At 43.2% G+C, this 63,376-nt stretch overlaps 1 protein-coding gene and 1 pseudogene across 2 annotated transcripts; one reads left to right on the top strand and one right to left on the bottom strand.

Moving 5' to 3' along the window:
* Positions 1-19,779: 19,779 nt before the first annotated feature.
* ENTPD4 (ectonucleoside triphosphate diphosphohydrolase 4) lies at positions 19,780-43,904 on the bottom strand. 2 transcript variants are annotated; one of them, XM_040965892.1, is made up of 13 exons: positions 43,772-43,904; positions 40,842-40,942; positions 38,816-39,013; positions 36,671-36,876; positions 32,556-32,706; positions 31,025-31,128; positions 28,675-28,734; positions 28,265-28,419; positions 26,236-26,402; positions 23,358-23,682; positions 21,873-21,958; positions 21,008-21,169; positions 19,780-20,077 (listed from the first exon to the last, which is right to left on the bottom strand). In XM_040965892.1, the coding sequence occupies exons 2-13, from the start codon at positions 40,892-40,894 to the stop codon at positions 19,849-19,851; spliced, it is 1,896 nt and encodes a 631-aa protein (XP_040821826.1). In that variant the 5' UTR covers positions 40,895-40,942; positions 43,772-43,904; the 3' UTR covers positions 19,780-19,848. The 2 variants fall into 2 exon arrangements, with proteins under 2 accessions (XP_040821826.1, XP_040821827.1); XM_040965893.1 differs by having other exon boundaries at positions 28,289-28,419.
* LOC121146941 lies at positions 24,769-24,932 on the top strand (annotated as a pseudogene).
* Positions 43,905-63,376: the final 19,472 nt, after the last annotated feature.

Raw genomic sequence — 63,376 nt, 5'->3', positions numbered from 1 at the left:
CAATCTGGAATATTTTTAAAGGAGGGATTTATATCTCCTAATCTCCTTGAGACAGATCCCAATAGGAAGCTTTTTTTTTTTTTTAAGAGGCAGAAAGAGACCTAGACTGCTCTCATTTTCTGGCTCACTTAGCATGTACCTGCACTGACTAGGCTGGGCCATAGCCTGGAGTTAAGAATGTAATCAAAGTCTTCCACATGGATGGAATGAACTCCATCACATCACCTGCTTCGCAGGTTCACATTGGCACAAAGCTGGTGTCAGCCTGAGCTGGGGATCATGACCAGGGATTCTGATGTAGGACCCAGGCATCTTAATCAGTGTCCCACCTGCTAGGGTAAATCTCTTCCCTGACGTTTAGCAAAAGCTTTTGAGGAATGACCTGAAACAATTTATGAGGCTGAACTGAGGACCTCTGCAATGGTGGAGTAGTTTGTCCCAGGCAGCAAATCAGCTAGTCATCATCCAATGGCAATATTGACCACTCAGAGTATCCCAGAACTTAAAATTGAGGTGGATGATTCCTTGAGATTCACAGAAGAGGAAAAACATGTCTTCTAGGGTAGTAAATCTATCTGATCATAGTGTCCCTCCCTCAAACCAACAAGTACCATACATGAGAAGGTGCTCTGGTTTCATGATTTCTACACTAGAAAAAGCTAGGGCTGGCCACAGCAAGCTAATCTTCTGCCTGTGTCACTGCCATCTTGTATGGGTGCTGGCTCAAATCCCAATTGCTGCACTTCCCATCTCGCTCTCTGCTGATGGCCTGGAGAGGTGGGAGACTGGAAGAAGCTCTGGATCAGCTCAGCACCAGCTGTTGTAGCTATCTGGGGAGTAAATCAGCAAATGGAAGATCTTTCCCATTCTGTCTTTCATTCTCTCTATAAATTTACTTTGCAATAAAAACAAATAATTTTCTTTTAAAAAAGTGAGTGCAAGGAGGACATCAGCATTTCCCATCAGTCTGTATCCATTCACCAGAAATTCATTTTTGCAAATTCCCACAGAAGAATCACAAATGCTTGCAGGGCTAAAATACCAAAACCAGCTGATGACAAACAGTAAAGCAGTCCAACAGCAAAGGGGTTGGGCGGCAGGTGGGGAGGGAAAAGGAAGGAGAAGGACTTGCTGGCTGGGAACTTGGTGACATTAAGCTAGAGGAGTCACTGAATCAAAGGAATCCTGGTCCTGGGATCCCCCCAGGAATGAGCTTTCCCACATAGCTCAGGCACTCTCTGGTGTCTTCTACAGGCTCATTTGGGTCGGATGCTGCTCTAATCTTAGGACCTTCACAAGACCTCTAGTGAACCTGCACATAGGATTCCATGCATTGAAAGGCTTCAGCATGTTTGACTAAGGAAAAAGTACAGACAATATGCACAGAATGTTTTGACAGACAGTGTTGCAGAAAGTCTGATAATATAAAAGCAAGATAAGGAAGACTAAAATACCTAATTACCTAGTGCATAGATGCCAACATCATCCCTACGAAAGAAAAGCAATCATGGAACAATCACTATCAAATGGACAGGACAAGCTGCAAGTAACTGACTGTAGAGAGATAAAAGTCTGACTGCTCAAACCAACAATTCAAAATAATATACGGAAACACAACAAACAAGGAAGACATGTGCCAGAAGCATTTAACACAGAAATAAAATAAGCAAACTTTTATGGCTGAAAAAATACAACCAACAAATGAGAAATATACTAGCAAGCCAAAACAGCAAACTGCTCAAGCAGAAAAATTCAACTTGAAGGAAGGTGATTTGAAAAATATTCACAGGAGAAAATAGAAAAAAAGAGGACAAAGGATTGAAGAAAGCTTATAGGATTTAGAAACATCATCAAAAGAATAAATATATCAGCCATTGATGTTCAAATGGGAATACAGAAATACAAGGGGTAGATATGTGTTTAAATAAACAATAACAGAAAACTTTCTAAACCTGGACAAAAAGACAAATATTTAGGTACAAGAATGACAAAGATAATTCAGCCAGATTCAACCCAAGTAAGATTACCCCAAGGTCTATAGTAAGTTCTGCAAGGTCAAAGGCAAGCCAGGAATGCTTACAAAAATGAAGCAAATAATTTGTAAGGAAATTTCAGTATACTTTTAAAAAAATTATTCATTTGTATTGGAAAAGCAGATATACAGAGAGGAGGAGGAGAGACAGAGAGCAAGATCCTTTGTCCAGTGATTCAGTCCTCAAGTGGCTACAACGGCTGGAGCTGAGCCAATCTGAAGCCAGGAGCCTCTTCCAGGTCTCCCATGCAGGTGTAGTGTCCCAAAGCTTTAGGTCATCCTCGACTGCTTTCCCAGGCCACAAGCAGGAAGCTGGATGGGAAATGGAGCCACCAGGATTAGAGCCAGCGCCCATATGGGATCCTGGAGTGTTGAAGGCAAGGACTTTAACTACTACACTATCACACTGGGCCCAAAATTCCAGTATACCTTACAGCAGACATATTCAAGTGTTGAAGGAAAAAAAATTCTGCAAACCAAGAATAGTATATCCACCAATGCTTTACTCTAAATATGAAAGACATCCCAGAGCACAGCGGCGGAAGTAATTCACAACCACCTTGGCCTATAGCAAATGCTAAAAACAACTCTTCAAACTAAGACAACAGCATAAAACTCAGATGTAATAGTATGTGAATTTAGAGTATTTAAACATTGTACTCCTAACATAAACCACTTTGATATATAGAACGAAGGTGAAGATAGGGACACTAAACTTAATAACTGTAACTTGGTAAGGGATAGGAAATACAAAACGATGAAAGCCGTGCTACCAATCTAAAATGTGGTAGGAAGGGTGAAATCAAAATACAGTTGTCTTACACAATCAAAGTTAATTCTCAATTCATAATTACAAGATATTTTTAAAATATTTATTTATTTTTATTGGAAAATCAGATATACAGAGAGGAGAGAGAGGGAGAGAAAGATCTTCCATCTGCTGGTTCACTCCCCAAAAGGCCACAATGGTAGAAGCTGAGCCGATCCGAAGCCAGGAGCTTCTTCTGGATCTCCCACATGAGTTCAGGGATTCAAGGCTTTGGGCTATCCTTTACTTCTTTCCCAGGCCACAAGCAGGGAGCTGGACAGGAAGTGTAGCATCCAGGACATGAAAGGCATACATACATATGGGATTACAGCACATGCAAGGCCAGGATTTTAGTCACTAGGCTATCATGCCATGCCCCAAGATCTATTTCATATTTCATGGTAACCACAAGTCAAAAAGCTAGGAATAAAAACATACTGCTAGAAAAAAAAGTCACTCACCTAGGAAAAGAAAGGCATAAGAAAGGACCAGTAACCAGAAAATAACTACTGACAAAACAGCAGTATGAACTCCCCACCTATCAACAGTTATCTTGAATGTAGCTATATTATACATTGTCCAAATAAAAGACATAGAGTGCTAAGAATGGATTTTAAAAAGAGAGAAAGGGGCTCAGCGCTATAGCCTAGTGGATAAATCCTTGCTTTGCACACCTGGGATCCCATATGGGTGCCAGTTTGTATCCCACCTGCTCCACTTCCAATCCAGCTCCCTCTTTGTGTCCTGGGAAAACAGTAGAAGATGGCCAAGCCTTGGGACCCTGCACCCATGTGGGAGACTCAGAGGAAGCTACTGACTCCTGGCTTCTGGCTACAGATTAGCTCAGCTCTGGCTGTTGTGTCCATTTGGGGTGTGAACCAGCAGACACATCTTTCTCTCTGTATCTCTATATAATATATTACACACATATATAAACATATGTGTGTATAATATGAATTATATATTATATACACACATATATGCAAATATGTATGTATCTGCCTTGGCAATACAAATAAATAATGCAGGTGACATGATTCTATACATAGGAGAACCAAGAGACTCAATAGAGAGATTGCTAGAACTTACATGAGAGTTTGGTAAAGTGGCAGGGTACAAAATAAATTAACAAAAATCAAAAGCTATAGTGTGCACAAACAACTCCAAGAGTGAAAAAAAAACTAACCAGCATGATACTCTTCGAAAAAATAGAGAAGAAAATGAAAAGCCTTCTCTGTTATTTTGAAGGGTACCATGCCAGTTAGTCTATGAGGAAAACTACAAAACCTTAAAAAAAGAAGCAGAAGACTTCAAAAAGTGGAGAAATATACTATGTTCCTGGAAGGGCAATGTCAACATCATCAAAATGCCCATATTACCAAAATCAATATATATATTCAAAATGATTCCAATCAAAATACCAACATTCTTCACAGAGCTGGAAAAAATGATATAAAGGTTCATATGGAAACACAAAAAACCACGAATAGCCAGAATTATCCTGAAGAATAAGAACCTAGTGGGAGGGATCACGATCCCAGACCTTCGAACAGATGATAGGGCAGTGGTGATCAAAACTGCCTGCTATTGGCACAGAGAGGAAGACCAATGGAGTGGAACAGAGGCATCAGCAGGAAACCCACACATGCACAGCCAGCTAATCTTCGACAAGAAAACAGAAAACAATCCAGGGGAAAAAGAAGGTTTCTTCAGTAAATGCTGTTGGGGCAACTGGCTAATAGCCTGCAGAAATAAGAAGAGAAGCAGGAGCTACACCTTTCACCATACACAAAGATCAAATCTAAATGGATTAAAGATCTAAACCTACTCCTAGAAACCATCAAACTCTTGGAAGAAAAACTTAGAATTGAATCTATGAAATATGTGAATGTTAAAATTTAAAAATAAAATGCATCCATTAAGAAATTAAAAAAAACTGGATTACTGCTACACATACTGACTAACCAGGGTAGGGGCGGGCCTGGTGGGGGTTATTGTGGGTTGCTCCAACTAGGCTACAGCTCCCACTGGTTTATGCGAGGGCCAAGTATGAGCTGGGCAGAACCAGGCTGGACTGCAACACCCATTGGTTCCAGTGGAAATTGGGAGTGAAAACAGAACCAACCCAGAAATTGCAAACACCAGCTGATGGGGCGATGGACTGTGCGGGCCCTGTACTTGCTAGTACATACAAGAATCTGGTTTGAGAACACCTCAGACAGTTTCTTTTGAGATCTCCCCAATCAAAATGCTGGACTCAGAACCCAAACCAAGAAAAGAGAGAAGACAGAACAGGTCAACCAACCATCTTAGCGGCGAAATACGGGGTAAACAGAGACTCTATGATGGACTATGTCAACCAGTGGATTCTTCAAAGACCTCATAGTGCTTGGAGTGGCAAGACTGGCAGCGATTCATAACTGTTGAAATATCAAACTACCTGAACAAGAACCTCAGAGCATACCCTACATCCGGGACCTGGGAAGGGTGGGAAATTGGGTGGGCCTTCTCCCTTAATACCCTCCTTTAAATATGAAGGAAACAGTATGGAAAAAAATGAAAAAAAAAAAAAATAAAAAATACTTCCTCCTTAAAAAAAAAGAAATAAAAAATACAGTATCCTAACATATTTTTACTTTTAACACTAAACTATACATGAATTTTTTAAAAAGACATAATCAAATTAACTATTAAAGACTAAAAGTATCACTCACTCCTTTTTAAAAAAATTTTTCCATTGGAAAAACAGATATACAGACAGGAAAGACAGAGCTGGTTCACTCCCCAAGTGGCCACACAGCAGGAGGTGAGCCGATCTGAAGCCAGGAGTCAGGAGCCAGGCACTTCCTCTGGGTCCCCTACGCAGGTGCAGGGTCCCAAGGTCTTGGGCTGTCCTCTAGTGCTTTCCCTGGCCATAAGCAGGGAGCTGATCGGAAAGCGGAATAGCCAGGACACAAACTGGTGCCCAAATGGGATTCTGGCATATGCAAGGTAATAATTTAGCCACTGGGCTATCATGCCAGGTCCACTCCTTGACTTTTTAAAGACTTATGGCAGAGTAACAGAGATAGCAATACAGAGAAAAAGAGAGGGAGAGACAGACAGACTGACTTTCCATGGACTGCTCCCAAAATGCCCACAATGGCTGGGGCTGGGTCAAGCCAAAATCTGCTACCTGCATCCAAGGATTCCATCTTGGGCTTCCACGTGGATTACAGAGGTTCAAGCACTTGGGTCATCTTCTGTTACTTCTCAGGCACATTAGCAGGGAGCTGAATGAGAAACAGATGAGCAGTCTACAATAACTGCCCTGCCATGGGATGCCAGTGTCACAGGGTGCATCTTAACACCCCGCACCACTGCACAGATCCCAGGCTGCTTTGCTCTTAATGCTCCACACTTTTTCAGCAGAATGAGGCAGTAGTAACTTGTTCCCAAGATCTCTCACAAATTAGCTGCTACTTGCTCATTAATTCCCCATCTAATGATTCAGAAGATATTGGGCCAGTTGTCCAGCCTTGAGGTTAAGGCATTGCTTCAGACACCTGCAGACCTTATGGGCATGCTTGTTCTTCTTTGACTTCAGCTCCCTGCTGATAGAGGCCCTGGGAGGCAGCAGGTGATGGCTGAAGTAAATGGGTCCCTGACACACATGCAAGTGACCTGGACTGGGTTCCTAGTTCACATCCAGGCCCAGCTGCCATTGGTATTCGGGGAAAAGGACCAACAGATTCATACTCTTAAGCAAATAAAGATGTTAGCTTGAAGAAAAAAAATTTCAGTGTGGCCATGGTACTCTACAATGGACTGTAGAAAATTAAAATCTAGGAAGCACACACAGGCGCTCCCTCAAGCTGACTAAAGCTGGAATCTTCACATCTACTCCCTCCATCACTTTCATAATTCGCACAACATGGATGGGCTTCCACCAACAAAATGCTACTTTTAATCTGGGAGTATGCTGCAAAAGATATTTTTTGTATTTTTTAATAAAGGCAAGATGGGGGGGGGTGGAGTTATGGGGAAGAGAAAGGGAAAAGAGAAACCACCAGGTGGTGACATTTCTCTGTGTGTGGCTGAGAGAGGCCCAACCCAGCCTGCCATGCTCGGCCACACTTGGACACAGAGATGAAGATGACATACACCCCCTGTCCTTAGGTAGCCCTGGTGTGTAACAGTGCAGGCAGGCACCCACGCACATGCTCTTAATTTAAAAAAAAAAAAAAAGAGAGTACTACAGAAAGCTCTTCTGGAGGCAGAGAGAACGGTCAGGATTTATCCAACAAGAGCTTCTGTTAGGGTTGACTTGTGTCTCTGACAAAGTAAGTCATAACCCTGATACTTCTGAAAGTGACCTGGTTTAGAAGTAGGTTCTTTGCATGTTACCATTAACAGAAGGTTATCAGGGTAGGTTCCAACCCAGCAGTGCAGTGTGCTCATGACAAGAGTGAAACCCCAGGTGAGGGTGGATGCACAGCTTACTAATACAGCCTTAAGAGTGACACCAAGGAACCAGGACCACCTGCAGAAACCAGGAGAGGCCAGGAGATGCTGCAGCCTCTCAAAAGGAGGGTGGCCCTTAGGCACAGCCTCGGGACAGCCAGCTGGCCTCCAGGTCTCACAGAACAAATGTCTGCAGATGGTGGCCCATTAGGGTTTTATCAGAAAAATAATGCATTTCCCATGGGCAGGTAATACTTGCACTAAACACTAAAAGCAGAAGGCTTCACACACATGAGCTCACTGGAAATTCGCAAGCCTGGTTGTGACACTGCAGGAAGAGGCAACAACATGAATGAAGATCTTGCTGCATGCAGGAATCCTGGGTGACTGGATGGGAGGAATACTGAACCAAGGGGTTGGGCATGTGGCTGAGGTGACCAGACCTCAAGCACTGGTATGCCAGGTTTGTCCTGTAGGAGGGACATCAGGCCGAAGCCTTTGAGAGGGCTCCCTCTGCCGGTGTTATTAGTTTAGCAGTGCAGTCAGGCAAGATAAAAACTGTTATCAGCCTAGGTATCAGCAGAGGGAAGGTGGGGTAGGGGGAATTGGGGGAGGTTCCTAGCATTCAATTGGAGAGATACTAGGTGAAGAGGGAGGCGGGGATCAGAAAGAGACTCCAGAATGGTTCCTGGGTTTCAGGTACCAAGTGATGTTAAAAAACAAAAAAAAAAGCCAAGGGAAGAAGTTTCTCACAGGCGGCTTGCTTGCCATCAGAATCCAATCAGACATACAAGTAACACCAGAAAGGAAATGGAAGGCAGAGGGTGTTATCTTGGTGGGAGGATGTCCTTCCCTAACACTGGACCCAGCACTGTGGAGGGTGCAAAGCAGGGGCTTGGCAAACCACTGCCTGAGTGCTTTAGTATTGTGTTGTCTATGATTGACTTACCACTACACAAAGATGGTGAAGTGAGTCTCAGACTCAAGCCATATGGCCACAAAGCTATATTTATTATTGTCCCTAGAGAAAAAAAATTGCTGACTTCTGGTTTATAAGAGCACATTTCAAACATGTGTATGTGCATTATAAAACACCTGGAGAATTTCTATAATGGACTCCAATTCAGGAAACCTCAGACTGAGCCCTCTCTCAGGCTTTGGTGATAGTGACGCTGCTGGTCCAAGCATCACACTTAGAGATGCAGGAACTGAGAGTACTGCTGCCCACTAGAAACACAGAAGGCAATTTTCAATTACTTTGTGTCCATATTACAAACACAGACATAGGGACCAGCACTATGGCAGAGGGTGAAACTATCATTTGCAATGCCAACCTCCCATCTGAACACTGATTTGAGTCCAAGCTGCTCTACTTCTGATCCAGCTCACTACTAATGTGCCTGGGAAAGCACCAGATGATGGCCCAAGTGCTTGGAGCCTTGCCACCCACGTGAGACCTGGATGAAGCTCCAGGCTCTTAACGTCAGCTGGCCCAGCCAAGACCACTGTAGCAACCTGGAGAGTAAACCAGTGGATGGACATCTCTCACCGTTGCTCTGCCTTCAAATTAAAAAAGAAAAAAAAAGAAAAAAAAAGAAAAACTTAAAGGTAAGAATAAAGGGGTAACTTAAACAGTGACAATAGTCCTCTTAATCTTTGGAAATGTTTAAAGATACCAGGTGGATGCTGAAAATCACCAACACTGGACATATTATATACTAGGCTTTCCTTATACATCCATGTGATAAAATCCATAGATTTAGCACAGGGAGACATTAACAACAAAACAGCATTACCACACGATAGTCAAAGTTACATGAATGTGTTTTAGAGTATCTTATACTCACCCTTCCTCCTCTTGAGATGAGATTCAATGCCTACGTGATGAAATGAAGTGAGGTAAATGACACGGCACTGTGATTTATTTTTTATTTTATTTTTCATGATTTTTACATAGTTGAGAAGGATGGATACCCAGATGGACTACTATTAAGGTGGGAAGGGTTGAAGAATAGGGGAAAGTAGATGAGACAATAGTTTTCAATTTTTTTCCCTTCTTTAGGAATCTGGAGGAAGAGTATGAAGAATGGGGAAGGACTACTCCTAGCAGCCTAACCTCATCAGTACCTGAGGACGTGGGATGGTCACTCAATGTCATCCTTGGGTCCCCAGTGGGCAGTATGTTCCAAGGCACTGCCCAAGTGGTTTTTGTAGTTATGAGATGCTGATTTCATTGTTCCATGATGGAGGAAATCCGTCCAAGGTTCACTGACTGACAAAGTCCACCTCAGAATCTCCACTTGTTCAGTTACTTGCTGTCAAAGCTTGGCTGGGAGAGTTGTCTAATTTGTTCTGCCCTCCATGGTACTAGATATCCTCTGCAGGCCTCAATTATCTGTCATGTCCCCTATGTACATCTCATGCCATCCACTGCTCAGGCTTCAGCAACCAAGGAGACCCACTTCTGACACATAAACTCCATGGTCAGACCCACAGATCCTATGATTTTTCCCCATGACTGGGGTTTTGAGATCATTGATCCAGTTGGGAGAGGGGACTGTACAAAGAAACCTCGCCAGACCTAACTTGTGTGTGCCAGTCAGTGTGGGATCCGGCTCAGTCCATCACCCACTTCAGCCTACACACACACTGGTGGTTGCCGTCAACTGGTCAGTTCTGTCTCCAGCCCCGTCTCATACACAAACCAATGGATGCTGCAGCCCAGCCCAACTCTGCCCACCACACATTTAGCCTTAACACCCATCAGCAGGTACAGCAGCCTAATGAGTGGTCCTCCAAAACCCTCACCCAGCCAGCTCCCAGCCTCAATTAGTGCACATGCCAATATATGCATCAGGCTGTTCCAGTCTATCCTGCATCCCATTTGGTTCTTGTATACATCAATGGGTACTGCAGCCTAGCTCAGTCCAACTGATCCCACTATCCAGCCCACACTTATGCCTAGCTGTCCAGCCAGACCCACTCCAAGCCCTGGTGAAATGCTCACTGGTGGGAGCTTGTAGCCCATCATAGGGGTGCCCAGTGTCCCTAGCAGACCCATTCCCAGTCCTAGATCTTACACTTTCCAGGTAATACTGCAGTTTAGCCTGACAGGACTTGCTCCCTCACCTCAGCACTTACCAGCTGATGCTTTGGAAAAGCCCATCCAGACTGCACTTGCTCTGGCTTCTGCATGTATCAGTGGTTATGGTCATTTAGTCAGCCTGGCTCTCCCCTAATACAGCTCACATGAGGCCAATGGGTGTCGTGGCCATGACCAGCCTGGTCTGCCCCAAGTCTCAGCTCTTACGCTCGTCAGCGGGCACTGTGGCCCAGCAGGGTAGCTCCTGCAGCCTCCCTACCAGATTCACCCCATCTCCAGGGTCTTATGTGTGCTGCTTAGGTGCTGTGGCTCAGTATGGCATGGCATGCCTCACCTTGGCATTCACCTGAGGGACAGAACTGTGATTAACATATGGTTATGGTATAAAACTGTCCAAATGACTAATAAGCAGGAAGTACATGCAGTGAGGGAAATGCTAGACAAAAGGATGAGTCACCCTGGGTGGGATGGACTGGAATTTCATCACACTACGCAGAACCAGCACACAACTTTAAGTTCATACATCATTTCTGCAATTTTGTGCTTAATATTTTAAGAGTGCTGTTGACTGTGGGTAGCAGAAACCATAAAAAAAAAAACATTAACTGCAGACAAATGGGCTACGATTAACATTTAACCCATGAGATCTAAAATCTCCTATCTCATGAAATCAGCATGAACAAACTGAGATACTTCAAGTTGTTTTCAGAGTAATGTCTGACCATCTGATGTTTCTTTTACCCCTGAAGCACATCTGAGACTCCACACACAGGAGTCTGCACACACATGCTGCTGCACTAGGTCACATGGTGCTGCAGGATGGACTGTGGTCAGGCTGCCCAATTCCAAACCCTGGCCCCATCACCGGGCAGCAGGGTGGCCTGGGGCAAGCTATGAAATCTCCTCACACCCATCTCTCCCTGTAAAATGGGGATCACAAAATTCCTGCCTTCTGGTGTGTGGTAGTGAGAACTAGGTGAGCTAACAAGGTGCTTACCACACTAGACTATCCCTGAGCTGTTAATGATGAGCTAGCCAGGGAGGTTTTTTTTTTTTCCATCCTTGAATAAAGCACATTAATCTGGGCCTAGTGTCACACCCCAGCCTCAGGAGCAGACTGTAGCAATAAGCAGGCTTGTCAGTTTTCAACCTTTAGGCATCATCCACTCCACAAACATTCTTGAGCATCTACAGTGTATCAGAACCTATTGTGACCTTGGGTATATACCACGGAAACAGATATATGAAGAGCCTTGCTCAGTGGATCTTACTCTAACAGAGACAGGATGTAGAACATGCTGGAAGGCTGTAGGCACCATTGATAAGGGGAGAACCCAAGGGCTGGAAGGTACTGGGAATGGTAGCCATGTTGGGTGTGAGCAGGCAGCTAGGTGGGCCTCCACCAGGAAGCAAGGCCCGAGGATCCTACAGGCCAGTGGCACTGTCGCAGAGCACAAAAGGGAGAAACATTAGGACAGGTTGTTAGACAGGTGAGGAGTTCTGGGAGGTAAGACTCTCTGGGACTTTGGAGATCACTATAGAGTCAGGTCTTCCTTTGAGCAAAATACAGAGTCAATTGGAAGTTTTTAACCAAAAACTTTAAGGATGTACATGCTTGTAGTGAGGAAAACAAAGTGGAGCTAGGATAACCAACCATGCCACTGACCCTGATCTGAGGTGTTCACTTTGTTGTCAGGCTTTCGGTACTAAGGTTAAGACCTTGGGGCTGAGGACACTAAAACAAGGTGAGTTTGAGCACTAAAATATACATACACCCACAGATACAGTGTTGTGTGCCTTAACTTTATATAAACAGATTTAGCTACAAACATGCATTCTTGCTTTAATATTCAACACTGTCCTTAAGAGCTTTCTGTTTTGCTGCAGGTACCTCTATCTGCTTGTAAGGGCTCCATCTGCCACCTTTTAGACCTTTACTAAGATCAGGCTTGCCTCCAGCAACACAGTAACTTGAAAATACTGACAAGAACAACTGAGTGCCTGGCTGTGGGATCAGGCAGAAACTTCTTCAGGACACACACATGTGCATGGCTCTCTGGATCACAGGGGACAAGCCCAACTAACTTTGAAATGCTGGCTGCCAAATTGTTTTCTAGAACAATCCTGGCGTTATTGTGAACACTCTTAAGTCTGGCGGTTCAGAGGCCTAGGCCATGGCTTTTTTTTTTTTTTTGCAACTCATCTATTAATCTCTATGTTCAATGGCTGGAGTTGTGGTGCAGAGGATTAAGACTCCACCTGCTAGGCTGGAATCCCACACTGGAGTACTGGTCTAAATCCCTGATGCTCTGCTTCTGCTCAAATTCCCTGTTAATGTATCTTCCACCGACAATGGATGATGGTCCTCATAGTCACTGAAAACACCTTCTCAGCCTGCCACATCTGGTAGCTTTGAATATATCTATTGAGGAAAAGTCCTATTTTTGATATACTCAAACTCTCATCCTTTCCTCTGAGATCTGGTTCTGGAAAATTTAAGAAGTGATTTTTCAAAAGATTTATTTACTTACTTACTTGCTTAATTTATGCAGAGAAGGAGAGACCTACAGATATTATCCACCCACTGTGTTACTTTCCACTGGCTGCACTAGACAGGATGGGGCCAGACCTAAGTTGGGAACTTCATCTGGATCTCCCACTTGGATGGCAGGGGTCCTGGTACTTGGGCTATCATCCATGGCTTCCCGGGTACTTTGGCAGGAAGGCGGATTGCAACGGAGGAACCAGAACTTGAACCAACTCACAGATACAGAATGTGGGGATACCAACCAGCAGTTTAACCCACTGTGTAAGACCATCCACTCCACTAATTTTTTACAACAATTTAGGATGAAAAAAAAAATTCAAGTTTTGCTAAAAAGGATACATACACATGAATTATTTTAACACGGGTCTTGTAACAAATCAGTATCATTTTGCCTTTTTTTTGCACTCCCTAACTCTGGATTTGCTTATTCCTATTAACTACGACAGTCAGAGTGCACCCTCTGCTTCACCATGGATCACAGTTAAAGGGGTCACCCGGGTGCTCTCTCTCTCCTGTTACCATCCTGTCTTCTTCCTTCTGCAATTCTCTAGCCCTTCACATAATGGAAATTTCTCCATGTGGGACAAGCCACCCTCATTGCATGAATCTGTTCACTTTGTCACCTTATACGAATAAATCTTAACATTTTGTGCACCTTACACATGTCTCAACTCAAAATGTTTATCTTTGTGTGAGACAAGGACCTGGAAAGAATAGAATAAACCTGCGTGTCCACAACCATGTGGAACCACAAACAATGAAGATGATTGACCTTTGTGGGATTTCCCGCTTTAAACTTTTGATTATCTTAAAGCTTGTGAAAAAAAAAGAGGGGTGGCAGGGAGGCATTATATGAAATGTGGTGTTCATGCTGCCTGTTGCAGACTTGACAGAACAGCAGTAGCCAGCTCTGGTACTTCTAAGAAGTGACACAACGCATGTCAGTTTCACGCTGAGATTTTTGATGATTTTGCCACAGATTATCTTTTCTGTCGAACAGGGACCACTGGGACCCTAGACCCCAACAAAACTAAACAAGATGCCTCAATAACTGGCTGAAAGGGTGGGGAGGAAGCTCTCCTCTCTTCCATTTAGCTGAGTTTATGTATTTAAACAAGAAGCCTGTCTTTTGTGCTTATCACCACTGCATTCCCTGAGGAACTTTCAGTATTTTTCTCAGGGCAAACATCTTTCTTAAGTCCTGGCTTTCTAGTTTTACATGCAACAGACTCAAACTGTTGACAGAAACATTCAAGTGGCCATGAAGTCTGGAGCCCAGATGTAATTCACCTGCCAAACAGGATCAAGGGCAAAGGGCAAAGATCAAAGGCCAAAGTGCCCCTTGTATGCTCCGTAACAAGTCTCAGTGGACATTAAGGGATGTATTAATAGGAAGAAGCAATAATGCAGTGGAGGAGGAAAGAACCATGTTAAAAACTAATGAAAACAGATCAACAGATAAACTCTCCTTTTGTTAAGAGGCCCTTAGGTTCCCAGACAAGGTGGGGCCAGTGGGACTTTTAGAGCTATTGCATTTCATGCCATCCTGATGCTCCAGGCAAACTGCCAAATTCTGTTTTGGGATCACTGAGGTGCTTTTCTGCCTTTTGATGACCTTCTGAAGAAAGACCCACTGATTCAAAGGGGACACGCACTCTCCACTCCCTCACCAGGGCAAGCTCCACTGTTCTCTCAGTGCAAACATCAGCACTGCAGGATCTCGGGGGGGGGGGGGACGACACACCACGGTGCATATCAAATTTGTGCACCAAATGGGAAAGGAGCAAAAACAAAGGAAACAACAGAAGCACAGCCCTTCAGATCTGCAAACATGTTTAGCTGTTAGAAATAAGATGTTTCTTTTTAATCAAGTAGGATAAAAATTTAGACATCTCCACTGGTCTTTAGGTTTTAACATATCTGCCTTCAGCCACAAAGTTCTAAATTCAGTCTACTACATCGGGGTCATTTGTGCCTCTTCTGTTTTAGTAACACTCTATTCGTTGACAGTGATTTGCGTACCCCACTTTTCTGCCTACTTCACTGTGTTTCCTTTCACTTTGCCATTCTTCTCTTTTTTAACATCTGCCTCAGGCCTGTGTTTGCGTTACCAGCTGATCCCCTTCCATTTCCATTTGTCTCTATTTCCAGATGTGGCTCAGCCCACTTTTTGCCTCTACTGACAGGAACACCTCTCAAATGACTGAAAAGGCAGGCTACCTTCTAATTTGATCTTCTCTGAGTTGCAAGTTACATTAATAAGGAGATTTATGCCTTCTCTGGAAATAAACCAAAGGCTTGTAAGTTTATATCTAACTGTAAAATGGTATAATACTAAAGTCAAAAAGCAAGTACACAAATGTTGGTCACTTTTAATTTTTCTTTTCTTGTCTTACCTACGGTTAAGAGGTACTTCAAAATGACCTGGTGAATGACTTCATGTCTCACAGTGACATCTATTTCTCCTGGTGAATCATTTGGTACCTGAGCTACCGGGAGCAGAAATTACTCCCTCCTCGACCCCTCCAGTTGTGCTTCATCATTTGCATATCCAATACACCAAAGCTAAGTCAGATCACTTAAGTTCTGGTAACAATGGAGCAGCACAGGCAGTTCCATCACCAGAAAGCAAGCTCACAGAGTACACACTGCTACATGACGTTCATTTTATTCTCAATGGCCACTGACATGAAAGCATGGCAATCTGAGGATGCCAAATTTAAAAATGACATGACATCACAATCACCTTCCAAGAGAATTATTCTTATTTTGAATGGAAAACATCACTTCAACGAAAAGCATTTACAGATACCCCCTTACTGCAATTCTAACTAGAAAATATAATTTTAATAACACAGCAGACACTTCGCCTTGATGGACCACACCTTTCACTGCTGAAAGGAAAACCCAATTACCTTAAAAACCAAAATATTCAAATAAATACTAAATAACTTAAGGAATAGTAGTTTGCTGCATTACACATTACATCCCAGAATCCTAAAGCTGGCTTTTTTTTTTTTCTTTAAGCTTGGAAAACATTTGCCTTTTTTTGTCCCTTACTAAGTGATTCGTAGTTCTGCCAGGGAACATTATTCTGTGGAAGCCTGAGCTTAAAATATAAGCATCTGTTCATGGAGAATCTGTTAATGTCAAGTGCATACAGGGTGGAAGACCTACCTGTTCAGCCTTTAGCAGGGCCGAGCCTGAAGCCACAGGCAGCGCCCTCATCACTCTAGGCCAACCCAGGACGTATCCCCTGAAGTCAGCAGTTTTGGGGGGAAATGCACAGAAATCACTAGAAGTCCCTGTATTTATCTGTAACTACACTGTCCTTAAATGTTACAAAATCTTTGAGAGCAAACCTAGAGATTCAAAAAGCAGCAACAAAAGATATGGCAAGAGGAATTTAGTAAGCATTTGCTGTGGGAGAAATTTTAAGCAAGATTTAAGAGTGTTTTCCTTTGACAAAGTTGTTAGCAAGCTCCCAATACGATCCCTGTTTCCTTCCTATTACAAGTAACTGTTCACTGCCTTCTGAGCCTTCCCTTAGCTAAAATAAGCACGTCTCCTGAATCTTGCCTTGTTTGTAGCCCACCCCGCCTGTACATCATTTAGAGCACACCTGCCTGCCTCCCTCATTTTTATACAGAGCTGTACAGCTCTGACACAAGACTGGCTGTAACTGAGGACATCTAAAAACCACCCAAGCTCCTTAGACCAGCACTTACAATTTGTTTAAACGTGACAGAGACAGATTTCACAGTTTATCAGAAAATTGATCTCTGTAAAGATTGTCAAAAATATAATGAAAAATGAAAAAAAAAAGAATCAGCAAAAAAAAAAGAAAGAAAATTGATCTCAAACACTAATCTAGGAAGCACATATAAGAGGTAAAATTCTGGTTCATCAACAAATACAGGCTGGTGACTTCTCTTATCAATCATTGTATGCACACAGCCACTGTGTTCCTGAATGAGGAGGATGCTATTGTCTCTATACTTTCTTAAACCAGATGGACTTCACAGAGGGGCAGCAACTATCTGTAAAGGGCCTTTCAGTAGATATTTTAGAATGTAAAGGACATACACATAATCTAAGGCATATTCTTCAGCTTTTTAAGCAACCTTCTACAAATGGAAAAGCCATTCTTAATTTGGGGTTCTTCCAGGCTTACCTCTCCCATCTACAAGCCCTGCTGTGAGAAGCCCTTGGTCAGGGGCTCAGGGACACTAGCCAGGTTTCAGGCAGTTTGGGGCTCAGAATCCTAATGCAGGGATTTTTTGTTTTTGTTTTCAGAGTGAGGTAGGTCCTTGTGCAGGGAGCATTAAGAAAGCCAAAAGCAGAGCTCTTTTGAATCTGTTCCTGCTCTGTCCATGGAGCCCCACAGAGCTGTACCAAAACTGGCCTCCAGCCCTTAAGAAGTGGTTAAAGGATGGCATTTACCCTACCCTATCACTGAATATGCCAAGCAAGACACCATGTCCTACACCGGGCACTTGGATTTAAGTCCTATTTACAGCCCCTGATTCCATCTCCCTGATCATGCAAATCCCAGGAAGTGGCAATGATAGCCAAGTAATTAGGTTTCTGCCACCTATGCAGGAAACCTGAATTGAGTTCCCAGCTCCCAGCTCTGGTGTCTGCTCCAGCTCAGCTGTTAGACACCTGGGCAGTGAACAAGAAGATGGGAGCTTCCCTCCTCCTGCTTCTCAAATAAACAAAAATAGAAAACAGATGTTTTGGGTCCAGTGCAATGGCTCAACTGTCAAATATCCCCCTTCCAGTACCAGGATCCCAAACGGGTGCCAGTTCATGCCCTGGCTGCTCCACTTCCCATCCAGCTCCCTGCCTGTAGCCTGGGAAAGCATTGGAGGATGGCCCAAAGCCTTGGGACCATGTGGGAGATGCAGAAGCAGCTCCTGGCTCCTGGCTTTGTATTGGCTCAGCTCTGGTCACTGTGGGCATTTAGGGAGTGAACGAGCAGATGGAAGATCAACCAAAAAAGGTGGATGATTTAAGGGAAGAAGTCTTAATTGAGGTTGATTTAAAAATGTGCCTTTGTCAGCTTACCCTTGCCTTGATTTTAAGGGCAAAGCCACATGCTCTAAGGTATTTACAGGTTTCCACTTGATAGCCTTTGGCCTTCTTACTCCAAATAGTTGGTAACAGAAAAGCTAATGAGTAAAAACACCTTTTCTCTTCTTCTGTGGCATCCAGAGGGCTAACACACTCTAAGGATTTAGAAAGCCACACCCCAGCTCACCCTACTCTGGATATCAGTGTTATGGCTCCCCTAGACTGGAGACCAGCAGTCAAGAGCTGTTGCACGCAACCTCACAGGGACCTTTCTTCCCAACCTCTTCAGAACAGGACTGCACCACACAGCTCCTCAACTCTGAATACTTAGGTAAACATTCTATGCATATGTTTTTCATTGCAAAGATAATCATTTGGAAGAGAAAAAGATAATTTGTATTTCTTTCACTGCACATATAATCTTTTCCATCATCCACATACTTACAGCATACACACTACTAAGTAACTGAATAACACAAAGTCAAACTGTTTTCCCTGAGTTAAATAAGATTTTAAATTCTAAATTCTCTCTCTACTCAATGATTTTCTTATGGGTTTATCTGTTACAGGATTAGGAAGCAGGATACATATGCGCACTTGCACCCATAAAAAGAATCTAACCTGAAAAATTATGTATCCAAAGTCCCAATGTTTTTAACCCAAATGGAGAGGTGAAACACAAGCAGAATGACATATGACAATCCAGTTGTCCTTTTTTGATTTTGTTTGACATATCAAATTGATTTCTTCGAAATGTGCTTATTTTGGGGATTAAATTTAGCCTCTTGCCTTAGTCTGGCTTCACAATGACAATGCTGTTATAGCCTCAGCTGTAGCAGTTAATGAGAACTGGTCAAGCCATGTATGCAGTTTCCCAAATAAAAATAAAAGAACAACTTCATTAAGAGGGCAAAATACCAAGTTGCAGCTAGAAAAAACTAGAGCACAATTAAGTAAGCAAAAGCACATACAAGGAACACTGAAGCACCTGATAATAGGCAGCAACTCTAGATTAAACAAAATTTACACCGGAGACATCATCCTACGCCAAGTGTTCTAAGAGTACTAAGAGATAAAGTAATTACTTGCAGTTAAGAAATGATATGAATGTGGATTTTCCTAAATAAAATGAAATATAAAGTCAATCCGGTGTGTTTTTAAAATGGTCTCTGGTGCTTTTCACACACACAACACAACACTACATAATACAACACAAGCTCTAGCCATTATTTCACATTGTTCTCTACTATTAATTTTAAAAGCTACTTTCTTGTGCCTATATTTCCTCTGTTCTCAATATAAATGATTTTCAAATTTTAACCTCTAAAACATACACTGCAGCAGATCTGAACAATTACTTTCTTTAAGGTTGCAGCTTTCAAGATAAGGAAGACAATAAATTACAATTTCAGTCATAAGTTATTTCTTTTTTTGGTGGGGTGGGTGGGGGGGGAGGAGTTCAGTCATAGAAAATGATCACTCTTCAAGTCGGCTTCCACTAGTACCATCTTTCCCAATTTTCTTCACTGTCAAAGTGCATTGGTTTAAAATTTAACAAGCTTTAAGTAAAATCCCCAAATCTTTGTTTTGGCAGGTAACAATACTAAGCAGCAATATTCGAGTGAATTTCCCTTTCCGTTTCTCCTCAGTTTAAAGCTGTATTCAAAATGGCTGAGTGTGATACTTCCACAACCACAGCGGCACTTTACTAACAATGAATTTTGTTTCTAAGGAACAGAAAAGGAAAGGAAAAACAAAATCGTATATGAATACAGAGGAGAAACCCTGAGGCAAAAATGGCTTTTCCTTTATAAAGTCTTCCTGGAACCAACTCCAATTCATAGGGTGCCAGCGAGCTTCTGGGGTGGAAGGCCTTCCTCCATCCAGAGCGCAGCTGCAGATCCACTGCGCGGTGGGCGCCGATGGATACGCCGCAGCCGCAGCAGGTAGAGCAGGATGGAGAGCAGGACCACCAGGAAGCAGCCAGAGAACAGGTAGTGGTTGTAGACAAAGGAGACGCCTCGCCAGTGGGCATGACTGGCCCGGAAGGCCTCCTGCTGGATGTCTCTGCCCAAGGGGAGACAAAACAACAGAAAACACACAAGATGAGGGCAGAAAAGGGGTGGCTGGAAACAGTGCACAGGTGATGAGGGGAGGAGGGGCTGGGATCCTGGCAGCTGAGACTTTGCTAACTTCCCTCTGAAATGACCCAGTGATGGGTACTTCTAAGTATTCAGGAGATGAGCATGCGAAAATGTATTCATGACTCAGTAGCAGTTACAATCATAACAATTTGGATAACCAATGTCAGAAATTTAGAAGAAACCTGAGGGTTTCAGTAATACACAGAAATCAACGTGCAATCAAAACCTATTTGTAACAAGCAATGCTAGACTAATTAACAGAGTGACAAGCATTACTAGGAAATGCTCAATATGGGGAGAAAAAGAACTAGTCTTTGCAGAGCCTATAGCTTTGCTACTAGAGAAAACTACACATCTTTTGTACAGCTTCATGGTGTCACAGATTCCTCCAAGTGTCCCTGACATTCAGCCCTATATTGTAATTAAAGCTATTACCAGCACTGCTACCAAACCCTGCTAGTTGTTACATAAAGCACATATATTACTATAACATAAATTTTTCATATTTTGATAAGTGTATTGTCCCTATGAAGATCACCTGTGTAATACAATGCACTTATATATTTTAAAGCGATATTTTGAGAAGCAGTTCAAGCCAATAAAGATTAAAAACCTCTGAATGCACCCTTTGACAAAAGTTAGGGAACAGACAATTGACAATAATAGGATATGAAGGCAGGAGCTGAAGTAGCCTTTGTGTGGCCACGGTAGGCCCAAGTTAACTTCACAGTCTCCATGATCTTGTCCAAGGCCAACATTAACAGCAATACATCAAACATGCACAATTCAGTCATGAGGTTTTGAACTGCAGATCATAGCTCTTAAGATTTTCATCACTAAATTAATGGCTTACCTTAACGGCAAAAACCGGGTCCTATACAGGATGGCCCCCAGGGTCCATTGTACCTCCTTGTCATAAACCTGCAAGGCAGTCTTCAGGCTTTTATAGTTGACAGGAAATGAGAAGCCACTATGGAACACCTCAAACATCCAGGCTGATTTGAAACACTGGTACCTACAAACCCCAAGCAGATAGTCTTGTCATCCCGTGGTCCCCCACACAGACCAAGGGGAGTGGCTGCCCCAGGCTGCCTACTCGCCAAACAGCCTTATGCCTTTATAACTGACGCAGTCCACATTCCTTGTCCCACAGCACCAAACAGCTCACCTGCCACAGTGTGTTGAGAACTTGTCAGTATGATATACTGTTACCATGACCAATTTCTCTACCTCAGGCATTTCATCAACTATTGAGTGAATCCTTCAAACTTAGAACCCTGGTGGACCCCAGTGTACTGTTAAAGGAGAAGACAGGCATGCTTTCAGCTCTCCCACTCTGATTCTAAATATATATTATAAGCGGATATGTAAATATCTATTACATTGCACTGTGCAATAGAACAGAAATACAGAAGAGTGCACTTAACTGGCTTCGAATGAAGAGATTTTTAAAAAGCAATAAATAATTGTAAAGCTTACAATATATAAGTTACAGAGGTGTGACAAGTGTTTCAAAGAGTCAGGGAGAAGGGTGGAGTCTGGATAAGCAAACACAAGAAGACTGGAAGTCGACAGTATCTGGCCTGACTTCTGATATCTAGGCAGGCTGAGCAACTGGGAGCATAAAAGGGGTTCAGGCTCAGGGTGTGGCAAGACGGGGGTTCAGACTAAAGTAGTGGTTTCTTAAAACCACTGCAGCATAACTATCCTCTACTTACTTAAGCCTATGGAGGTCAGCATGAGATGCATACAGTCCTCGGTCAAAGCGTTCCCGCAAGATGGACCACTTTGTTGCACAATAATCCTGAAACAAGTTTCACCCAACATAAGTCATTAATGAAGGCTTATTAAAACATTTTTTTTTGTTTTAAAAATTGCTTACCAGACTCATATTCCTATTAAGTACTCTCTTCCAGTTAAACACAAGGCTTAATTTATACGTGTGTATAATGAATATCACACACACACACTTACTGCCTACTTACTGACTTTAGATATACAAGCTTTATTCTTTGTCTTAAAATTCTGCTGAAGATGCTGTTAACCAAGATCAAATCCTTCAAACCAGTTCTCCTTCATGACTGCCTGTCTCAAACCTCTAGGAAAGGGGAGCACTATTACAGCTAGTTCAAATGGTACTTACGTAAGGGGCAGGTTTAGTGTGAGGTACTGGGATGACAACGTTTACAAAAGGTTTTGCCTTAAAGAGAAGGAAAGGCGGCTCCTTTTCCTCCAACTATTTGTAATACTATTAGCAATCACTTGCTAAGCACTGTATAAATGCTTCTTCTGAATATGATGTTTAGTTCTTCCAACATGGCTCCCATCCCAACCTTTATTTAAAGCGTAAAGACACTGAAGTCCACAGAAGTGTTGACAGATGCCTGGGTGTGCAGGAAAGGAACAAGAATAGCATTCAGCCCAAGGTAAGAGAGAAGGGGACAGACAGAAAGCGGACACACTGTGAATAAAGACACTAAAGCAGCACAGCATGCAGGAAACAAGTTGATGTTTGCTTTGATTACAGCACAAAGTGCTAAGCAGGGAGAGGGGCTACTGAGGTGGGGAGAACCTGATGCATGCAATCGATCCTGTAAGTAAACCAGTTGTGGCAATTTCCAGTAGGAGTGAGGAGATTCCATGTGCATTTCACACACTACAGAAGCAGTGTGGACGATGACAGAGAGACCAGAAACAGGACAATCAACTGTCAGCCTTCTGCATTATGCAGGTGAGAGAGACCTACAGCAGGACACCAACGGGAGAGGAGAAAGAGGTGACCCTGGATGCCATTGGTCAAGGGTAGACGTCTAGGACCACCACAGTCTAAGAGACACAATTCCTGGAAAGAAGCCAAGGACAGGCTGTCATACAGGCAGCGACAGAGAACAGCAGTGTCCTGACAACTCAGGGAGTGGGAAGGCTGGCAGGACTAGCACTGTAAGTTAACAGACTGCTCTTTGGAGGTCACCAGCAACCAGAGCAGTTAGTGATGGGCAGAGGAGCTTACCATGGATTTATTTTTCTGAACTATACTGTGACTTCTTCACTTGCCTAAAGGGAATAGGACTTGAATATGTTGCACTGCAACATTCCTTGCTCCATCGCACCCTCCATTTTCAGAGGGAGGACACAACCTGTCATGGTCCACACCAGTCACTCAAGAGCATGCAGGGGCGGCAGATGGTTTCTTTGAAGGTTACCTTGGCAGCTTTAGTAAATTTAGCAGCATTGTAGTCTCCCCCCATGCGTAACACATCCTCGGTGCAATAGTAGAATTCAGAAAAGCCATAGAATTCACTGTTCTGGAAGTGAATCGGGGGCTGGTAGACCCCATTGAGGGAAGTTTGTGTCTCGTTTGTTTTATTCATGAAAGGCTGGATAGTTTCTCGACACAGGTCAAAGTCTCCAGTCCCCCGGAGGTACATGGTCTGCCCATTTTGCTGGATTTCATCTTTAATTTCTAGGGGTAAGCAGGGGTCCAGGTATGGAGTGTCAGGAGTCAGACCAGTCTGTTTACCCAGGAGCCTATGGCACAAAGAAAAACTTTTATCACGAGTCCTACAGAACACAGTGTTTTGGTGAAGTGGCTGCAAGCCAGTGGTTGCTAAGCTATGCTCAGTGGAACAGGAGTCCTTCAAGGCTATATCCTGGTGCACTCAATTCACCCTCCAGAAGGCTCACATACATTTGTGTGCAGCAGATACATCAAGAGTCCATCTGTTCCACTACCTGAGGCTTCCAATTTGCTACAACACAGTCCAGCAGCTGTTTTGTTCTCAACCCCCTTTCTGCCACTAGTGCTTGTGACTGTAATCCTATATAGGTGGATAAAATTTAACTATGAAAAAAATAACTGAACTAGGAAAACCAGATAAACATCTTGAAAAACATGACAACAAGACCCTATAAACGCAGTGCTGAACTAAGTGTGGACAAAAAATTATGAAAAATCTAGAATAATTTAGTATACAATTGTTTTGCAAGTGCATTTATGAAATTGTTATTCTTTAAAGAAAGCTAAACTGACATCCTAATCAGAGTGCAGTGCAAGCTGGAGTAATGATGAATGTGGCCTAACAAGAGACCTTAGTTCATAGCAAAATTTGGGAAGATAAATACAGAAATCAGAACATAATGTTTAAGGCTTTTTTTCACTTATTATGTTTAGATCATCTTTTGGTCCCAGATATTGCAGACACTGAAGTTTCCATTTTTCTACAGGTTCTAAGAAGTCCTGAGGAAAAGCAGCGTTAACTTTGTTAACTTAAATGTCCTAGGCATTACTAGTTCCTAGTGAGATTTCAGGCAACTGGCATATGTCATCTTGATGTGTGTTCACAAATTCAAGCAAATGAGATATCAAAACAGGGTAAAAAATCAAGATGTCAATGGCAACAGACTACAAAGTGATATTACCTGGCCCGATCTGTGGTTGAATTGTTTGGAGTTGTATTAGTGGAATTCAATATTTGTCACTGACACTAAGTCAAGTTTTTACTTGCTAATCAACTGTTAAGTGTACATTCCCTACAGCAGGACCACTCAAGGTGAACTTGCATGATAAATTGGAGTTTTATCATTGAAAATGTTAACTTAATATTCAAAGAAATTAGCTTTGTGCAGTGGCAGTATCGTAGCCAATGAGGTTTATCCGAGGCACAATTATTGCTAATATTCAAAGAAATCTCAATGAATGGTAAAGACATAAACATTCATGCTAAGGCTTAACTCACAATACAGGAAAACTTTATTTATTATAAAAACCTAACACTAGGCAAATATATACCCATTGTTATGTAAATTAGTGTATATTTGCCTTTCCAATAAAAATAATCTTTCAAAAAATTATACCAAAAAGAATTCAATTTTTTAAAAAATTCATGGGACTAGCAATGTGATATTTAATACTATTTGATTACCTTTTGGAGCAGACATAGGAAAAGATTTTTATTGATTTTCCTATTGACACATACAAGTTTCTGGTAAAAATGCATCAAATAGCTGTGAGTTACTCTTTCTAAATCTAAGGCTTCACATGTTTACAAAGACTAAAATGATCAAAGAAATGTACTATTGCTTAGGATAGAAAACAAAACAGCAAGTAATTTCTTACATAACCTCCTAGCTTTAAATTCATCCAAATACCTTGTCCGTTCTTATGGGATAATTTCATTGTAATAAACTTACAAAATAAAAAGACAGAATGAAGCATTTTATGTATTTTCCATGTTAGAATTGTGCATTATCTCATTTTTTTAGTTTCACTGGTAAAAGTAATTAAAAGTCATGAACTCAGACTTTCAGACCACCCCTTCCTCACAGTGACTACCTGTAAAGGGTTCTCATCTACTGAACAGCTGCACAGCTTGGTATCTGTGGACTGCAGTCTTCAGGACTCAGCACCCTTCTTCCACCTTCTCTTCCAGGACAGCAGCAGACATCGATCACCCTGTCCTAGCTGCCGAGTTTCCCAAGCCCTCCACTGTCAGAACAGTCATACTCAGGGCTTAAAATCATTTCACAGCCTGACACTGAAATTTCTAACCCAACATGTGAAAACATGTCTGAGAAACGATGTGTATATAAAGCCTCTGCTAAGGCCTGGTAGGATAGAGGCGGCAGGTCCCTGAAGCCTCCCTCATTTCTTCTTCCTGATCAGGTGGGGACAACACATATAAAAAACTAACAGTGCAGCATTCCCCCTGCTCTACCTAATCCTATCTGGTTAATTTTTATTTACTTATTTGAGAGGCTGAGACAACACAAGAACTCCCATCCACAGGCTCACTCCCTAAACATCCCCAACAGCTGAGGCTAGGCCATCCAAAGTCAAGCGTGAGGAACTCAACACAAATCTTCCACATGAGTGGCAGTGGCACTCTAAATACCTGAGTGATTGCTGCTGCTGGGTATACAAAAGAGGGCAATGGAACCGGGTGAAGCTGGGACTTGGACCCATGAAAATCTGGTACAGAATGTGGGCATCCCAAGCTCTATCTTATCTGTTGTGCCAAATGCCTGCCTCACCTGGATCTGTTTTTAATGCAAGTCAATGCTGAGCAGTAGAAGGTGTTTTACCTGTTCTTTTGAATTGTGTTGGCAAATATTCTGTCTTCGTATCTCTGCCGAGCAGCATTGCCACCAAATCCAAGAAATGTGGCCACATAGACCCGGTACACGTGCTCAGTTTGGTGAGCATCACATCCCAAGTTAAATTCGGCTAACAAGTTTTTAGCTACTTCCTCCTGAAAACGTAAGGATAATAATACACTTCAATATCTTCAGCAACTTGAACCTCCTTTTAAAAAGAAGAGTCTAAAAAGAATCTATTAAACAGGAGTAAAAATTTCTGCTTATACATTTCCCAAGAATTCTTCCAAGTATCCTTTATAATTCAACGTGACAAATCTTTAGCTTTTGGATGTTTTATATGTGTTGCTTGTTTGTGATATTACTTTTGAAAAAAGAAGTTAACAGCACAGTTCATACTCTCTGTCACAGAAAATCTATTTATGGAATCTCATGCTACAGAACAAAACCTAAATATAAAAAACTTTCTACCCGCAACAATTTCCTTTGTCATTCCATGACAGAAAATACTGATGTAACCTAAACATACAAAATCAAGGCATGGTTAAGTTAATTACAATAATTGACAGTTTTTGGATACCCTGTAAATATAAAGGACACAAAATCATAGAAACAGTAAGGTTAGTCACATTTTAAATAATTAAAAAATTTACTCAAAATGCTAAAATGCTCTTTCTGAATGGAAAATCCATGGAAAAATTTTAATTTTTAACTGTTTTCCCCAAATTTCCTTTATAGGTAGCTTTTACTTTATTTAATATAAATTTAATTTAATATTGGAAAAACAATTTTTCACAAAACATAAAATCCCAGTATCATATCTGGAATGGCAAAAAAGAACCACAAATTTTAAGACAGGTTGAACATCTCAGATCTAAAAATCTGAAATCTTAAGTGTTTGCAAATCTGATTTTTTGAGTATCCAGCATCACGCTAAAGAAGCTTCAGATTCTCCAGTATTTCAGATATCCTGATTAGGGATGTTGATCTAGTACATTTCATGCAAGCTTTCTAAAATCTGAAAAACTCAAAAATCTAAAACATTGCACATAAGCATTCTCAAGAAGGGACTGTCAACCTGTACCTTAATTTACAAAGTTTTTTTTCTTTTTTCAAGGAACTTAAGATATTAACAGCATTGCCTAAGGACATACTAGTTGCTTGGCAGTACACTGAATACAGTCAAACTTAATTTAAACTTAAATTTAAATTTAAACATAGCCTTAAACTTAATGAGGGGTCCTATCATAAGTGCTCTCATTCATTATCATATGAAGAAACTAGCTCAAAAAGATTATGTGACTTGTATAAGGTCACATGAGAAGTGAGGAAGAGGATGCACCCTAGGCTTAGCCAGCTCCACAGTGTCACTTTATCTACAATATGCCACAGCGTTACCTTCTGGGGACAACTGTAGCAAACCAGTTGTTAATTCACAGCTTGACAGGAACACAGAAATAAAGACAAGCAGCTGTTCATCTGGAGAGTGTCCTGGTGTTCCCTGTGCAAGGCTGTCCAGCCCGCAGACAGGCAGACCAGCAGGGCCTGCAGGCACCGAGGTGGACAGAGGAAAGATGGAAAACTCCGGAGTTCAGAAACAGGATGTGGTGGATAAGAACACCAATCTCTTCCAGAACAGGTCAAAAGCTGCCTGAGCCATTAAAAGTAAAGAAAGCATCTTTCCCATTTATAATTTAAAAGCCTAATGCTATTACATTAAAATCTTTTGAGGTAAAAAAGTGACAGAAGAGAAAAAGCACACATGAAAACTCAAGCATATGAGTGACACATATACCAAAGAAAACTCTAAGTTCAGAAAACAAATCAGCTGATTTCAATGTACACACAACCGGCTTGGCTGAGGTCAACCTCGTTCCTGTCTGCTTTGTCCTGCATTGAGAAGGTGGCACCTCAGCAAGCAAAGATGTGTTCAGACTCAGAAAACAAATCAGAAATGGATGGAGAAACGTTAAATGAAAACCAAAGCAAACGGAAGGAAATTTGTACAGATAATAACCTGCTGTGAGGAGGCAAAGCTTACAGTTTTGGGAACTTCATATGCTATCTGAGTTGACACGCCTCCCATGTCAAGAATACCCGCTGTTCTTTTCCGGATAATGGCTTCGCTGCTTTCACTACCAGGAATGTTAACTTCCACGACTGCCTCGTCATCTGGAAAGAATAAGACATGTTCACTAAAATGGGACAAATCAAAGAGGCGTCATTTTGCTTTTGTGGTACATTTCAAACACATTTAGGCTAGTTCTTACCAACTAAAATCAAGTTTAATTGTGTTAAACAGTGGCTCTCTCACTCCTACACACTTAACAGTGTTAGAAAGCCTAGCTCCGTTCTCAGCCTTTGGATTTAACAAACAAAAACCCGTAATTCCCAGGTAGAGACACTGGCTGGAAACATGACACTTACCATCTTCAATATGCTCAAACCGTCCAAGGACAAAATTGATGCCAATCCAAGCATATACACCTACAGGATTTTACAAGGTAAGAAAAGTAAACTTTTAAAACAGTACCTAACTTTTACTAAAGCAATCTGTACCAACATCTCATTTACTTTATTTCTTGATAATTTGTGATCATATCAAAAATATTTTTACTGATATTTTTACCTTTTTTAATGGTTTTCCCAAGAACTCTCAACTTCAACACCTATAGTTTTACATCATTTATACAGGCTGAAAATAATTTCCCAGGTACTAGTCTTTTTTTTTGAAATTTATGGATTGTTTCCAAACACCATATTCTCATTCTTTATAAAATTCTATTTTTGATCAAATTAAGCTTATCAACTTCAAGTTTTAAAAATTTAAGTCATTACGGTGGGCATTCAACCTAGTGATTAAAAAGTCCTCAACTTACATCAGAGTACCTGGGTAGTGCTTCCTGCCTCCAACCCCTAACTCCACCTCCTGTTACTGGAACCCTGAGAGGCAGCAATCATGGCTCACAGGGTTGGCTCTTCCTTTCCACAAAGGAGACCTAGACTGAGCTTCCAGCTCCCAGCTGGGGCCTCGCTGTAGCCCTAGCCATCATGAGTACTTGGGAATTGAATCAGGAGATGGGAAGAGTTCTCGTTCTTTAAAAAAAAGTTTGTTTGCTTTTTTTTCATTCTACTTATTTTACAATTCTATATTTTCCTTTATCCCTCAAATCTCTCACATTCACTGAGCAACCAGGTATAATTTCACTTCTAGAACATTTCCTACACCTAATCCTTACCAACTATTAACTAAAATTTTCATTTAAGCCACTACAGAAAAAGGGTCCCTCTGGTTCTTCTCACCAAAGGGAATCTGGTGAGCTTCCAGGAGGTATCATTAGGCATCCACCTCCCAGTCCTCATTTGAGTACTTCTGATTGCTTTGCTTTTTTGTTTGTTTGTTTTTAATTGGAAAGGCAGATTTACAGAAAAAAAGGGATGGAAAGATCTTCAGTCCAATGCTTCACTCCCCAAATGGCCACAACAGCCAGAGCAGAGCCAATCCAAAGCCAGGAGCTTCTTCTGGGTCTCCCACACTGGTGCAGGATTCCAAGGCTTCAAGCCATCCTCGAATACTTTCCCAGGCCACAAGCGGGGAGCTGGAGGGGAAGTGGGCAATCAGGATGTGAACTAGCACTCATATGGGATCCTGGCACATGCCAAGACAAGGATTCAGCCACTGAGTCACTGTGCTAGGCCTTGCTTTCTGTTTCTTTAAAAACAACAACAAAAAAAAGTGTTTTGTTTTGTTTTTTTAAATCTGGGGACCAGCACTGGGCACAGTAGGTAAAGCTAACACCTACAATGCTGGCTTCCCATATGAGCACCAATTCAAGTCCCAGCCGCTCCACTTCTGAATCAATTCCCTACTAATGGCTTAGAAAAAAAGCAGAAGATGGCCCAAGCACTCCCTCCACCCACTTGGGAAATCCAGAAGAACGCAGAAGAAGCTCCTTGCTCCTGGCTTTGAATGGGGTCAACTCTGGCTGTTGTAGCCATTTGGGCAGTGAACCCGTAGATGGAAAATTCTCTTTCCCCCTGCCGCTGTTTTTCCCTTTCTTTTGTCACTCTCCCATTCAAATAAATAAATTTTTTAAAAATATATGCAAAATGATACATTCTTTAGTTAATACTGACATAGCTAAATTTCTACAGCCCTCAGTTCTTTAGTGATAAGATTAATTGAATGGTATCATTGCTAACTGTCTTGAACCTACTGTTTCTTATGATAAGACATAAAGTTTGTATTTTTTCTTTTAATTCTGTAAAGTTCCCTTTTACTTCTGAAAAACAATAGATGATTTTGAAATACTTTTTAGTTTTCATTTCATTATTATTCCCAAATAATTTCATTGAGTTGTCATTTCATTCTTAGAGCAACTTCCTTGAGTAAAAAAAAAGTTTGCAGTGAATCTAGGTAAAGAATTTTTCCTTCTGAGCAAATCAGATACAACAAGCCCAGTAACTGTGATAATGCCAGAAAATCTTATAACTTGGACAAGTAACAAAAATCTTTTCTATCAAAATAAGTTCAAGACATGTTGCATAACTGTAGTGAAGACAAGCCAAATTATTTTTTGGTGGCTTAATGTTTGGGGATAAAGATCAGTTACAGAAGAGATTAAACTAATTTAGTCATTTAAAAAGTACAGTATTTCAAGGCTAGAATCTGTTCAATTTGATGATATTAGCAACAATTTATGAAAGTACACACTGGAGAAAATGAGGATTTACATGCAAGGCTTCTCAACTTGAAGCTGAAGCAAGACATACTCACCTTCTTGCTTCCCTGAAATGACTTCAGCGTGAGAGTCAGAGAACAGAAAGTCGAAGTGCACAGGGATGTCGGTCAGGAGGTCCTCCAAGATGGCTTTCTGCTGGCTGCAAGGCAACCCCAACATGTACACGTTACAGTATTACATCCTTGATGGGTCTAGGAAAGAAAAAAACAAAAGGCAAAAAGCCCGTGGCCCTGGTATGTCCTATGTGAAACAGTTAATTTTAAAACCAAAGCAATTCAGTGAAAATGACCGCTTATTTCAAGAAAAAAATTTTAAATTAACAAGCTGTATGAACTAAATGATTCCCACATGTAAAACCACAACTGCAAACATTCCTTAACTTAACAAAATAAGTGTTTTTTTTTTTTGACAACTTTGCCACTTATAGTCATCAAAAATCTAATATCAGGTAGTGGTCCCAACACAATGGCCTAGTGGCTAAATCCTCACATTGCATGCACCAGGATCCCATATGGGCGCCAGTTCATATCCTGGCAGCTCTAGTTCTCATCCATTTCTCTGCTTGTGGCCTGGGATAGCATTCAAGGATAGTGCAAAGCCTTGGGACCCTGCACCCACATGGGAGACCAAGAAGAAGCTCCTGGTTGCTCACTGGCTCAGCTTTTGCCATTGCGACCACTGGACGAGTGAACCAGTGGACAAAGATCTTCCTATGTCTGCCTTTCTAATAAAAAAATAAACGTTCAAAAGCTATTTATTTGGAAAGTCCGAGCTAGAAAGGTAAGAAGAGACAAAGAGAGACAGAATTTGATCTATCATTTTACTCCCCTCCCCAAATGACTGCAAAAATCAGCAGTGGGCCAGAAGCTTCACCTGGGTCTCCCATATGGTTTGCAAGGGTCCAAATACTTAGACCATCTTCCACTGCTTTTCGTAGGCCATCAGCAGTGAGACAGATTAGAAATGGAGTAGCTGGGACATGAATCGGTGCCTATAGCAGATGCAAGCATCACAAATGGCAGCTGAACCCACAGCGCCAGTCCTACAGGCTAATTTTTTGTAAAGATTTAGTTTTATTGCAAAGTCAGATATACAGAGAGGAAGATCTTACATCCGCTAATTTAGTCCACTCCCCAAGCGACCTCAACAACTGGAGCTGAGCCAATCCAAAGCCAAGAACCAGGAGCTTCTTCTCGGTCTGCCAAGGCTTTGGGCTGTCCTTGACTGCTTTCCCAGGCCACAGGCAGGGAGTTGGATGGAAAGTAGGGCTCCTGGGATTAGAACCAGCGCCCATATGAGATCCAGGTGCGTTCACAAGGCAAGGACTTTAGCTGCTAGGCCACTGCAACAGGCCCCAGGCTAATTTTTAGGCTGATAATTTTGTATGACCTGAGAATAATATTACAAATATCCGAACAGTGCTGGCAGCAAAAAGATTTCATATCTCTGAGTTAAGAGAATAGCTGTAGTACCACTCCAGGCCAGAACAAAGAATGCTGATGTTGTGGTTGGGGCACATCCCACCCACCCCAGGTCACCTCCCCTGGCCCATGTGTGGAGGGTCACCTTTCGGGAAGGACTCTCATCCCTGCTGTGCAGAGAATGTAGAGCGGTGTCTCTTTGTGCTTGGCCCGCGGCACATGCTCTGCAGCGAAGTTCAAGAGTGGAGAAATGTAGTCACTGACTTTCTCCGGAGAAGTAGCGAACTCTGAAATGCCTAGAGAAACACAGCACTTCAGTTAATACAAGGGTTTTCAGCTGATTTATTAGGTTTCCTCAATGTGCTGAGGATGAAAGAACTAAGCTATCTTTCAATGCTCTCCTAGTTTCCAGTCTCTCTCCTTTAAGTGCTGGTGGTATCAAGTGTTCAGTCCTGTGCCCTCTTCTCCTCAGCCATCAAAGAGCACAGACTGGGTGAGCATCCACCAGGTGCCATACCCAAAAACTCACCACAGCTCTCAGCAGTGTGCTCCCCAGGCAGCTCACTCACTCCCATGACTGCCCCCACCATCATCACCATCATGCCATGAAGCTCACCAACATCTCATCCCCAGCTTCCCGACCAGTAGGTAGTAACTGTCCACTGTGCACTGTCACTGCTTACCCTTACAGCCACTCCAAAACTCAACACAGTGAAATCTGCCACCATTCCTCATTTTCCCTTCAAATCTGCTCTTACCGCCTGTCAGTGCTTTATGGCCTCCACCAGCGACCTGGATAAAATCCCTCTTCCTCACCCCACAGTGCATTCTGGGTTTCACAGACCATCTCTCCTTGATTCCTCTCACATTACTTCTCTCTTCATCTTTCTAGATACCACTACCCTCCACAGGCCTGCTGCACACCTCTGGGCCCTCCAGTTTGATCATTCTCCACCATGCCTAATCCAAAAGCTGTTTCTCTTTGCCATCAAATCCCCTGGTGGCTCCGCCATGCCCTGCAGTTACAGCTCAACTCTAAAGCACACCCTACCTGCACATTCACCACTCCCATCTTATCCACAGGACTTTCCAGTCGGCTTCAACTGCGCTCTAGTAACACTTCAATAGCACCATTCCCAGCCACAGTCTTTCCACCTGCAGCAGAAGAGCATTCTTTACCCAGCCCTTTATCTTCCCCAGCTCCTTCTCACCTGGCCAGACCCTTCATATCAATTCAGCTCCTTCCTTGATCAAAGAATTTCCTAAACACAGGTCTGGGGAAAGTTTTGCTTGTTTGGCTCCTGCCAAGAGCCATTTGCATATTTATAACATAATCTGTGGGCCATACAAAATTGTCAACTTAGAAATCGCCTTGCTATATACTGAATTCTGAGTCCTGCCTGGAGTTGTCTTGTCAAGGCCAGATCATCCAGGGCTTGTACATCTCACTGGTCACAAGTTCCCCTTTTCTGACTTATTTGGCCACACTTAGCAAATAGTAGATGCTTTCTTTCCAGCTGCCAGCTAGCTTATGATAAAAATGAAGGTAACTTCAGAAGTGTAAAATTTCTTATTTTGTATATTAGAAAATTCTAGATCCAGAAGATTGATTTGTCCAAGAACTCAGCAGAAAACTAAAGAAAATATGTCTTTGGATTCTACAGACACCATGTTACCCCAGTGGACCCCAATCTCCGAAGTAGTCAGAATTTATGAGAATATTCTAGAGTCTTGCTGTACCCAATATAGGAGAAAATAAAGTACTATAAGAAGGTATTTTGATAGGGCCCAGTGAGAAGGCTCAACGGCTAAACCCTCATCTTGCAAATGTGGGGATGCCACATTGGCATTGGTTCATGACCCAGCTGCTCCATTTCCCATCCAGTTTCCTGTCTGTGGCCTGGTAAAGCAGTCGAAAGTGGCCCAAAGCTTTGAGATCCTGTACCTGTACGGGAGACCTAGAGGAATCTCCTGGCTTCCGGCTTTTGGATTGGCTCAGCTCCAGCCACTGCAGTCATTTTGTGAGTGAACCAGCAGATGGCAAATCTTTCTCTGTCTCTGTAAATTTCATCTGCCTTTCAAATAAAAATAAAATAAATTTTTTTAAGATTTATTTTATTTTTATTGGACAGTTACATATACAGAGAAGAAGAAAGACAAGAGAGAAAGATTTTCTGTCCATTGATTCATTCCCCAAGCAACCTTAACAGCCGCAGCTGAGCCTATCTGAAGCCAGGAGCCCACAGCCTCTTCCAGGTCTCTCATGTGGGTATAGGATCACAAGACCTTGGGCCAACTTTGACTGCTTTCCCAGGTCACAAGCAGGGAGCTGGATAGGAAGCAGGGATGCTGGCAATAGAGCTGGCACCCATATGGAATCCTGGTGCATTGAAGGCAAGGACTTTACCTGTTAGGCCAAACGCCAGTCCCAATAAATAAATCTTAAAATACATATATATGTTGGCATCCATTTCAAATAATTTGTATAGAGACTCCCGTCTGATTTTAATGAGGTTCTAGAAAAAACCTGGGATATTTTGTAACTCTCCCTTTCTCCTAGAAACTCAACTCCCTACTATGGAGACTTCATTTAATTCTATGAATTCAATGGAATCAACAGTAAAGTCTAATTAAATGCAACTTGCTTTATAAAGTTTTATTTTTTAGCCTTCTAAAATGATTTTATTTTCAAAATCATCCTGAAAAGGTTTGTACATTACATATACAGAAATTTTAGGTGTAGATACTAGAAAACAAAAAAGTTTTTTCAGTTCATTAAGACTTAAAAAATTTAATTTTACGGGACTGGTGCTGGTTCATCTCAGCTGCTCTACTTTCAATTCAGCTGCTTACTTATGTACTGAGAAAACAGTGAGGTGTCTCAAATCCTTGCTTCCCAGTACCCATGTAGGAGAAACCCAGGAGCCTCCTGGCTCCTGGCTTCAGATCAGCTCAGCTCTAGCCACTGTGGTCACTGGGGGTAAAACCAGAAGGAAGACTCTCCGTGTGTCTCCTTCTTCTATAAATCTGTACTTCAAATAAAAATAAATCTTCAAAAAGTGAATAAATTTTGATTAATGGAGATTCACTATGATATTAAAACAACACCCGCAGGTTCAATTAGGTTCTTTCTATATATAACTTGAAGTAGTCAAGGATGGCCCAAAGCCTTGGGACCCTGTACCCGTGTGAGAGACCTGGAAGACGCTCCTGGCACCTGACTTCGAATTGGTTTAGCTCTGGCTGTTGTGGAGTGAAAAGTGGATGGAAGATCTTTTTTTGTCTCTCCTCTCTGTATATTTGTCTTTTCAATTAAAACACATAATCTTTTTTAAAAACTCCACAAATTCCTGGGTGTTATACATTTAAAATTTTACTATTTAATACAAAGCAAGATGAAACTGCTATGCCTCTACCAAGATCTATGGTTGATTGTATAAAATAAGTGATTGCCAGCTTTCAAAACATAACGCTTTATTTCAAGGTCCTGTTCCTGACAGTGCCCAGTCCTAACTTTCCTGACCAAGGGCATTGCCCCTTGAAATAGGCAGAGTTCAAGATCTAACAAGATGGTTAACCTGAAGTTTAACATACCATATAGTGGCTTAGACATTGTAGTATCTTTTAAGACAAACATAATTACATCAATTCCTTTCAGTTCTATGGTCACTAAATACTAAGTACATAAACATGATTAAAAATGTTATTTTGGGGCATACAATGAGCAGCTCCTTGGGATGCCCGGTTCAAGTCCTGACTGGTCAGCTTCTAGTCTGGCTTTCTGCTAATGAACAGTCTGGGGGGGGCAACAGTGACAGCTTAAGTACTTGTCACCCGCATTCTCTCAACCTGGATGGCGTTTCAGGGCCCTAGCTTCGGCCTGGCCCAGCCTTGGCTGTTTCAGTCATTTAAGACTGAACCAGTACATGGAAGGATAATCTGTTTCTCTCTATCTGCTTTTCAAATAAAAAGTAAATGCAGCTTTAAAAATAAAATTATTCACAAATAAATCGTATGTATTTTGGATAGTAACTTCTAAAATGACACATTTATACCAACAGACCATAGACTTACATGAGATGCCTGAAATTAGCTAGTCCTTATGGTTAGAGACCAATGGGGAAAAAAAAGTGAAATAAGGTGACTCATTTGTCATGTTGTAAATAGATGAACATCAGAACAAAGAGGGGAGATATAAAAGATAGCACACAGAATAAAAGCACAGTACCCACAGTAATCAGACGGTTCCCAATTACTTACCAGGTTTTATTTTCATGACCACAGGCTTTCGGTTTTTGTCCCTCATTTGTCTGATATCCAAAAGATCATGAGGATTGCCATTATGTCTTGGCCAGCAATAGACAAATATCCGAGACCCACTGCTTCCACAGTCCACCACAATACCGTAATTCACATTGGGGTTATTGGTGTCCGTAGCTTCAACATCAGTAACTCGTGCCAAGTACCTTATTTAGAAAAGCACATGCTGTTAGTTAGAGGTATCATCCTAAACCTAACACAATAAACAAAAACCTGGTCAGTGATTTCAATCAGTGTAGCAGCACCACTGCAACATTTTTACAACTGCTAAAGGACTGTAGAATCAGCAGAAAACAAAAATGGTGGTAGTAATAAAAACCAGATATCCCCTTATTCTTTACAGAAATTTAAACAACTTACAATAAATGAAACACTATTTCCAGACTATCACTTTTAACTCAAAAACTAGCTTAAAATATACACATACACAGTTATACCCGAATTTTTTACAAGATGCATTTGGTGATCAGGAATTAGCCAGTTTAAAGGTTGGGTTTTTTTTTTTTCATTTTTTAAATATTATTTTATGATGCAGTTCCATCAGCTCTGGGATTTCCCTTATTCCCTCCTCAAATCCCACCCACTCTGAATTCCCCTACATTATTACAAAATATAGTTCTTCACAGATAGTCATAAGCTCGTCACTCTGCTATTTAAGTAGATCCCGACATTGCAAGCATGGACAAGAGCAGAGAACCCAGCATCCGTAGCCATCTAAAGGTTTAGTATTTTTTGGTTAATACTTTTTTGTTTGCTTGCTTGCTTGCTTGCATTGTCTTCAGTTTAAGAAAAAAAAAAAAAACTTTCTTTACCTGATATGTTCTGATACAGATGGAAAAACAGCATCTGACTGTTAAACAAAAAGATCTCACACCTGCCATAGAAGTTGTCAGTGAAATCAGGCAGGATATAGGAATTAATTATGCCAGCTATGCTATATTCAGTACAGAATCCTGTTCCTATAGTCACTTTTTTTTATATTATTATTTTTTAAAAATTTATTTATTTTGGGCCCGGCGCGGTGGCACAGTGGTTAAGGTCCTCACCTTGCACGCCCGGGATCCCATGTGGGCACCGGTTCCATCCTGGCAGCCCCGCTTCCCATCCAGCTCCCTGCTTGTGGCCTGGGAAAGCAGTCGAGGACAGCCCAAAGCTTTGGGACCCTGCACCCGTGTGGGAGACCCGGAAGAGGCTCCTGGCTTCGGATAGGCATAGCATCGGCCGTTGCGCTCACTTGGGGAGTGAATCATTGGACGGAAGATCTTCCTTTCTGTCTCTCCTCTCTGTATATCCGCCTTTCCAATAAAAAAAATAATAAAAATAAATCTTTAAAAAAATTGCATTTATTTTTTTATTGCAAAGTCAGATATACAGAGAACAGGAGAGACTGAGAGGAAGATCCTTTGTCTGATGATTCACTACCCATGTGAGCGCAATGGCTGCTGCTGTGCCAATCCAAAGCCACGAGCCAGGAACTTTCCTCCAGGTCTCTCATGCAGGTGCAGGGTCCCTAGGCTCCAGGCCATCCTCAGCTGCTTTCCCAGGCCACAAGCAGGAAGGTGGATGGGAAATGCAGCTGCTAGGTTTAGAACTGGCGCCCATATGGGATCCCAGTGCATTTAAGGCGAGGACTTTAGCCAATAGGCCACCACATCGGGCCCCCTATAGTCACTTGATCTTTAAATTCCAACCATTTATAGTCCCGAATGTCTTAAAGCTATAAATGAAGGTACCATTATTTGAACGTTTGTGTTCTCTCAAAACACCAAAGCTGAAAATCTCCTCGGCAATGTGCTGCTTCTGGGAGGCAATGAGACCACAAGGGCAGAGACAGAGATCCTAGTGGGCACCCATACCCCTTCCCATCATATGAGGACACAGTGACAAGGCTCCACCTATAAACCAAGGAACACCATGAGAGACAATGCCTCGGGGCACTGTGATCATAAATGCCACAGCCTGTACAACTGTGCAAAGCATTTTGCTGTTTGTAGTCCACACAGTCTAGGTATCCTGTCCGAACAGCCCGCGCCAAGACAGAAGACAGAGCATCCCACCTTGGAAACACATGCATTTGTCTCTTACCTTTGAAACTTCTTGTCTCTGGTTAGCCACCCATACTTATTTCGGATTATGACAACAGAGAAGTATAAAAGAGAAACAGCAGCTGCCAGAAGGCTAAGGACAATAATCTGGCGCAAATTGGTACTCAGAATTCGAGGACATCCCATTGGAGAGATGCTAAAATGCCAAGAAGCCGGAAACAGACAGGAAATGCCAATCCTGAAATTTAAAAAAAAAAAAAAACAGAATCTAAAGCAATTTATTTCAAAAACTCCTTTCTACACTCAGACCCTCGGGGTTTAGGATCCTTCTCTGTTTTCCCCTTTTCTTCAAAGTAGTACGGAGGTTTTAATTTTACTCTACTTTGTTCCAAAAAGAATTAGATAGTTCATAAGTTCAACAAAATACACACATAGATAATGAAATTAGAGTCAACGACAAAACCAACGGGAAATTTCTTATGTAAAAACAAATGCTGTAGGGCCCGGCGGCGTGGCCTAGCAGCTAAAGTCCTCGCCTTCAATGCACCAGGACCCCATATGCGCACCAGTTCTAATCCCAGCAGCTCCATTTCCCATCCAACTCCCTGCTCATGGCCTGAGAAAGCAGTTGTGGATGGCCCGGAGCCTTGGGATCCTGCACCCATGTAAGAGACCTGGACAAAGTTCCTGGCTTGTGGCTTTGGATTGGCACAGTACCAGCCACTGCGCTCACGTGGGGAGTGAATCATCAGACAAAGGATCTTCCTCTCTGTCTCTCCTGCTCTCTGTATATTTGACTTTGTAAAAAATAAATAAATCTAAATTAAAAACAAAAACACAAATGCTGTCAGGTAGGTATGCAGATATTAATGAGCCAAAACACAGTCTGTTAGATCAAAAATGTTTAACTGTCTCAAGAGGAGTAACATTTCTTTAACACTGAATTCCAAGGTGAATTTCTCCCAGATGACTGATCAATGGAAGAAAACAGTATTTTTGTCAACCTCTCTACAACAAACTCAACAAATGATCTGGTATATCCTTTGCTTTTAGAAATATTCCTGAGACATATTTAAAAATAAATAGAATCGGGCCCGGCGCGGTGGCGCAAGTGGCTAAGTCCTCGCCTAGCACGCCCGGGATCCCATATGGGTGCCGGTTCTAATCCCGGCGGCCCCGCTTCCCTTCCAGCTCCCTGCCTGTGGCCTGGGAAAGCAGTCGAGGACGGCCCAAAGCTTTGGGACCCTGCGCCCACGTGGGAGACCCGGAAGAGGCTCCTGGCTTCGGATCGGCATAGTATCGGCCCGTTGCGCTCACTTGGGGAGTGAATCATCGGACGGAAGATCTTCCTCTCTGTCTCTCCTCTCTGTATATCCGCCTTTCCAATGAAAAAATAATAAAAATAAATCTTTAAAAAAAAAAAAAATAAATAAATAGAATCTTTTCTTCTTGGTTACTGTCAGGAATGAAAGTCATTTAAAGTGTTTTAAAAGTAAAACCTTGCAGTGAGGGAAGTGTGACTGTCTTCTTAGAATTATACCTCTGAAATGCACAAAATCTATTCTCTTTGTATTAATAAAAAACTGACAATAAAAAAAAAAAATGAAGCCCTACCGCCTTTAGGAAGAATTAGCTTTTTTAAGCATATATTTCACGGACTAAAACACTCACTTGAACAGGAAAGTGAATATTCTGCTAATCCAGTGGAATTTTCCACTTGTAATTCCCAGTCTCCAAGGAGTTTGTGGGCTGCTCCGTGGTGTTCCTCCTCTTCCTCTCCACACCTCAGCTGCAGTTACCTGTGCTCAATCCAAGGCCCTCACGGATCCCAAGTGCATGTGCTGGCTGTTATATACACTATCCCTGCAGAGGCCCCCGGGTGTTACCACTGGCTTTTCAGAACAGGGGCTCCAGCAGGGCCTGGAAGGAACACGGTGGTAAACAGAAGTACTGCACAACTTCACCCACTTCCCACATGGGGTTTAGATATTTCTCCTCTCAAGACCTGTTTCTGCAGTACCCAAATCTCAGATCCCACAGGGCCAGTGACTGGGCCCATTACTCACCTCCCCATATCGAAAGGCCAGCAAGCCAACAGCGTTGGAGTCAGCTCTCCCATACACAACTACAGAAACCACACTGGAGTTGTCACCGAGTTAAAGCCCACCTGTTCAGGGAAATGAGAAAAATCACAAAGACTGCAAACACACTTTATCAAGTGTGTGTTTAAATCCAACCACACCTTATCTGGTCATGGTTCCTGCAGGGAAATCATTGAAAGGGTGTATTTCAAGCTATGTAATTAATTTCATGATGTCAGAGATTAAGACTAAATCAAGAGCTAACTGGCTGGCACTAGTTAGTACTCTATATCTAAAGTGTTTCAGTGAGCAGAACTATCAGGACATTAAATAGGTCTTAAATATCATATAGTACTGAATATTGAGGAATATTTAGGGAGGAGGCAGGCAGGAGGTAGAATGATAAACTAAACAGGAATCTGAAATAGTCATGTACCTGACAAATATCAGTGACTCTTGACTGTCATACACAAACACGATAGGCTCCTAAACGATTCTCTGCCTCTTCTCACTCTCACTTCTGCAGCCCAACTCAACTCAGAGAGAAGATGGGGCCTCCAGCGGGTCTCCTTCCCACCTGTGGGAGCCGGGGGATGTCTTCCAGCCTCTCTCTTAGTCTCCCAACCTCCACAGAACACTCAGGCCTTGGATCTCCTCTAGTCTGCATCTCAGCAGACCGTGTATCTCCTCTCAGACAGGAGACCTGGATGCCTCCTGTCTTGACCTGACCCAGCCCTGAATGCTGCAGGCAGTTAGGACGTCAACTAATGGACAGAAAACCAATCTCCCCCACTATTTTTCTCTCTGCATCTCAAATAAAAAATGACAGAAAGTAAAAAACACATCAAATTCTTCACTTGCAGGAGTCTCATTCCAAAGGTTTAACAGCTACCTGGAGTTCTACACCAGCCAGAAAGTTCTTCAGACAGCACTGGGTTCTAGTCTCATCTTCTCATCTCTGACTGCATTCCATCTGCAGCCACTCCAAGCACAGCTCCGCAGCAGCTGCTCAGTGCACCTCTCTCTGGCTTCTAATCTCCTATCTCCAGACTGTTTATGGCAGTAGAAGGCTATTGTATGGACTTGTGCTTGGCTTTCTCATGACACGTGAGTCCTTCAGGACAAGGACGCCCACTGGCTCTTGTTCCGCTGGTGAGCAGCACCTGCTGCACAAGTGATGAGCACCACTCTTTGTTTCATGAATGGCTTGCTACAAAGATAAGTAAGACATAGAAACAGCCATTAAGAATTCAAAATCCAGAGGGGCTAGTATCACGGTCTAGCAATGCAAACCCTCTGCCTGCAGCTCTGACATCCTAAATAGGTGCCAATTCTTCTACCAGCTGCTCCACTTCCAATCCAGCTCTCTGCTTGTGGCTTGGGAAAGCACCAGGGGATAGTCCAAGGCCTTGGTCCCTGTACCCAACAAGGAACCCCAGGAAGAAACCCCAGGCTCCCAGCTGAGGACCCTTTGCTGCCAGAAGGAGGTGAAAAGGTCATCAAGCATTACTGTTGTGAACTTCAAAAGGTACAAACCTTCTAGTTAAAGATGCTACACAACCCATCTGAACCTGTCAACTCCTCCTTGAATATGACCCATAGCACAACCTCAAGACAAATCTCCCAATCCATCTCCTACCTTCTGCCTTCCCTGTGCGTGAACCCCCTTTTATAAAACACTGCTCTGAAGAGCAGAACAACTCAAGAAGCTTCTAGAAGCCCAGCAACCAACCCCAACCCTCCTCTGAGGCACCTGAAGCCCGTCAAGCGGTACCTCATCGGTTCTCTGGTCACACAGACACCGTCTCTGTCTGCTTTGGGGGAGCATGGTCTCTTTCTCCCCTCCACACAGCTGGTGCCCACCTTCCTCCTTGCTACCTGCCATCAACATTAACACTTCCTTTCCCACACAGGTCTGTGTTTTTGTTTCTTACTACTATGAATACTTTCTAGTGTTTTCCCACACTCCGAATCTTCATCCAGGTAGTCTATTTTGAGCAAACACGCTGGATACAATTAGAATATAAATCCTTAAGCCAACTTTCAGGCAAGTCTCTTCATCCTCTAGGGCTAACATCACGTATTTCCTATTAAGGCTCGGAAAACGTAGACCAGAGTCTCAACATGCAACACCGATAGTAAAGCAGTGTGGAATAAAAACAGAGAAACACAAAATGAAATGGCCTTAGAAAATCATTTTCGATTTTATACTTTTGCTAATAAGAATGGACAGACGTGGTGCAAACACTCAACGAACATCAAATCTAACAGCAAGTATACAATTCTTTCCAGTCTCTCCAAGGCGTTCAAGACACAGAGCAAAAGACGAGACTGCAAATGTGAAAACTGCAATGTGCCCCTCCAGCTTGCGGTCCAACACGGACAGTTTCTGGATTCTAAGGCATTTGCCTCCTGCTAATAACCGCTCCCGGACCTCTGTGGGTTGTGGGACACACTTGAGAGAATTAATAGTCTCGTTAATAAGGAGCCCATGCATTCATTACCCAAGCTCAGAAACATTGCTGTGCACCATCACTTTATATCCCAATGACTCCGTAATTCAAGGGGAAATTTAACGGGAAAGTCACATCCACACAGAGCACTGCAACACTGGTGTCAGGACTTGAGGGGCCTTGAGGTAGTTATCTCTCCTTCCTGGCCAGGGTATGCCAGGGTGAGCAAACCCGGAGGCGCGACAGCACGACACACAGGGCCACCCACGCTCGCAGGGCTGGCCGCGACGCCGGGTGGGCAGCAGCTCCCGAGGGAGGAAGCCTGAGCGCGGAGAGAACGCGAAGCGAACCTTCGGGAACCGGGCCCAGAGGGGCAGGTCCGCGGCCCGTCGCCCCCGCGGGCCTCCTCGCCCCGACCGACCGCCCTGCCCTCGTCGTCCACGCCCGGGAAGAAGGCCTCACCTGCTCGGCAGGCGGGAGCGCCCTGGAAGTGGGGGCCGCGAGCGGTCAGCATCAGGACCACGGCGGCCACCTCACGACGCGGACCCGGCTGCCCGAAGCTTCCGTTCCTTTCCGGGAGCCGCGAGCACGGCCCTCGGCGCCGCCGCGTCACAGCCCGCGGCCGGAGCGCGCACGCTGCCGGCGGGACGGCGCACGTCCGGGGGCGGGGCCAGGATGGCGACCAATGGCATTCAGCGGGGTGGCTGCTCGGCCCGCCCTCGGGCTCCGGCCGCCGGGAATGCCGGGCCGGGAGATGGTGTCTCTCTGGGACCGGTCGGAGGTGCTGTGGTCAGCGAGCCGCAAAGTGCTTATGAAACCGAGGTTTGTTTCCTGAGATCCCCCCTGAGGGTTGCGGAAAACAACACTCAAAACCCCAAACTAGGCAGCGTTGCTCAACTCTTGAGCGTTTTACACCTTTGCCAGTAAATATCCGTTGTTTACAGATGGAGAAATGAAGAACGTGTAAGAGCTAGAAGCAGTGTTTCATCCTTGCTCTCAGTTTACCTCTATTAGAGCCCGTTCTGCGGGAGACACACAGGCCGTCCTCCCTCGCTAAGGCATGCAAAAGTTTTTGAGAAGAAATATAAGGAGCACAATTGCGAAAGTTGCCCCATGACTTGTTTTCAGCTCAAGCGGCCGGTACCCCACCTCACCCTCACCTCAATAATAAGCTTCGCTTTGCACTGGAGCTTCGAAAGAGACATGGTGCATCACAGCTTCCATCCTTTTTGCCTCTCTACACAGGTAGGTGTGCTCTGGCCCAAAGACAGGACGTGACTATCCAGCCCTGACACTTTTTGAAGTTTCTTTGAAGGGCAGAGCGATAGAGAGAGGGAGAGGCACAGAAGAAGTATCTTCCATCCACTGGTTCACTCCCCAGATGGCCACAAGAGCCTGGTGTTGGTCAGGTCTGTGCCAGGAACCAGAACTCCATCGTGGTCTCAGGAGACCCTTCCCAGGACACCAGTACAATGCTGTTGGATCTTCCTGCCTGCAGGACAGTGAACCACTGTAGTTCAGACCTCACTCAGGCTGAGTGTTTTGTTATAACAGCACAACCCAGACTACTGCAGAAGGAAAGAACAGAAAGGACAGATATATCCAATTATTTACCAGTATCTCCTGTGATCACGGGGCAAAAATTCTAACAATATATTCTAACAATTGCTACATATATGGTTATACATATTGTTATTTATATTCTAAGAATAACAATATATGACAAATTCATTATCAGAAAAGAGCAAGGTACATGATCAGGTGTGATTTTTTTTTGATGAATGCAAGGTTAGTTAAGTATTTGAAAATTAGTATCATTTACTACATAAACAAAAAAGAAAAATCATGAAATATATAATCTCAATCGATGTAGGAAAAAATAAAATTCAACATCTTAACAATGAGTTCAAAATAGAAAGAATGATCAATTGTAAAATGCAGAAATCTGCTTTAGTAAGATAGGGCAGCTAACAAGGTCATGAGATCAAGATGTTTCTCTACATGTCTGAAATTTAAAATTGAAGCTGCTTCACTGCCCAATGAAGTGTATGAGAGCTGAATGGGGATGTGGGACAGACCAGACCAGCCCACTGCTCAAGCTGGCAGGCACAGGAACCAAGGCTGAGGGTGGGCCTAGGGAGGGTTATTGGATGTCGCGGACCCTGGTATACCTGAGGGCCGAGTGTTTGATCAGCAGGCTTGGGTAGGGCTGGGCTGCAGCACCCATCCATTTGTGTAAGAGACAGGGCTGGAAATAGATTTGACCTAGCAATTGCAACTACTAGTGTATGCATAGAGTGATATGGTTGACAGAATGAGCCAGAAACCATACTAGCAGACACATACAAGAGTCGGGTCTGGGATCACCTCAGATGAAATTTCTTTGAGGGTACCCCCCAGCAACCTGCTGGACTCAGAATTCCAACCACAGGGAGGGAGAGTGGCAGGACCTGTGGTCTGATAATGAAGTGCATGTGTCAATACTGGGCCTCCTTAACGGCTTGGATGAAGCAGTGGAGCATGCCCAGATGCACATGGAGGATTAGGCAGTCCATTGGAGCCTGTAGAGGACATCTGGTACCATAGCAGAGGATGGGGAGCAGAGCAAATTGGTCAACTACCCAGCAAAGCTTAACAGCAAATTTCTGGGTAAATGGAGATTATGAGGTGGACTGTGTCAGCCAATGGACCATGGAAGAATTTCCTCATCCTTAGATCCGTGAAATTGACAGCATTTCAGAACTATTGAAGCCATTTGAACAGGACCCTTGGCGCGTGTGCCACCTTGGTGACCCTGGGATGACATTGGGTGGCCGTTGCCCATCCCTGGGTACTGAGGCAGTTGTGGGGCTGGGTGTGATTTTTCCTCTTCTCCCTTTCCCAGGCACGGGAAGAAGAAAAACAAAATGTGGAAACAGTGGTCTCGCCCACTTTCTCTTAATACTCGACCCTTCCCACTCAAATCAACTATATCAATATCATCAAAAATAAAATTTTAAGAAAAATTGAAGCTGCATGTGCCATGTTGGAACCATGAGGCAACAGTCTTGCAGGTTAGATGCCATCTCTAACTACAAGGGAATTGAATTCCTCAGATCTGTCATGGCCTCTTTAACCCATGAAGCTAATACCAGCTATTAGCTCTCCTCCGTAGGAAGTCACACATGCAAGAGACAAGCCATTCAGTCTTCTGTTGAACCCTGAATTTCTTCTAAATTGTGTTTGTGGGACGCTACAAGAATGAATTGTAGCAGATGCACAATCATCAATACTTAAAACCTAAACCCGATTGCATTATGAAGCTGTTTCTGGAAAACCCTCCAATGAGACAACTGCTTGGAATTCTGCTGGCTTAGCTTTCAGTGTTTCCCCTGTCATCGCAGGGAGCCTGTTGGCTAGAGGAGCTGCTCTTGTGGGGGTGTTGGGGAAATTACTGGGGTGCAGGCTGTCATGGAGTCAAGGGAATCATGTGGCTCTTGGAAATAATGAGTCCAGTTGCCCCAGCCCTGTTTACTGCAACGCATTTGTGCTCAGACTAGTTTTGAGTGGTTTAGCCAGTAATCTTAAGCAGAGCACAGCACTTTACAGGAGTGACCTCATTTATGAATCCAGCATTTCTAAAAGAAAGAATGGGCCAGGAATGTTATTTTGTGATATTCTGTTGTGGAAACAAAGCAGGCGAGAAAATGGCTTGCTTCAAGAAGCATACAAGTTTGGTTTCCTTCAACTTTGTCTTGTCAAAACAGAGTGACCAACCTTTCCCTTAAAGGGGCTGTGTGGGACATGGAGCCATACATACATGTACACCTTATCAGGAAAGAGGTTTCTAATCAGAGGAGGAGTTCGGCCTGACCACCTCTGGCTGTACTTACATGCTAACCCCTCCTCCATGGGAGGACACAGTACCACAATACTGGACTTCCTGGCCTTATGAAATGTTAGAAATAAATTCATTTTCCTTATACATTGTCCAGTATGTGGCATTGTTACAGCAACAGTGAGATCTGTTCCCTTGGATGAGGAGCTGTGACACTAGCCTTGGTTGAAAAGGGTGAAGTCTCCTGCCAATCGCCGCTTGGCCCATGAGACAGTGTTGTTCTGATCAGATACAAACTACAGTCCTTAACATCAGCCTTGTCTGCAATCAGGGTGATGCGTTGCTTTTCCTATGGTTTTTGCTTTGTTTCTGTAATAATTCAGATTCAGGCAGGAAGCAGCAGGTTATTTATTGGATGCCCTGAACCTCAACTGTGTTCCTTCTTTCTTTGTCCCAGGTATCCTGCCTTTCTCTGTATTATACCCTCCTTAATTCCTCATCATCTTAAAGTTAAAAACTGAAACTCCTGACCAAACGGACTCTGGCCATCAATGGGCTGATGAAATGTGATTGGCAGGTAAGCTTCACACTCACCTGCTTAATGTGACACCCCAGAGCTCACTCCTTTGTGCTTTATTTTCATGCCCCTTTGAGTTTTTGCCTACTAGAGTAAATGACTCTCTCCTGACTCAACCTAGGGGTTGGCAGAGGAGAGGTCTGGGGGTTCTCTCCTGGAAATGACCATGTATAAAAATTATAATCTTGACCTGATTTCTTCTGGGCATTTTGGAGTGGATCCTTTCCTTGTGGTTTGGGAAGGATACTTCACAGACATGCAGAGTGTGTTTGTAAACATGAACTCGTGTTTTCTGTCTGCTAGGGATGCAGAGAGGAGTAAGGTGATATATTTCATAAGGGGACAATTTACCAATAGTCAAACCAAACAATGGTGCTGAGAAGATAAAGAAAACACTTTCTTAGTTAAGAAAGTAAGGGGAAACTGACAATAGCACAGCTTCTGACAGGCAAATTGAAGGATGAGTAGAAGTGTCTGAGTGACAGATTTCACTGAAGTGTCCAGAAGGAGCCATTACAGAAAGCAGCTGTTTCTTCTAGGCTACAGGACAGGGATTATCAAAGAACAGAGATCCAGAAGAGCACCCCAGCTTCTTCCTGTATCCACCCCAGCTGAGGTTCACCCCTACCCCAAAGGACCCTGGCCCCAGGACTGGTGGTGTGCCACATAGGTCAAGAGCAGAATAGGAACCTTCTGGCCTCCAACATCCCTTCCTTGGGATGAAAGCTTTCCTTGAAGAAAGCTCCCTGTTTAAAATGTATGTGTATCAAGAATGCCAGGGAGGTGAAGCAGTTGGTGAAGCAGTTGCAAAGAAACTTGAGATACTTAAATCTCATATTGGAATGCTTGTGTTCAGGTCCAGGCTCTGTGTCAATCCAGCTGCTTTGGCTCAGGTACCTGGGTCCTTGCCAAACACATGGAAGACTTTGAGTGTGTTCCTAGTTCCTGGCTTTGGCCTAGCCCATCCGTCACTGTTGTGAGTGTGTGAGTGTGTGTGTGTGTGTGTGTGTGTGTGTGTGTGTGTCTACATTTCAAATAGATTAGATAAATAAGTAAAAAATCAAAATGATTAAGAACTTCAAAATGTTGCTGATAGAGCACTAAACCGAGTGTGAGGTTTTCTGCATGTTGGGCTACCTGTGTCCTCCTACAGCTCAGTGACTCCAGCAGGAATGCACAGTCTCATGGCCTTGGTGCATGGAAGCCTCTGCCGTCAGCTGACGATGTGGGCTGGCCTGAGTTGCTCTGTAGAAAGGCTAGTGGAGAAGGGAATGGATGGCTTCAGGGCAGAGTTGGAACCTTGGTCCTTTACTAACTTACAGAGAAGTTTTACAGAAATCAAAGCTTTACAGACCTTGGCATTTTGTTGTTACGAAGGTATGTACTTCTAATGTTTTTCATTTATGGAAGCCACAAAAAAGGCAATCTGGAGGTAGACTAGTGGTTACTAGAGAGGGAGAGAGGGGGAGAGGGGCAGGGGATGCTCAGGGGGTTGAGGGGGTGTTAGGAGGTTTGAAGAACAAAGTACAGGAAAAGGAAGGAGCTCATTCTAGTGTGCCTCAGCCCAGGGCAGTGACTAGAGTGCAAACTTTTTACATATTTAATTAGTAATTACAGGAGTTCAAAGCCTCCACACATAGAGGAGTGATAAGCAGCTAGGTGTGTTGATTACTATAACTTGTTCAGTACACATTGTATGCATGTAATAAAGTACCACGCTCTACCCAGAAATATGTAAAACTGTTACATGGCAATCAAAATCTGCGAAAAATGTTGAAATAGTTAGAACTGCTGACTCTTGGTTTGATTATTATTATATTCATGAATCAAATCATCACTTTGACCCCATACATACAATCAAGTTTTTTTAAAAATAAGAGGTTTTATTTATACTGTGTTGGTATCTGAATTTGTAGTCTTAAACATCTTAGAATGCATGCATGTACAGTTATCTCTATTTCTGCGAATGTCTGTGCCAAAAACAGGGAGAATAAGCCTCCTGGGAGAGGTGGCATGAGCAGGCACTGAGGGTGCAGAGAACAGGAAGTATGAGGATGGGCCTGTGGTGCAGCCCGTAAGCTCCTGCTGGGGAAGCCCGCATCCCATCCGGGAGTTCCTGAGTTCAAGTCCTGGTTTTACTCCATTTTCCAGATTCCTGCTAGAGTGCACCCTTGGGGGCAGCAGGTGAGGGTTCAAGTGATGGGTCACTGCCACTCACGTGTAAGACCTGCATTGAATTCCCAGCTCCAGCTTCAGCTTGGTGAAATCTCTCGTTAGGGAGTAAACCAGAGAATGAAAAATCTCAGCCTCCCTCTTTATCTTTGTCTTTCATCTCCTTACCTTTAAAATAAGTAAAATTTCAAGAAGTTCTAATAATTAGGAATATATACAGTTAAGAAATGTTAAGTACAGTCATAGTGTTATGCCACCAGTCTCCAGATATTTTGTCTTATAAACCTTTTCATCTGTTACCTGCTAAACAACTTCCCATTACACCTTCTTCTGGAAACCCCCATTGTGCCTTCTCTCTATGGATTTGAGTTCCCCTGGCATCACATATGACTGAAATCATGCGGTGTTTTTCTCTCTCTGAATGGTTTATTTCATACTTAGCATAATGTTCACACAGTTCATGTGTGCTATAGTATTTGTCAGAGTATGCCTCCTGCCAAAGTCTGAATAAATTCCAGAGTATGAATATTCTGCATTTTATTATCTTACTCATTTGTTGATGGACACTTGGGTAGCTTCAACATTTGAGGTATTATGGCTAATGCTGCTGTAGACATGAGTTTGCAAATATCTGTTTAAGATCCTATTTTCAGTTCTTCTGCGTATGTATTCAGAAGTGGAATTGATTGGTTTCTTTTAAGAAAAAATCTGTAACAGATGGAGAAAGAATCCTCCCATCCATTGGTTTGTACCCCGAATATCAACACCCAGTCAATTGAAGCAGGCCTCTCATGTGGGTGGGAAGAACCCATCTATTTGACATATCACAGGTGTCTCCCAGAATTTGTATCAGCAGGAAGCCAGAATCAGGGGCTGGAACTGGGAGTTCCATATGGGATTCCACACACTCATTCATGAGTGCATATTCCCTGCCTCACTTTTCAATAAATCCTGATCTCACTCATGCGCCTTACTTGTGCCTCGGTTTTGAATCCTTATCTCTGTGGGGCAAGAAAACCTGAATTAAAAATAGAGGTACATATTCCCATGACCATCTAGCTTCACTTATTTGAGGAACTGCCATAATCTCAGAAGCTACAGTCCCTTGAGAAGTACACAACATACAGGTTTTCGCAGATCCTTGCCAGCACTTATCATTTCAGTTTAGTTTTTGGATAGCAGTCGTGTTGGCAGGTGTCAGGTTGTATTGTGGATTTAAAGTTTGAAGTCTCCCTTTCTTTTAAGATTCATTTATTTACTTGAAGGACAGAGTTACAGAGAGAGGAATAAATGGAGAAAAGCGATATTCTACCTGCTATTTCACTCCTTGAATAACCGCAACAGCTGGAACTAGAGGGCAGGGACCCAAGCACTTGGACTGTTTTCTGCCACTTTCCAAGCTGCATTATCAGGGAGCTTAATCAGAAGTGGAGCAGCTGGGACTCGAACTAATACCCAGATGGAATGCCGGTGCCACAGGCAATGACTACATCACAGTGTTGGCCCCAGTTCCTCCTCTTTTGAGATCAGAGGAAAAAGAAGAAAAGATGAGAGAAGAAACAAACTTTTTGAGGTGAATAAGGATCCAGGGGAAGGCCAAAGCAAATGGCCATTTTGTCCACTATTTTGGTGAAAGGCCGTTGACCCAGAGGGGAGGATATAAGCACGCGGAGGCTGGAAGGAACTGGAGATTAAAACGTGAATCAGCACTGGTTCATGTCCCAGCTGCTCCACTTCCCATCCAGCTCCCTGCTTGTGGCCTTGGAAAGCAATAGAGGATGGCCCAAAGCCTTGGGACCCTGCTCCAGCCTGGGAGACCTGAAAAAAGCTGATGGCTTCTGACCATTGCGACCATTTGGAGAGTGAAGCAGCAGATCGAAAATCTTTCTGTCTCCTCTCTGTAAATATGATCTGCCTTTCCAATGTACATACATACATACATACGTATGTACATATCAGGGACTCAGGAGAAAAAAAATGTCTAGATCCCTTCAAAGGACAGTGTTCCAGTCAGTCACCAAGGACCACCCACTGGATCCCATCTCATAAAGATTCTGCATCATCTCTCACCTCAACCCTTGGCCCCCAAGCTTCCAACATGTGGAACCTTGAAGCACATCCCAGCCATGGAAGATAGCAACAGAGAGGACACAGGGTGGAGGCTCCCCGAAGCTGGGGCACTGCAGCCAGCAGCAGCCTCACCTGAAAACTTGCTGGGAATAAAAGAAAGCAAACTCTACATGCCATTCCATTCAGACCCACAGAATCACACACTTTGGAGCCTGGTTCAGCTCTTTTTGGTTTAACAATCCTTCCTGCTGGTTCTGCTGCAGGAAGATATGGAAGAAAGAACTAGGAGAGAGCTGGAGAGGGTACGGTAGAGTGGAGATAGATTAAGAACAAAGGTGTCTTTGAAATCAGAACTGCAGAGGAAGAAACAAGGGTCCAGGGCATCAGATGGGAGCAGAGACAAGCCCAGGAGAAGGGATCCTGGCTGAGGGAAGGGCAATGAGGGAGCCTGGCTGAAGGAAGGGCAATGAGGGATCCTGGCTGAGGGAAGGACAATGAGGGAGCTGATGGGCTATTTTATTTGCTGTAGGTTGGAAGAATGAATAGAATTCATCAGATGCAAAGTTTCAGTGTCCATCATACTGAACTTGCAGGTGCTGGGCAATTTAGAAGTTATAATACCTTGGACAAACTCTGGAACATCCCTCCTTAAGCTCTCTGGAGATAAACTTAACCACCAGTTTGGATTTCTGTAGCCCTTAAATTAAATAATTCAGATACCGAAGCCTGACATATGAGAAGAGTTGATAAACGTCAGCTGTTACTTTTATTACCAAGCACCCCTGGTTTGTCAGTGGTGGTGGGCAGGGATAGTCAAGAGAGAACGTATTTTCATAAACACCTTTCCTAATCAAACTATACCCCATGCACACTTGTTGGATGATTCATGTTCATTGCTAATGAGTCTCTCTTTCACTTTTTACATTTATGTAGTGACTGTTGGTCATCTATATATTCTTTACATCCATGCCATCTTAACAGTCTCATGGCTGGTCAAATATTAACACAAGGAAACAAATGCCCAGTGCATATAGCTTGTCTTATTCAGAAGCATGGACATAATTAACAGTGTACCACACTTGTCTTCAGTTAGCTTCAATTGGAGCAGCAGGTATGGACAGGTGTTGCTGTCCCTCAAGGCCATGCTTATTCCAGTGAACGTCCCTCCAGTCTACAAAGGATGTCAGCTCAGGCTCTGATGTGACCCCTCCTAGGCATGGCCTGGCTTTCAGCTGGGGAGGAGGCCTCCCTCTGACCTGTAAGGTGGTTATGTATTTCTAAACAATAGTTCTAGACCCTGCTTCCTCTGCAGTGAGCCTGAGCCATGGTGGCTTTGCATTCTGATGTGGCTCAAGAATGTTAATGCGGGGCCCGGCAAAATAGCATAGTGGTTAAAGTCCTCGCCTTGAACACACCAGGATCCCACATGGGCAGCCGGCTGCCCACTTCCCATCCAGCTCCCTTCCTGTGGCCTGGGAAAGCAGTCGAGGACGGCTTTGAGACCCTGCACCCGAGAGACCTGAAAGATGCTCCTGGTTCCTGGTTTTGGATTGGCTCAGCTCCAGCCATTGTGGCTGCTTGGGGAGTGAACCATTGGACAGAAGACCTTCCTCTCTTCCTCTCCTTCTCTCTATATATCCACCTTTCTAATAAAAAAAAAAATCTTAAAAAAAAAAGAATGTTAATGCTTCTTCCTGCTGTGTCCCTTAATTCCCTTAGAACTGAAGAGGTAACAGAGCAGGCCGGGTGGAATGCTCAGCACGCCTGGATGAACTTCATGAACTTGATTAGTATCTTGGCTCACCGTCTCCCACCTGTGTAGGTCATTTCACATTTTTGTGATCACAGCTTTCCTCAGACCATAAGAACAGTGGTACAGTTATTTTGGTGCACCTGAAATCCTTGATGCTCAGTACAATACCTAATTCATTGCATTCAGTCAATAAATAATTGAATTCTATTCTGTAATATGCTGTTTTCATCGAGCATAATAGATATTTATGTAGATACTTATGTTTCTACAGTATAAGTAATTATACTCATAATTTAAAATGTTTTCATAATGTCATGGAATTATACTTCATTAGAAGTTTTTCTTACATTGAACTTTTGAATCTGTTTCTTTTTTTTTTTCCATTTTTACTGTTAGTGGGTATCACTAAAAATAGCAATGCATAATTAATTTAACTCCCTGGGAATTCCTTAGGATAAACTCTCAAGAATGAAATCACTGGGTTGAGGAGGTGTGGATACCCTGATGATGTTTCTTCAGAAGCCAGTCCTAGTAGAGCCAAGCAACATGTGCCTGCTCTACAGAAGGTATTCACATGCCTGTCTCTAGGATGCATTCACATTGACCAGGAGGGAACAGCTCCATATCCAAGCTTCCAAAATTCCCTGGAGGCCAGAGCATTCATGACCACCTCATAGGTGGAACAGAGCAAACCTTTTTGATCTCTGAGTAATCAAATAGACCATTGACACAAATTCTGCCTCCCCTCACCCAGTTCCTGAAGCAAAATTCAGAAATATGACTCCATCAGAAGGCATAGTCTTCTGAGAGACAGCATAGCTCCAGGCAGTTCTTGCTTTCATGTGGATTGAGACTTTGTGATCTCAAAGCTGACAGAAGATCTCTATAATTAACTTTTATTGCATCTCAGACAAACTGTCACAGACTTCAGTGGCTTCCAAAAGTGGTTAAGTTTATTACCTAACACACTAGACGGGTCTACAATGGTCTTAACCAGGTAAAACCAGGGTACTACCAAGACTGGTATCTTTTCTAGAGCCTTAGGGAATTTTATTTCCTTGCCATTTTCAGCTTTCAGAAACATTCTCATTCTTTAGCCCATGCTTGGTCACCTTTGTCTACCTTCAAAGCCAGAAAAGTTAAGTGGATTTCTCTTCCTTCCTTCCTTCCTTCCTTCCTTCCTTCCTTCCTTCCTTCCTTCCTTCCTTAATTCCTTTCTCTCTCTCTCCCTCCTCCTCCTCCTCTCCCTCTCTACCTCCCTCTCTCTCTTCTCTCATCTTCATGAGGATTGGAAATATTCTCCAGTTTTAAAGAACTAGCATGATTATATAAGGCCTACCTGCACAATCCAAGATAATTTCTCCATAGCAAGGTCTTTGATCTTAATCACATTCAGAGTTCTTTTTGGCACATAAAGCAACATGCTTATAAATTCCAGGGATTGGGACCTGGGTGTTTTTGGAAGTGAAAAAGGACTAGAGAAATTATTCTGGCTACTACAAGATGTGAGGAGTGACTCGAACATCAGCCCTGAAGGCCCCTGCCCTTTTTGACTCAGTACTAATTTAAGCATCTGTTCCCCTAGGTCAGCTTCCTTAAGTTTCACAAGCCTGTCAGATTTACATTTTGTTATCTGTCAATCTAATGTAACTTTGCAACTTTGTTCCCATGAATCCACTGTAACCTCATAGTGCCATGCCTGACAACCCTCCCCACCAATCCTCTGCAACTCCAACAATCCCATTCACCAACATTCATGGCTGCCCTCCCATCCACTCCCTCTTCCTCCTCTCTCCCCTGTGCCTGGTGCCCCTTCTCAGACCGGCCATTGCCTTGTCCTTCCTCATCTTTCCGCTTTACTCTTCACTGCAGCCCCCTCCTGCCACTATGGCAGGAGACATTTCCCTTTTTGTTCTCTCCTCTCGATCCCAACTTCCATTCCTTACCCTGTTGGAATGAAGGACCTCCTAGGTAGGTACTTCTCTGTGTCTGGCAATTTGAGAGGCAAACTTATCCTGAAAAGAAGACTTAACTGCATGGAAGAGCTAACACAAGATCTAAAAGAGAAATACGTGTTTTAGTTTCTAAACTACATATTCACAGAATACATAACATTGCTAAATGTATTCATAACAATACATCAGTTGCCAATGATTAAACTTAGTGAGTCAAGTACAAGAATCAATGCAATAGTTCTTCCTTACTCCCAGTTTCATTTTCCATAGTTTTATGTATTCATGGTCAAAAATACTAAATGGAAAGTTCTAGAAATAAATAATTCATAAATGTTAAATTGTATACCCTTCTGGGCAGAGATAAAATCTCTCTTTTTGAAAGTTCTCTGAGGAGTACATCATTCTTCGTTCAGTGTATCCATGCTATATATGTTACTCACTTTCTTCTTAGTAGCTACGTGGGTAATCAAATCAGCCATCAGAGCTTATTTAAGTGCTATTATTTTACCTAATAAAGGCTCCAAAATGCAAGAGTACTGGTGCTTTCAAATTTATTAAAGAACATTTCTTTATAGTAGCCCACTATCCTATTATTGTTTCTTCCTGTGTCTGATTTACCAGTTAAACTTTATGAATGATATAATTACATATACAGGAAAGAAGATGGCATATATGGGGGGGTTGGTGCTATTTGTAGCTCTAGACTCCATCAATGGTCTTGGAACGTTTGGGGAGCACTCCTTGTGAGCTCAGAAAACTTCATCTTCTAGTTGTACCCTCAGAAGTTCTCTAGAATGCCAGGTAGACTTGACTGTCCATCACCTTGGCCACCTGTGGTGGGCTTGGATCTCTGGACTCTTGAGGTGGCATCTCACATTTTGTCTGGACCCCAGCTCTGTATGGCTGGTTACCATTGTTGGAAGGTAGGACTGGGCAGAGGTGTAACACACCATGGGACCAGGCAAGCAGAAAGGAGAACGGGAGAAGATCCTGAAGGTGGGCCTTGCCCTTCGTTGTGCTGCTGTGAGTGCCCATGTTTCTGAGGTACTGCTGCTGGGCTTCCTTCTTGAAGATATGGTCCTACTTGCAGCTGCTGGATTTTGTTCACTTGGATCTTGCATTTAATTCCTAGGGAGAGGTCCTGTGATGAGTGACATGCCAGATGTGTGTTTTCCTGTACAAGGTTCCACTAGCTATGTTCTTTTTGTTTTCTGTTTGTTACTAACACAAGTGAAAACACAAAGGAGAATAAGGAGGGGAATTCACACTCTGTTTTGACAGCTTGGAACATGAGATCATGATCCAGGAGAGGGGGCAGATCAAGCAAAAACCTAGGAGTCAGTAGAAGTGTCATGGTGGGCTCTGGGCCTGGAGTTCCTGCCAGGCCCTGAGTCTCCTGGCTCCTAACGGATCTCAAGGAGGCCAGCTGCTTCAGAGGGCTTACCATAAGGCTTGCAGTGCACCACCAGATGGCATCTACCACTGTGTGATGAGGGCAGGAACCCAACAGATAAGACACAACCACTCCTGGATCTGACTTGGTTTAATTCTGCTGAGGGATCCACCAGGATTAACCCAGGGAATTTTGGCTCTAAGTCTCTGGATCCACTCAGGGGGGAAGGTGATCCTCTTTTTCCTTGTGAATACTGAAAGGCTTTCTGTATCTTCTCCAGTGGTAATAGATTTGTGTCCAAACTGTATCCTGGTGGGTTAATTATAGACAAAATGGTTGCTACACTGTCTTGATTTTTGAGGTTTGGCCTTTATTTTCTGGACTTAATTTTTGTTATAAAATAAAACTAATAATCCCTGGCTTATGGGATTCTGTAAGAATAAAATTCAATAATGTTGTAATAGGTATAGTGAAAGTTGTGGCACCAAGTAGGCACTTTCCTTTTTTAGAGAGGCAGACAGACATCTTCTGTTGGTTATCTGTAGTATGCCCGTAACAGCTGGGACTGGATCATGTCAGAACTGGAAATACAGAGCCCAATTTGGCTCTTCTACATTAGTGATGGGGCAAATTCCCTGCTGCTTCCCAGTGTGTACAACAGCACAAGCTGGAATTGGAAGTGGAGCTGTGACTCAAGTCCAAGCACTCCATAGGATGTGGACATCCCAAGCACCCATCCTGGTGAACACTCTGCATCCCACGTCTACACCAGGTGGAACAGGGGCTGTGCTCATTCACCAGTACACCTTCCTGCCGATCCCAGATCCTGCACAAGAAAGTCTTCCACACCTACTTTAAACAAAGTAGCTCATGAATAGAATTTGATTTTAACGAACTCTTCTTTTACTACCTAACTGTTGAGAAGGGGCATCCAGAATATAATCTAAAACTCCTCCAGTAATGCGTAACTCTCTGAGTGGAGGAGAGGAGGAGACCAGATCTGTCAAGGCATATTCAAGAGGGAACACAGATGCTGACAAGTGAACAGTGGCTTAAAATGTCCCATACACATGATTCATAATTAAATCAGGTTCTTCAGCCAGGGCACAGGTTCTCAACTGTCCAAGGTGTGAGTTTACATCTGGATGGCTCGTTGATAGCAGGCCCTTTATCTATTTCCAGGTAGTTTGATGGGAAAGAGTGTTAATTTTGCTGCAGGCTGTTGCATCTGAAGGGCAGACTAAGGGATACAGGAGGTTTCCTGGGACCGTCAGGCTCCCAGGGATGGGACGGGATGGGATGCCAGAGGGCCAAAAGGGAGATGGAAGGGTTTTTTTTTTTTTTCATTTTTCTTTATTTTTGACAATCTTTACATAGTTAATTAGGGCACAAAAGTTCAAGGAAAGTGGGTAAGACTATTATTTCCATGTTGTTTTTTTCCTGTATCTGGGGTAAAGGGGGAGATAAAGGGAGAAGCCCCACCCAGTCTCCCACCCATCCCAGGTCCCTGATATAGGGCATGCTCCAAGGGTCTTGCTCAAGTGGTTTTGATAGTTTAGCAGTTATGAATTGCTGCCAATCTTGCCATTCCAAGCACGATGAGGTCACTGCAGGATCTACTGATTGACATAGTCCACCTTAGAGTCTGTTTGCCCAGTATTTCACTGCCAACATATGGCTGGTATAGTGGATTGATTTGTTCTGACCAGTGTTGTGATGCCAGGATCCTCTGCAGGTTCCAATAGACTGCCATATCCCCCAAGTGCACCCGGTTATGCTCTCCACTGCTCAGTCTGAGCCTCGGAAGAGGCTCGGCCTGGCACTTGCACTCCATGGCAGACCATGCATTCTGAGTCTGGCAGTTCAGTTGGGGAGATCCCCAAGGAAACTTTGTCTGATGTGATCCCAGACCAGATTCTTGTGTCTACTTGCAAGTACTGGGTCTGGTACAATCTATTGCCCCAATCAGCTGGTGGTTGTAATCGCTGGGTCAGTTCTGTTTCCAGCCCTGTCTTCCACCAGAACTAATGGGTGTTGCAGTCAAGCTTGATTCTGTCCAGCACACACTTGGCCCTCACATAAACCAGTGGGAGCTGCAGCCTAGTTGGAGCAACCCACAATAACCCTACCAGGCCTCCCCGTGCTCTGGTTCCTGTGCTTACCAGTATATGCAGCAGAGTAATCCAGTCTGTCCCACATCCCATTCAGCTCTCATACATGTCAATGGGTATTGAAGCCTAGTTCAATCCAACCAGCTCCACTATGCAGCCCAAGCACATGCTGTTGGGTGCCTTTCTGTCTAGCCACCCCTGCCCCAGTCCTGTTTTTCGTGCCCTCCCGTGGGAGTGGTAACCCAAGATGGAGGAGCCCACTGTTTCGCTTCTAGGCCACTCCAACGGAAATGGAAGATTTTGAAGATAATGCATAGCTACTGTTCTCATTTCATTGATAATTTCTTCATCCTTCAGGGTGGGAAGAAAGTGATAGAATTTAAATCCAGAAGCTGCCTCAAGCAGTTCTGATTTCACACCCAAATATATAATGCTTCTCACTAGGGGGAGAGAGAAAGAAAGGTTTCTCTCACCTACTAATTCATTCCCCAAGTGGCTGCTAGAGCTGTGAACTGGGCCAGGCCTAAGCCAGAAGTCAGGAACTCCATCCTGGTCTTGACCATGGATAGGAGGAGCCTAAATGCTTGGATCATCTTCAGCTGTCTTTCCAGGCACATTAGCAGAGAGCTGGCTAAGAAATCAGAGGAGCCAGGACCCAATGGTGCTTTGATAGGAGAAGCCAGTGTTTCAAGCAAGAAACACTTTGTGCCATAACACTGGCCCCAGATAGTTCTAACTGGAATTATGAACCTCAGAATTCTCCTTGCTTCCTCTCATTGGTACGGTGCTTCCCTGGAGCCTATAGATTGAGCTTCACTCTTTTTACAGGGGAAATTGTTTGAATTTCCAAGGTCTGCTGTCATCTTTTTAAACCTTTTCCCCCTACACAAACTACTCCCATTACATTCAAGCATTTGTCAAACCCCTGCTCACCTCACTCCACCAGTCTAGAGCCTCGGCTAGTCTGTTATGCCATGACACAGCGGTAGATGGCACCATTGCTCAGGACCTATGTTAGTGCTCCAGGACTTCAGGAAGCTGTCAACTCCAGTCCATCCCTCCCCACTACTCTTTTTCCCCAGGTTTTTCCTAAAGAATCTTCCCTACTTGCTAAGGGAACTCCTGGCCAGACCTCCACCTCTCCACTTCGGGAGGGGAGGGAAATTTCATGTCACCCCCGCAAGCACTTGCTGAGTGATCAGCACTTTCTCGTGCATTCTCACCCTGAATGCAAAACAGTCTGTCTTCATGACTAAAATGTGGCTCTCCCTGCAGAGCACTGACACTCCCGGAGTCTTTGTAGAAAACAGCTGCGTGCATGAGATCCACCAGCTTGTGCCGGCCACTAAGATGGGGGTCTCATGGTGAATACAGTGACATTTTAGCATTTGCTTTAGCCTCATTTATAAAAGTGAAACAATGGGGGAGTGGGAATCCCAATATTAAAACCAGTGAAGGATAAATTATGATTTACATCCACAGTGGACCATTTGATAGTAATTAAATATAATGTTTTAGGGGCCAGCCCAGTGATGTAGCAGTCAAATTCTCTGCCTAGGTTATCAGCATTTTATAGGGGCGCTGGTTCATGTCCCAGCTGCTCCACTTCAGATCCAGCTCCCTGGTGATGACCTGGGAAAGCAGCAAAGGATGGTTCAAGTTTCAGAGCCCCTGCATCCATGTGGGAGACCTGGAAGAAGCTCCTGTCTCCTAGCTTCAGAGCAGCCCAAATCTGGATATAACAGTCTTTTGGAGAGTGAACTGGTGCATGGAAGATTTCTCTCTTCATGTGACACTTCCAAGCTAAAGAAATCTCTTTAAAAAAAAATAAGGCATGTTTTAGAATTAGAATTTCCCATCTGCTGGTTCACTCCGCAAATGACTGCAGCAGCCAAGGCTGGTCTGTTAAAAGCGAAGAGCCCAGAGCTCCATCCAGAAGGGCAGAGACCTGAACCATCACCCTGCTGTTTCCTAGAGTGTACATGAGCAGGAAGCTGGCACCAGGAGCCAGAGCTGGGACTGAAACCCAAGAACCCCTCAGGAAATGTGAGCTGCTTAACTACTCAGCCAAACACTGGCTCCCCGGGAGGATTCTTGATTATGTGGGAAAATAGGTTAAAATAGGTGAGAAATACAACCTTTATTTACATAATCATCCCAAAAGAGTGTGAAAAGAAGGAAATGTATGAAAATGTCTAAGTGGTTATTTTGTGTTGGCAACAGCATTAATCATTTTTCCCATCCCTTGCCTCTACTTATCCCTATGTTTTGACATTTTTACGATGAGAATGTGTTACACGTACAGCAAGAAGAAGCTGGACTACATTTTCCGATGCCTCATAAATGTTCATGCTCCATTTGAAAGTTTACTTTAAGGAAATAATTCAAGTTACAGAATATTCTATAACACAAAATTGTTAATATGACATTACACAGACTAGAATAGAATTGGAAACAGTCTAACAGTAAAAGAATCATTAGAGAATTCATCGTCTAATTAAAATCAAAGGCCAACTTTTGAAATTGAGTATGTGTGAAGCATAACAACAAAGACAACCTATGAAGTCATGTGAAGTGAAAGAATGCAGGGTAAAATTATGTCCTGATTAAAATTGATAACTTAGATGTAACCAAAACAATTTCAAATAGTCTAGAATACAGAAAGGTGATGAATTGCTTTGGGTGATGAGAAAGGCTAATTATAAAATATTATTTTTACTTTTCTACATTTTTGAAAGTGTAACCACTTATGATTTGTATAAATGGGGGGAAGGGCAATTATTTTAATGTAAAAGTACCTGCTCTCTGTGGGGAGGCAATGATAAGGTCCATTTATCTCTTTCTGGAGAATCTGTTGGGTTGTGTGGAGGAGAACTGGTAAATCCCTGCCTTTCTCAAGGGCCCCAGGGCCCACTCCCACAGCAGGGAACCCCCCCAGCACCAGGCCACCCCTAGGATGGAACATAGCCTCTCCCAGTCACTGCAGCCTGGAATTCTGAAAATCCAGCTCAGGATGTGGGTCTCCCACAGGGTGGCTGGAGATCTTCGGAGAGACAGGAAAAGAGTCTTCATTAGTCTTCATTAGTCTCCTCCAGCCTGCCTGGACCATTCGATTCACTGTCACCTTATATTCCTTCGCTATGGTGTTCTTGAGAGCAGCACTCTGAGTAGTGCTATTGCTGATGGAAGACAGTAGCTTACCGAATCCCTCCACCAGGCCCGTCACATCCCACAGGAGGCCGTGGTGTCTTCAACATCAAGCACTAGCACCTTATGAGGCAGGTGCAGCAATCTTCCTTTTACAGATGGGGAAGCTGAGATTGAACAATCACCAGATTTCCTTAGGATCACCTGGCTGATTAATGGCAGAGCCAACAAGCCATCCCCAAACCTTTGCCCAGAATCAGTTGATGTGAGTTGATTCCAGTGGGTGCACCACTGTTTTCCTTTTGCAGTTTTTACCTCATTATTTAAACATTCTTGCATCACTACATCCTTCTTTATCTTTCTCTCTTAAATCCCTGAGATCAGGGCAGTACTCTTAATGTTGTGTATGTGTATTTCACACATGTGTATTTATACTCCCTCTCTGACACACACATAGTTTCCAACCACCCTACTAAATGACTTTAGATGATGAAACTAAAGCTACATTGATAAAAGTTACAAGGCTCCAGTGCACGACCAAAATATCTTTTGTAAAAATGAGTTATTTACCCACTTATTTCAGAGAGAGATGTTCACTCCCCACATGCCAACAGCTATGTCTGGAATAGGCCAACCTGGTCTCACATAGTGGTTGGGCCATTATCTCTTTTACTCCCAGGCACATCAGCAGGGAGCTGGACAGGAAGTTGTACAGCCAGGTTTCAAACTGACCACTGGAACTCGAACTGGCACTCCAATGTACAATGCCCTGATACTGGATGCTGGCATCATAAGCAATGGCTTAGCTCCTGCACCAAAACTTTGACCCCAAAATGCAAGCTTGAAGTGTCCCACATATTAGTCGTCTTCTGTGTAAGTGTTCCACAGTGGGTTGGACAGTGCCTGACTTTGTGTCAGCCTCCAGAGCCTTATCCAGTGGTGGCACACATCCTGAGGCCTCAACGTTTTCTCAATAATGAGGAAATGAATGAATGTGTTCATGACATCAGAATCTTACTGTTGCATTTCTTTAGCTGAAAAATTGGTAGAATTATCTCGTGTCCCACTAGAG

The sequence above is a fragment of the Ochotona curzoniae genome, unplaced genomic scaffold (genome assembly GCF_017591425.1).
Source record: "Ochotona curzoniae isolate NIBS_2020 unplaced genomic scaffold, NIBS_Ocur_1.0 scaffold_4505, whole genome shotgun sequence".
Classification (NCBI taxonomy): Eukaryota; Metazoa; Chordata; class Mammalia; order Lagomorpha; family Ochotonidae; genus Ochotona; species Ochotona curzoniae.
The sequence above is the reverse complement of the archived record's forward strand: the minus strand, read 5'-3'. Positions and strand labels throughout refer to the sequence as shown.

Bases quoted from the DNA above. Each gene is read 5' to 3' on its own strand.
- ENTPD4 (XM_040965892.1), bottom strand. From the start codon at position 40,894: ATGGGAGAGCTGACTCCAACGCTGTTGGCTTGCTGGCCTTTCGATATG. The intron at 28,420-28,674 runs GTAAGTGTCATG...TATTCTTTCCAG, and splicing joins GTTTGAGCATATTGAAGATG to ATGACGAGGCAGTCGTGGAA. The intron at 21,170-21,872 runs GTAAGTAGAGGA...TGGGGTTTGTAG, and splicing joins GCTGACCTCCATAGGCTTAA to GTACCAGTGTTTCAAATCAG.